The sequence below is a fragment of the Lissotriton vulgaris genome, chromosome 11, assembly GCF_964263255.1.
Source record: "Lissotriton vulgaris chromosome 11, aLisVul1.2, whole genome shotgun sequence".
In the NCBI taxonomy this organism is placed as follows: domain Eukaryota; kingdom Metazoa; phylum Chordata; class Amphibia; order Caudata; family Salamandridae; genus Lissotriton; species Lissotriton vulgaris.
This window is the reverse complement of record NC_141699.1, coordinates 448679628-448751716: the sequence shown is the minus strand read 5'-3', so window position 1 is coordinate 448751716 and position 72089 is coordinate 448679628.

Below are 72089 nucleotides of genomic sequence, written 5' to 3'. Positions count from 1 at the left end.
GAAGAGGAATAACAGTCTAGCAGGAGTATGCTAATGCACTGGCATAGTGTTTCTTGGGTATTACTTAGTATGAGCAGGGTTCAATGTGACATGGTATGTTTAGTTAATGAGCAAATTGACCAGGGTTTGACTATTTGTCTATCTGACATCGGTATGTAAGTTTTTGTTGGTCAGAATGTTCCACAACCAGTCTTAGCTGAAGACTGAGTGAGGTCATCATTAGAATATTGTGATCTGAGTTGAAGGAGAACATGAGAGCTACTCGATGCTTCTGTTCTTCCAAGAAGGGTCAATTTGCTGTTTTGGCGGAAGGCAAAGTAGATCAAGGACATCTGCTAAAGTTGTTTTTTTTGATTTTTTCAATGTATTACATATGTTCAGAAAATATAATTAACTTTACAGTGTGTACTTTTTGCCTGGATTTTGATACAACTTTGACTAAGATGTACTGGATCCTTGCTAACTATGTCCCCAGTACCATAGTTCTTTCCCAAACACTGTACCACGATTGGCATAACTTCAGCTACCCTTGTAAGTCCACAGTAAATGGCACTTCTGGTCCTCTGGGGCTGAAACACTTGTTATGCCACTCCAGGAACCCCCCACCAAGGCTATCCACTCTACTATTGCAAGCTGCATGCCTTTATGCAAGTAAATCGGAAGACTCAACATGTAATACAGCCCTTTATGCCATGCCACCCATATACTGCATAAGATATAGGCAAGTCACCTCTACTGCAGGCTGTTAGCCTAAGGCAGGGTGCACCATAGTCTCTATATGGGCACATCATCATGAGCAGATATACACCTACAACGTCCAGTCCATTCTATGATGTTGTAAGTGAGCAGGGTAGCCATAGAAAGTGCATGGACTGGATACTTGTAAACACGGGTTTCCTAGCTCTATCATAGCTTCTCTGATTTCTAAGATGTTTGGTACCAAACATCTTGTTGTAATACATCCTTACTGATGGCAGTGTTGGATGTATTAATACATTCACACAGGATACCCTTTAAGGGAGTCCCCTGAAATAACAAAACATTGTGTTTTATCTGGCTGCTTTTCACCAGCCTGCCACCACCAGACATGTTTGTGACCTCAAGGGTTGAAAGCCAGCGCTCTCAGAGGTCAGAAACAATACCTGCTATGGGCTGGGGTGTTTCATATTTCCTCCTAGACAGGATGGCCTTCCTGAGGAGGCAGTTTCAAAGGGGATGCCACCTTTGAAATCCAAATCAGGAACCTCCAGATAGTGGGATAGGCCAAGCCACCTTTCCTACTCCACTTTTAGCAGGAAAATAGAAGGGAAAATTAGCTATATGTAGAGGAGGGTCCCCACATAGCCTGCACCATTCCTAGGGCATGGCAGACGAGGTGAACCCCTTCCCTGAAATTCTACCATCTTGAGACGGTGGAAGAACAACCCAGCAGGAAGTGGTCACTTATAGGTGTAGACACCCTAAATGTACATAGACATTGGCTATTACCTGCCTCCCCTTGTAAAAGCCCTAAATTTAGTATTTAGGTGGCTCCCCAAGACAGGAACCTCAGATTCATTGGACCAAAGAAGACTAGAACAAAGCATATCCGCTACACGGGAACTGATGCCCTACTTCAAAAGAAAAATCACCAAACCCTGTCAACTGCTCCAAAGACTCGACAGTCACTACCTGCAGAGTCATCCTGATCCGGCAAGGACTCCAAGAACCCCAGAGCACCTAAAGCCTTTGTGAAATTGACCGCGATGACCTCTAGATGTACGACACCTGGCTATCCTGTTCGCTCTGCACCCAGCCCACTGGCCCTGGCATCGCCTAACTAGCTGTGCTCTCATGGTTTCCAGGCTCTTGTGACAACCTACCTCCAAGGAGAACCACTGCACCTAACTGTAAGACCTCCTACGCAGTGTATTTTTATATGGCCCCCTTCATCTTTGTGCACCATCTCCAAGACCCTCAGCACTCTGCTACAGGCCGATTCGGGATGGTCTTGAACTTGTCCAGCTGGCACTTTTGACCTGGTCTCAACATGGACCTAAAACGAGAAGGTGAACTTTGTGAAAACATTGCCGGATTTTCTACGCATTTGTATTCCTTTGTCCCATTTTTCCTATGATGCGTAACTGCGCACAAAGGGATATTTGTCCGGAACATTAAAAAATCGTACCTCTCAAAGGTCTTTGCTTTGAACTGTGTTCTTGGTCGCAAAAATTACATAATAATGTATATTATTTTTACAAATTGGTCTTCGATTTATTCTTGAGTGTGTGTCTCATTAATTGCCTCTGTGGAGTACAAAAAATGCTTAGCACTATCCTCGGATATGCCTAAATGCTGGCACACTTTACCAAAAAAAGAGCATTTGAATTGTCTGCTTTTACATCTCTGTACCATTTGAGGATTCTCTGGACTCTCTGCAGAGTGTGCTTCTTTTTAGTACAATATGTAGAGAGCCCGCTTCCAACATTATGTACCTGGGAAATATATTGCTAATTTCCAGTAAGATAGTATACTCACTGCACATACATTTCATAAACAAACAATATGCAGGTCACCTCAACAGAACATGGCCAAAGTATAAGACTGATCAACAAGACCCTAGTAAGGTCTAATATGACTCCTACAAATGTGCCCATAAAGTGCGCTTGTAAAATGAACTACTTGCCATTCAGTTTGAGTTTTGTTATAGGGTTTTGAACAATACGAGCAGTTCATGAATACAGAACTAAAAACAATTGTGACACACTTAATATATAACATTCTGTAAGCAGCAGGAACAGGATCAAAATGTCACATGAAAATAAGATTTTTTCCTGCTTACAGTCGAAACTTGAATTTTTAAAATGCAAATACACTATGACTTTCTGAACAAGCATTACTTGTGTAACATGCCTTTAGAAGGTCAATAGCAACTTCGAGATGTATTTCACTAATATATTTCTTTGCACAGCATTTTCTTGCACATATTTCAGGCTGAAAGGAAACACCATAAAGTATAACAATATGAGAAAATGTGCACTTGTGCCAAAACACGTTGCAGACTTTGTCCTTGTACTGTTACAGATCCGTAATTCAGAAATAAAATCGAATTTACAGAGAAAAAAATATGTGCACCTATATTTTTGTGCATGGTCAAGGCCTACTGTGTTAGGAACTACAAAATTATATACTATACATTTCTAATTTGTTGATTAGCTTTCTCAAGGTTTCATTATGCAAGTTCCTAAGATTACAAGCAAGGTGTTGTATCCCTTTTAATGACTTGGAGGATCCCTTCAAATTGTTAACCCTTTGGCTACCTCTTCCATTTCAAGTGCTAACCTGGTGTCTTTCAGGCTTTTCTTGGGAGTGGCCCCAGTCCTGACAATCTAATCAAAGTGGCACCTACTGATGACTCTTTGATTAGAATGTCAGGACTACCTAAAGAGGAAGGAAACAGTTACTCGGCTTTGTCCATCCAAATTAGGCTGTCAAGGCACCCTGTGGCACCTCCACAAGTGCCAGTAGGTGCAACCTATATCGTTGGCTGGTGCAGTTTGAGTGTCTGAGGGGCTGAGTAATGAGGCATAGTCCCAGTGGTTTCTCCTGTTGATGTCCCAGCATCGAACCAGCATAGTATGGGTCCAATCCCAAAAGTGTCTCTAATTCCTGAGGTCAGATCCCCAGTAGTTATACCCACAGTGACCTTTGAAAATTAGATCAGTTCAAAATACCATCTTTGAAATGCACAGGCCCTATATAAATTTAGTCCTGTCTGCCATCCTACCTTTGGAGGCTTGATCAATATCTTTAGTGGGGCCAGAATCTTGCCCTTTCGAATGCAGGTCCCATTTCCACCCTCCTCTTATCTATCCCAGGAAGGCCCCTCAGAGGACTCCTGTTTCCCTTGAGTGCCCCTAGTTTATTGCCATATTTCATGAATGCAGAGATATAGCTGTCTACCCAGCACCCAGATGTGGATTGGTGACATACATTGAAATGCCTACTTCCCAAAATGGCATTTCCACATTAGTAATGTCAAATCCACTCTCACCACTGAAGAGGATCTGTCATTACTAATCCATTGATTCCAAACACCATACTGTTACACCTCTGCGCATGGAAAATACAACGAAATAGCCTTTATATAGATCCCCAATGTTAATCAATGTGAGAAACAGGCCTCACAGTACTAAACACACCATCCTGTGATATTCACTAATATGGCATGTAGCGTAAACATGCACATGCCCTCTCTCTTCCCTACACCACACCCTGTCCCCAGGGAGTACTCAGATGTAGCAAGAGACATGATGAACTTTGGCAAGTATCTTTTAAGTGCCAAGCTGAGTAACAGTAACCTACATACAGGTGTCACCATGGCAAACCTGTGGAGCATTTGAAGAGCTGCCTCCAGAGGTAGCACAATCAGTGTTGCATGCCCATGGAATAGCATTTGAGTTACAGGTCCTAGGTATATGTCTTACCGCTTGACAAAGGGACACTTACAACAACCTCAAATAAGCCAATCATGTATGCACCAATCGTCAGTGTGTATTTGACAAGCACAGTGCTATGGTCCTGGATGGCAGTGTCAAAGCACTCAAAGTCATAAGCCTACCACATAGATCAGCAGAAAAGCAGGAGGGACGAAGCAAAAAGCGAAGGGAAAGCACCCTTAACAGGCAATTTCTGTTTTTCCAAAGGCCCAGAGTGTTCGGTAGGAGGTGCCCATGTGGGGCATATTTATGCATGCCACTAGGTTCGGTGGGAAGGAGACTCATGGTCCCTCCCTAACCAATAGGATAAAATTTCCCAGGGGAAACCTTACCCACTTTGGCATCAGTGCCAAGAGCAACCCTCTCCACCTAAATTCAGGGAGCTGAATTGTTTCTCCCCTTGTGCAGAGCCTGTGTGCCTACCCCAGAGGTATGACCAGGGAAATGAGAAATACCTCCTCTGGGGTCACTTCAAAATAGTTTTAAGGATAGCCCCCCCCCCCAACTGGGATTGGTGCATACCTGACGGGGAGAACAAAGGAAAGGCCCGCACGGGTGTTAGCTACATTTCTGAGAGAAGTTTTCACACCTCATCCAGGGCTTCAGCCCTCAAATGAATGCAGCCAAAAGTTAATGGAACTTAACTTCCAAAAGCTTTTGGCAGGGAAACAGTGCCTTTTGAAAAGTGCATTTTCTTTAATACTTGCATCTGACTTCTTCAGTGAATTCGGTTTTTGACATTACAAAGAGCCCAATAATAAAATGTCTACTAGTTTCCTGGATGAACTGAGCATTATCAAACTTAGTAGTGCCTCTCAGTGTTTTTCTGTAAAACAGGCAGCCTTGCTACAGTGAAAATAGCTTTCAGGTGCTAGTCACTGTAAGGACATGTGTAAAACTGTCTTTCTCCATGACCTACTTAAATATTGTGCACCCTGCCTTATGGGCTATAAGATCTACTTAGGGGGGACTTAATACTATATACATGGAAGGTTTAGAGTTGTGAAAAAGGTTTATATTGACAGGTCCAATTACAGTTTTTAAACTGCCACAGTCAGGCTACAGTGGTATGTCTGAAGCCATGTTTAAACTGTCACTGTCCTGGATGGCACAATAGGTAGAACAGTCAATTTGTTGCATTTAACCTACAGGCCATGGGTTCACTTTTTGCCATATATTAGGGGCTTACAATGTAAATTAAATGTGACAATTAGGAGCATAAACAATTACACATGCAACCTCTATGTAAAGCGAGAAGAAAGGAGGTAGATGTACTGCTTGCATTCTGTTGGAAAGGAAAGATTTAAGCCATTTTTGACTGCTGCTGACTATTCCTGCACCCTCCAGCCATTTTAATAAATTGGCATTCAACACCGTGTAGAAAGCTGTGGATAAGTCATGATTATAGAGTTAGTGTCCAAGTCAAGTCGGATTTTAATAAAAATCTGGCACTTCTAAGAGTGCGACTCTGTGCTGAAAACAGTGAGGAAAGCAAATTGTGAAGCATGGAGAACAGGGGTCTCCTCATTCACCGCAGATAATAATAACAGTTATTGTTAATACCTTTTAATATGATCGTTCAGTTGTAAATAATACTTTCCTGGTCATATATAAGGTAACAAAAATGCATCTGACACTTCTTTATTATAACTTTTCAGCATGCTGCAGACTTCTGTACAGCACAGCTTAAAGCCATAGACAAAGTCAATAGCTCTGGCTAAACACTTATAAGGTCCGAAAGGCGATACCTATTGGCTATGCCAACGCTTGTTTTATCTGTAGTACACCTCTTTCTATTTGCATCACATCTATCTATCTATCTATCTATCTATCTATCTATCTATCTATCTATCTATCTATCTATCTATCTATCTATCTATCTATCTATCTATCTATCTATCTATCTATCTATCTATCCATCTATCTATCTATCTATCTATCTATCGCCATCGCTCTTTCTATCTGTCTATCGCCCTCACTCTATCAATTTATCTATCGCCCTCACTCTTATCTATGCATTTTTAATACAACAACCATTCCGATTTTGAGAGGAGTAAACATCTCAATGCCTATTAGATTCCCCATGTTAGACTAATGTTCTGATTTGTTACCTTTGCCTCAAATTGTAAAGCGCTGTGATATCCTTCGGGATCAAGTTTGCACTATATAAAACTTTATAAATAAAATAAAATAAATGGGGCCTATTTAGCAGAGTCCCAGTGCCCAGAGTCAAATACCCGGCATTATCAGTGCACCAAAAGATGGGATTTACAATACAAAAAGAGGCCCTTTCCTACATGACTGCTATCTTTAATAAATGTTGTGTTTCAGCTGTAGAAACAATCGGTAAGTACAAGTTGATATGTAGGGTGGATGAGTGTGGATAGTTGTGTGTTTAGTGTTTTTGTTACCTTGTTAGTTGAGGTAAAGTGTGAAACAACCTCATAAATTTAGGGCTGTGGTACTCTCAGGATAGGGATAATGAAATATTTATTAAGATTGGTGTTCTGAGGGGCAATATGGCGGCTGCTTGAACCGAGCGAGCATCGCTCCCTATCTGGCTTTGGAAGAGTGAATAGGGGTGGAGCGAGAAAAAAAAGAGGCTTTACCTTGGAGTGGCTCAGTGGTTTCCCGGCAGCGTTCTGAGAGTTTGGGGCACCGGGAAAGCATCCTTTGTTGCCGCAGTTTCATGCTGGTGGACCGCAGAATTCAGAGGCTGTGGCTGTGGTTTGCGCGGCTTGCTGCGGCCGTCCTCCGGAGCCGTGCACACCTGGGGGCTTGGCGGGTGTGGCTCGCAAGGGCGGAGAGAGCACGCCACGATCCCGCAGCGGGTGGAAAACAAAGAACGATGCCGCCTTACAAAAATGTGAACACCTCTGCGTCTAATATCCAAGCTGCGGGGGAATCAATGAAAAAAACGCCGTCAGCAGCAGGAAAATCGGAGAAACAAGAAAAAGCCGAGAAATCTACATCTAAGGCTACGGGAATGGCAGTGTGTTCTAATAAAACAGGACTGGCCAGAGGGAAACCCTCGGAGAAAACTTTACCCGGCTCTAATGAGGGTACTTGGACTAAAGATGTTAGTAAACCAGAGACTACAGTGGTAGCAGTGGAAGACATAGGTCGGGGAAAAGTTATAACTGTCCCAGGGATGTTTGCTGGGAAAGCAGCTGTGTCTAAGAATCCTCCTTCTTTTCCACAATCTTTACCAGCTTTGCAAGTCTCTTCCAATGACTCACTCGCTCTTGGAGAGTGATAGGCGTGGGGGAGAAAAAGATCTTGGGGGTAAACTCAGTATTGAGGAAGAAGCTAAGAGTGGGACAGCGCTAATGACGTTACCTGAGATGTCAATTACTCTGTGCCATGAGCCTGGTGGGGCTGAAGGGTTTCAGGAGTCTAGTAAGGATGCGGCTGATAAACCCCCTCAGAATTTGCTATTGGAGACAGGGGACGCCTTTATCTTTTTGACCCCCGATGGAGAGAAAGCCAATACGGGAGCTCGGAGTATACTGGATCCCCAAGATGGCGATAGCTTTTTTCTCTTGCCGAGGAGTCTGACATAGATTCTACTGAGGATTCTTTGAATGAAAATCTCACGTCAGGCGAAGAGAGTAGAAGCCCACCAAATACAGCCGATACTCCGAAAAGGGTCACACCCGGCCTAAGCAAATCTAGGCTAAAGCCCACTCAGGGGCAAGGGAACGAGGATAGCGACGGATCGGAGGCTAGCAATAACCTCCAATGGGATTACGCACAGGCTGCTATCAGTCTGACAGGCTTAGGAGAATCACGGCCTCATGAAGAAGAGCTCAAGGGCTCTAGGGCGGAATCCAACTCACCCTCTTCTAATACTCTGATTTATGCCATGTTAAAATCTATCCAAAGCGAGGCTAGACAAGAACATAAGAGAGCTCAACTAGCTACAATGAAAATCCAAGGGGCTATCTGGAAGAACACCAAGGCATGCTTAGAGGTCATAGCCAGGACAGCTGCCCTCGAAGAGAGGATTGTGGAGCTCGAGACAGGGTTACAGCGATCAGAAACAAAAACTACGGTCAACGACGAGAAACTTATCGACATAATGTGGAAGTTAGAGGACTCCGAAAATAGGCTCCGCAGGAATAACCTCCGACTGCTAGGGATTGAGGAGAAAGCGGAGGGGCAAGATATCAGAGGATTCTGTTTGAAGCTGTTCCAAACTGCCTTTCCCGAGCTCTCCCATTGGTCTTGGGAAACTGAAATTCAGAGAGTGCATCGGTTCCCTCTCATGTTGAAAAAGAACTCTGACCATGAAGCAAAGCCGAGGGCAATTTTGATATTTTTTTGCATTTTTTAAAGAGGCAAGCCATATTTGAAAAGGCCCGTCCGGATGCTAAATGATCTGCAGAAGGACACACATTCTTTGTACGCCCTGACTTTTGCCACGCGACAGTGGAAGGAAGGTGGCGATTACGTTCACTAATTACTCCTTTTCAAAAGAAGGGATGTAAAGTCTTCTTAATGAACCCCGCACGTCTAAAGGTTATCTGTCGGGGCAAGACACAGGTCTTTTCTTCAGAAATTCAAGCTGAGGACTACCTGAAGGAGCTTCTGGACGGTTAAATGATCTATGGATTTTCAGTTTAAAGAATTTCTTTTTGAATTAATCCTGCTGGGGGTCCGGTTTTCTTAAATCCTAAAAAAATTCCTAGGATGCCTATCTACCAACTTATTTTGTTTTCCTGCGTATCTGGTTCTTTCTTGGTAGTTGCTTTGCTTATGTCCTCTTTCTCACTCCTTTCTAAATGAGTTATACAGATAGGGAGCGACCCGGGGGTACTCAGGAAGTGGGAAGCATCACATGGGTCTGTGGACCTATTTTGCCTGTTTTGTGGTTTGGGGGTTCAGAAGGGAGGGAACGGTTAGGGTGGGGGAGGGGCTGCAGGGGAGGAAAAGTTTGGATTAGGATTAGCTTTTGGAAAATGTTAATAAGTCAGGCTTATCACAAAGTGAGGGGTGCGGGTTTTCTTTTTTTTTGGGAACACCTATTTATTGAGGTATGGCTAATATCCGAAAAGCCTCCATAAATATTTGTGGGCTTAACGACCCGGTTAAACTGTGTCATGTTAGGAAGGATCTGCGATTCTTGCGGGCAGATGTCATCTGCCTTCAAGAAACGCATATTGAAGCTAGCCGACACAAACTTTTGGATTTTCAGGGTTTTCAGTTGGTTTCATGGACTAAATTTGAGACCAAGACCAAAGGAGTCGCCATTTTAGCTCAACGGGGGAAGGTTAATATAACTCGCTCCTCTGCCGATAGTTTGGGCCGCTGGGTTATTTTGCATGGCAGATTTCAGAATCAAACGGTTACATTATGTACCATATATGGCCCAGTACTCGATGATCCTGAATTGTATAAATGGCTGAATATGGAGTTGGTAGGCTGGCCGGCACCGCCTATAGTCTGTGGTGATTTTAATATAAACATTGGCTGCGAACTTATGAATCACCCAGGGAATGCATATGTAGGGAGAAAGCCAAAGGTTTATAGGGCCTTACGACATATGATAGATATTCATGGTTTGATCGATGCCTGGGCTTTCTTTAATCAAAATGACCCCGGGTTTACTTTCTTTTCAGCACCTCATCAAATCTGCTCTAGGCTTGATTATTTTTTTATTTCACCAGTTTTTGCTCAAGGATCTCAAATTACTAGATTCTCAAGAGTAATGTCGGATCATAATAATTATCTTCTGCTTGAGGTTAACATACTATCTTGTAGTATTAAACTAGATACATGGACGTTTAATTGTTGTCTGCTCAGAGACAGATGATATACTGAATCCATGAATCCTTGGATTATAAGATTTTTACAGGACAATATGGATAGCACTGGTATCCAAAATGTATGGTGTTGGACTTGGCCCTTATGGCAGGTTCACCCCTAATCTTTTTGCTTTTTATCTGTGATATGCGTGGATGATTTTCTGGTCTGTGCGCACTTTTTCTCTGTGTCCCAGAGTAAAGTGCGTGCATGTAGTGAGGCTGGCCTGCTCTCCTATAGGGATGCATGGGGAATGTCTGTGTCCCTAGTAATTCCTGATGTGTGGGGAGTTCATGCTCGAGTTTGGTATGTGCGTGTTCGTGGGAATGAATGCTTTGCAATGGTGTATGTGGCATGTGTGTGTCATGTGTAGAAATGTCATTTCTGGTACTTGGCATATTACTGTAAAATATGTCTGCAGTGTGATTGGCTGGAGCTGGCTGGTGAGCTTGGCTCCAGGAAGACTGGATGGGTCTGCCCGGTGGTGAGTGTGAGATCAGCATGCTTGATGGCTTGGGAGGAGTGCACCTGGTCCCTGATGGGCCTGGACTTTCCCCGGACAATGCTGGCTCCACCCCCTGTAGTGCGACTGATGGCCCTAGCCCTGCCAGTGAATAGAGAGGGTGGTTGGGGTAAACAGAGTACTTCAGAACCAGCTGCGACTGGTTTTCTCCCCCACCCTGCACCCTGAGACAAAGGGTTTTCCTGTATAAGAAGGGGCTGTGTCCCCATACAATTTGTCCTGTTCTTGGTTCTGCCTAGGATCTTGCCAGAGGGGGCTGCTGCTGCTGCTGCAGGGGCCAAGAGGATCGCCACTTGGCTGTCTCCCTGCTTGGAGACCCAGTGTGCTGGCTCTGGCCCTGCCTTGCCCCTCTGCCTGCCTCCAGACCCTGCTGGAGCCTTGCTGCGCCTGGAGGCGCCCTGACATTGATTTATAGCGCTAGGAGCGCTTTCCTTGTGCCCCAGCGCTTTGCTGATAATTCTAGCGCTAGGCGCGCTTTCTGGAGTCCCTAAGCGCTTGGGAGCGCTGTATTTTGCATTGCCGGTGCCCACCCGGCATTGGGACCCATTTCGCCGATTTTCGGCAGTAGCGAGTGCCACCTCGCTTTATCTTTATTTTGAAGGCCGGTGCCACCCGGCATTGCCCCGTGTTGTTTTAATTGATTACGAGCCGGTGCCCACCCGGCATTGCCCAGGAAATCACCGCCGCAGCCCGGGAGCACTGGACGCTGTTGCCGGGCCGCCGCTCTGCCTGCAGCGACCCGGAAGTCCCGCCTCCTGACCCCCAGGGCCGCGCTGCCATTGGCGGCGCCGGCGGAAGTCAGGCGGCATGCAGCAAGACGAGGCCAGGCGGGAGGCGAAGGAAGCAGCCTACCGCGTCTCGCCGAGGCTCCCGAGTGGAGGGGAGCCCGCCCACGGTCCCAGCCGAGCCGCCGAGGAGCCATCCTGCCGCTGCAGAGAGCCGGTGAGTGCAGAGGAGGGAGAGGGGCCGCGGGACACATTGTCGGTGTCCGCCCCTCCCCCGTAGCGCGATCTTGCGCGCATTGCTTTATGAAGCCTGAGGGCTTCAGGGGGCATTTTTCGTGGATGTAGAGTCCCCCGTGAGGGACTCCAACGCCCCCCCATTTGCGCTGTGAGAGCCACAAGGCTCTGAGGGGCCATTCTGTTCTTGAGTCCCCCGTGAGGGACTCCAACGCCCCATTGGTCCGTTTCGAGCCCCGAGAGGCTCCAGAAGCCGCAGTTGTTGCCCACATCGTTTAGAGCCCTGAGAGAGGCTCTGGGGGCATTTGATTATTTTTAGAGCGCTGGGCTCTATTTGCACATTTGCTTGGTGAGCCCTTGTGAGGCTCCTTGCCCACTTTGTTCTTGAGCCCTCCTGGCTCCAACGTTGGGCATCATATTTACAACTGTCCAGCACTTAGTGGACAGTTGCCACGTTTAGGTTTGTGTGCTGTGCTGCCTGCGCAGCTTCCCTGACACTGAGACTCAGAGCATTCCGCCCCTTTCGAGGCCAGTTGGCCTGAGGGACCCTTTTTGAGTGTTGTGCTATGTGCACCCTGCGCATTGTAATGTACTTGATGATGTGATTCTTGCGCATGTGTTCTAACCTGTGCCTTTTCTAAAAGTGGCCTGATTAGGTAGTCTTATGGTTATCCCCTTTTTGCTAAATGTGACCTGCATAGAGGATTGTTTAGGTTTGTCCACTGTACTAAATGTGACCTGCACAGTGAAATGTTGATTCTGCTTACCTTTTCTAAAAGTGACCTGATTAGGTATTCTTATGGTTATCTCCTTTTGCTAAATGTGACCTGCATAGAGGATTAGTGATGTTTCAGTTTATGTTTAGGTTTCCTTCCCTTTGCTAAGAGTTAACTGCTTAGGTGTTGGTATTCCTTCCTTATGTCCTAGTTACCTGCGTGATTTACCTACAGTGAGTTAGGGTTACGTAGGAGGTCCTTACTGTTCCAGTGATTACTGGATGTGTGTTGCATTTGTAATTTTGGTACTACTCATTCTATGTTTACGACATAAGTGTATATCTACCAGTATTATTTTCTAACAAGTGCCTACCCCTGACAGTGGTCCATGTGGCCCTGTCCTGTACATAATTCCCCTTGTAAATTCTGCCCGTGCCCCTGGCACATTGTACAGTTTGCGTGTGTTATCTAATGTGTTTTGTTTATTATAAATACAAAGGCTATTTTTGATATATATCCTTGTGTGGAGTCTTTCTTTGTGGTGGGCCTTGGGTGTTGTTGCTGGGGTGCGTGCGCAAATACTTAACTCATACCGCCTCCAAGTTTAGCCTAGACTGCTCGCGCCACGCTACCTAGAGGGTGAGTGGGGGTTGCCTTGGTGTGTGACTCCCCTGCCCTGACTTTAGAAATGGTGATCCCTGACTGACCTCGACGCGAGTCTTGGCCGGCCAGGGTCCCGTTTCTAACATTGGCGGCAAGCGGTGAGGATAAGAATTTGTGTTTGCGCTGTACCACAGTGGCGACAGGCCACACTTCAAAGCTCTGCATTTTTTAGATAACCGCATTTTGGGGATTATTGTTTTTTAGGTGAAGTTCAGTTTTGCTTCTCCTGAAAGGTGTCATTTGTATTTTGTCCAGTACCTTGTTCCCCGCCCTGCTCCCAGAGTTTGGTACCTGTGTCGCTAGTGGTCAGGTTGAGAGAATCAGGGGTGGTAGAAACTGCCTTACCAGTCCGAGGGGAGGGTTGTGTGTGAATGAGGGTGTGTTACGCTGGACAGTGGAGTGCAAGTTCTTGAGATAGGAATCTTGCTGAATTTTGTGATTGTATTCTCCTGTTTAGCTCAGACCCCCAGGTTCCCTGTGTCAAACTTTTCCCGAGAACGTCCGTCAAAATGGAGCCAGTTTTTGATCTCTGTACTCTGTTTAGGTACAGTAGGTTAGAGCTGGTCAGATTCTGCGAAAAGGGAGGCATAGAGGTGAGTGAGTTGGTTACTCAGTCCCAGCTTAGGGACAGCCTGATCCAGTGGCAAAAGGATCAGTGGGATCTCGAGCACAGAGAGAGAGAGAGGGCCCGGGCCGCACGCCATGAGGGTGGTGAGTCTGTGGGGAGCCCTGAAGATTCTGTTGATGAATGTGAGTTGGATGGTGATGACAGTGGATGGATGTCAGCAGAGAGTGAGGACCCCATAGATAGGGAGTCCCTTGCTGGGTCCAGTGTCAGTACCAGCGCCCCGTCCCTTTCCCTGTCCCCAGAGGAGTGGTTGGATAGGAAGGAAGAGAGGGAACATCAGCTAGCGATGGAACAGCTCAGGTTGGAGCATGCCAAGCTAGAGGCTGAGAGGGCCTTGTTCAGGGAGAAGGTAGCCCAAGAGAGTAGGTTACCCCCTGAGTGCATGTGTAATTGTCTGGATTCCCCAGGGAGGGTGGAGTCCAGTGGTGGCAGCTTTTTAAGTGTTGGTGTTGACAGTCCCACTCCCAGTTCTCCGAGTATGTTGCCTGTTTCCCCCGCAGAAGAGTTTGGGTTGAAGTTCAGGAGACTTAGGAAACTGCCTCATCAGTCTTGGGAAGACTTTGAGGATGAGTGTTGTGGAGCACTGTTTGATTGGGAAAAGGCTCACGTGAACGACAAGTCTGGCGGATTGTTTTGCATGGTTGTCACAGAGCACCTGCTCAGTTATTGTGTGCCAGAGTTGCGCCAGCACCTGTTGAAGTTTGGATCATTTAGTGCATGTGAGCTTGCAGCGGAAGCCAACTGATGGGAGAGTGCAAGAGGTTCCAAGAGGTTCCTTAGCGCCGCTAGTGAGTGGTTCCAATAATAGTGGGTCAGGTTTTCTCCAACCCAGCGTGGTGGAGGAGGGTGAGAGTAGCCCAGCTAGGTCTCAGTATAGTGAGGAGGGTGTAGGGGCTTGCTGTCTGTCTCAGTGGAGCGGAAGTAAGTGTGAGACCGAGAGTCCCCAGATGCCCGAAGCCCTGCCTCAGAGCCTGGATGGTTTCTTTAGGGAACACCAGGGTGGGGACCTATGCTTTCCTGTTAGTCCACTTGAGGGAGATCTCCTAGTGTGTGGGGGGCCTGGAGCATCTGTGAGCGAAGCTTCTGTAGTTTTGGAGTCTGGCAGTACTGCTCCAGGAGGGAGAGTACAGAAGTCCAGTGAAAGGAGTGATTTGGGAGTGACCTGTGAGTCCTCAGAAGTCCTGGAGTGCCAGGCAGTGATTCCACCAAAGGTTCTAGACCGGAGGTTGGAGGTCCAGGTTCAGGGTTTGCCTGACCTGAAGGGTGGGAATACTGTAAGCAGTGTCCTAACCAGTTCTTTCTCCAGAGGTACCGCCCCGGTTGGGAGGGAGCAGGACTCTGGAAGGGGGTGCAGAGGGTGGGGGAGCCCACCTCTGACCCCGGTACCACCTGAGGGGTTAAACCCTAGGTTGGGAGAATGGTGTTTAGAGGGTACCCCTCGCAGGAGGAGGAGGAACCCTAGGAGAAGAGGTAAGGGGAGGAGAGCCTTCCCTGAGACTCCTGGTCCACCTAAGGTTGTAGACCCTAGGCTGGAGAACCAGTGGCAGTCTAGCCCTGTCTTGCAGACAGGAAGAGTGGAGCATGGCTGTTATGTGCCAGGGGTTACTACCCCCCACTTGGTGAGTTGGCAGGATCCAGTGGCACCTGGGTGGCCTAGGGCCTGGTCCTCGCCGAGGGCAGCTGGAGAGTACCAGTGGGGTAATCCAGTGAGTCCCTACAGTAGCTTTAGAAGGAACCCTATGGGTTCACAGTGGCGTAAAACAGGAGGGTGTCCCTGCAGTTGCGGGCCCGCGTCCGTGTTTTATCGCCCCAAGCAGGGAAGTCCATCACGGTGGTGATTGGTCTGCCCTGCGTTTTGGCTGGTAGGGGGTTGTGTTGGACTTGGCCCTTATGGCAGGTTCACCCCTAATCTTTTTGCTTTTTATCTGTGATATGCGTGGATGATTTTCTGGTCTGTGCGCACTTTTTCTCTGTGTCCCAGAGTAAAGTGCGTGCATGTAGTGAGGCTGGCCTGCTCTCCCATAGGGATGCATGGGGAATGTCTGTGTCCCTAGTAATTCCTGATGTGTGGGGAGTTCATGCTCGAGTTTGGTATGTGCGTGTTCGTGGGAATGAATGCTTTGCAATGGTGTATGTGGCATGTGTGTGTCATGTGTAGAAATGTCATTTCTGGGACTGGGCATATTACTGTAAAATATGTCTGCAGTGTGATTGGCTGGAGCTGGCTGGTGAGCCTGGCTCCAGGAAGGCTGGATGGGTCTGCCCGGTGGTGAGTGTGAGATCAGCATGCTTGATGGCTTGGGAGGAGTGCACCTGGTCCCTGATGGGCCTGGACTTTCCCCGGACAATGCTGGCTCCACCCCCTGTAGTGCGACTGATGGCCCTAGCCCTGCCAGTGAATAGAGAGGGTGGTTGGGGTAAACAGAGTACTTCAGAACCAGCTGCGACTGGTTTTCTCCCCCACCCTGCACCCTGAGACAAAGGGTTTTCCTGTATAAGAAGGGGCTGTGTCCCCATACAATTTGTCCTGTTCTTGGTTCTGCCTAGGATCTTGCCAGAGGGGGCTGCTGCTGCTCCTGCAGGGGCCAAGAGGACCGCCACTTGGCTGTCTCCCTGCTTGGAGACCCAGTGTGCTGGCTCTGGCCCTGCCTTGCCCCTCTGCCTGCCTCCAGACCCTGCTGGAGCCTTGCTGCGCCTGGAGGCGCCCTGACATTGATTTATAGCGCTAGGAGCGCTTTCCTTGTGCCCCAGCGCTTTGCTGATAATTCTAGCGCTAGGCGCGCTTTCTGGAGTCCCTAAGCGCTTGGGAGCGCTGTATTTTGCATTGCCGGTGCCCACCCGGCATTGGGACCCATTTCGCCGATTTTCGGCAGTAGCGAGTGCCACCTCGCTTTATCTTTATTTTGAAGGCCGGTGCCACCCGGCATTGCCCCGTGTTGTTTTAATTGATTACGAGCCGGTGCCCACCCGGCATTGCCCAGGAAATCACCGCCGCAGCCCGGGAGCACTGGACGCTGTTGCCGGGCCGCCGCTCTGCCTGCAGCGACCCGGAAGTCCCGCCTCCTGACCCCCAGGGCCGCGCTGCCATTGGCGGCCCCGGCGGAAGTCAGGCGGCGTGCAGCAAGACGAGGCCAGGCGGGAGTCGAAGGAAGCAGCCTACCGCGTCTCGCCGAGGCTCCCGAGTGGAGGGGAGCCCGCCCGCGGTCCCAGCCGAGCCGCCGAGGAGCCGTCCTGCCGCTGCAGAGAGCCGGTGAGTGCAGAGGAGGGAGAGGGGCCGCGGGACACATTGTCGGTGTCCGCCCCTCCCCCGTAGCGCGATCTTGCGCGCATTGCTTTATGAAGCCTGAGGGCTTCAGGGGGCATTTTTCGTGGATGTAGAGTCCCCCGTGAGGGACTCCAACGCCCCCCATGTGCGCTGTGAGAGCCACGAGGCTCTGAGGGGCCATTCTGTTCTTGAGTCCCCCGTGAGGGACTCCAACGCCCCATTGGTCCGTTTCGAGCCCCGAGAGGCTCCAGAAGCCGCAGTTGTTGCCCACATCGTTTAGAGCCCTGAGAGAGGCTCTGGGGGCATTTGATTATTTTTAGAGCGCTGGGCTCTATTTGCACATTTGCTTGGTGAGCCCTTGTGAGGCTCCTTGCCCACTTTGTTCTTGAGCCCTCCTGGCTCCAACGTTGGGCATCATATTTACAACTGTCCAGCACTTAGTGGACAGTTGCCACATTTAGGTTTGTGTGCTGTGCTGCCTGCGCAGCTTCCCTGACACTGAGACTCAGGGCATTCTGCCCCTTTCGAGGCCAGTTGGCCTGAGGGACCCTTTTTGAGTGTTGTGCTATGTGCACCCTGCGCATTGTAATGTACTTGATGATGTGATTCTTGCGCATGTGTTCTAACCTGTGCCTTTTCTAAAAGTGACCTGATTAGGTAGTCTTATAGTTATCCCCTTTTTGCTAAATGTGACCTGCATAGAGGATTGTTTAGGTTTGTCCACTGTACTAAATGTGACCTGCACAGTGAAATGTTGATTCTGCTTACCTTTTCTAAAAGTGACCTGATTAGGTATTCTTATGGTTATCTCCTTTTGCTAAATGTGACCTGCATAGAGGATTAGTGATGTTTCAGTTTATGTTTAGGTTTCCTTCCCTTTGCTAAGAGTTAACTGCTTAGGTGTTGGTATTCCTTCCTTAGGTCCTAGTTACCTGCGTGATTTACCTACAGTGAGTTAGGGTTGCGTAGGAGGTCCTTACTGTTCCAGTGATTACTGGATGTGTGTTGCATTTGTAATTTTGGTGCTACTCATTCTATGTTTACGACATAAGTGTATATCTACCAGTATTATTTTCTAACAAGTGCCTACCCCTGACAGTGGTCCATGTGGCCCTGTCCTGTACATAATTCCCCTTGTAAATTCTGCCCGTGCCCCTGGCACATTGTACAGTTTGCGTGTGTTATCTAATGTGTTTTGTTTATTATAAATACAAAGGCTATTTTTGATATATATCCTTGTGTGGAGTCTTTCTTTGTGGTGGGCCTTGGGTGTTGTTGCTGGGGTGCGTGCGCAAATACTTAACTCATACCGCCTCCAAGTTTAGCCTAGACTGCTCGCGCCACACTACCTAGAGGGCGAGTGGGGGTTGCCTTGGTGTGTGACTCCCCTGCCCTGACTTTAGAAATGGTGATCCCTGACTGACCTCGACGCGAGTCTTGGCCGGCCAGGGTCCCGTTTCTAACATATGGGATACACTCAAAGCGGGGATAAGGGGCGAAACGACTTGCTACGGCTGGGAAATACAGAAAGAAGAAAAGGTTAACCTACAGAGACTGTATAAGGATTTAGAGGAGGCTGAAAAGAAACTGGCCCAAGTAATACTCGGGGGCGAAAAGAGCGATGCAGCTCAAACACAGATTGTTCTAGCCAAGCCAGCTATAACAGAATTATCACAAGCCAAAGCGGCCAGTAAGTATGTAGCATGGCAATCTAAAATGTTTGAGAACAGTGAAAGAGCGGGGCATATGTTAGCTGCAAGAATTAAAGAAAGGGCGTCTGCCACCCGCATTAAAAGCATGTTGGATCCAGATGAGGGGCTAGTAACTGAAGAGGGTGCCATAGCATTAGCTTTTCAAAAATTCTATCAAAAACTTTACAACGAGGATACCTGCGATAATATGGCATTACAGGTAGAAATTCAGAAATATCTTGAGGAAATCAACGTGGATGGATTATCCCTAGAAGAACTTGAGATATTAGATGCAGATATTCGTATTGATGAGCTTTGGCAAGCTATAGACTCTCCCCCTGCTGGCAAAGCTTTTGGTCCTGACTTTCTACCAGGCGAATTTTATAAAGTTTTTTTATACCAGCTTACTCCAGTTATGCTGGAGATGTTCTGTAGGGTCCAAAGAGGGGAAGCCCCTCCCGAATCATGGCAAAGAGCTAGAATTGTGACATTTTTAAAGAAAGATAAAAGTTTGTTAGATATGGGGTCTTACCGTCCAATCACACTTATCAATAGTGATATTAAAATATATGCCAAGATTTTTGTAAATCGACTATCTGGGGTAATTAAGAAACTTGTATTGTGTCAACAGCATGGCTTTGTACCCGACTGGGAAACGATTGATTATATGCGTCGTACAATTGCGCTATTTGATTATACTAAGGTTTCAGGAGACCCTATGGCTTTAATTCAGCTGGATGCAGAAAAAGCCTTTGATAGGGTCTCCTGTCCTTTATTATGGGCTGTCTTGAGGCATTATGGTCTCTGTGCTATCTAGAGCATGCATAAAAAACCTACGGCTCAAATTTCGGTCATGGGAACCTGACAGGGACAATTAACATTTTAAGAGGTACACAACAGGGGTGCCCTTGCTCTCCTTCATTATTTGCAATTTATATTGACCCTTTAATTAAAAGAAAATTCTAATGGTTTGATCACTCCGGCTAAAGCTAAAGGTGGAGACACCGAAAAATTAAGTTATGCTGATGACCTTGCTATCCTGACAGATTCTCAGCTGATTGCATTGCTAGAAATCCAGAAAGTGACGCTGCAGTTTGGCAGGATGCCAGGATATCATTTAAATGATGCCAAAACCCAAATATTATGTAATGACAAAGCTACATTGGTGGATTCACGGGTCATCAGTAAAGCTAAATATTTAGGGATTGAGAAATGCTCTAAACCAGAAGAGATAGTAGAGATCAATCTAAACCCTTTGCTAGATCAAATAGAAATTGATGCTCACCGTATGAATAATCTGCAGATAACATTGATGGGTAGATGCAATGTGGTTAAGATGATTTTTTTACCAAAAATGTGTATGTTTTCAGAGCTATTCCCTTATTGTTTAATCAACTTTGGTTTAAGAAACTGGAACAAATATTTTCCTGGTTAATTTGGGCAGGTAAACGTCCTAGGCAAGCTATGAAGTACAGGACGCTACCTAGAGAAAGCGGGGGTTGGTCTTTACCAAATTTTCAGACTTATTATTGGGCTATAACATTGAGACATATTTTCGAATTACTAGAGGATCAGGTACCTTAAGGCTCGGATATATCAATCTATTGTATAATTTATGGTGAAGAGGTTAGGGGAATTTTTTTCAGACATATTGATTTTGTTAATTTTAAGCGGGTGAGATTTAATTTGTTGTTAGGGGCTTTCAAAGTTTGGACGGCCGTTCGGAAGTTATTTGACATTGGAAGAATACATCTATATACCCCACTTATTGGAAATACTCTCCTACCGGAAATGTTTAGGGATGGATATTTTAGAGATTGGACAACTCAGGGAGTCATTGTAATAGGGGATATTGTTTCTGAAACAGGAGTGTTGACATTTGAATGTATTAGACAGAAATTTGGTATTAGCAATCGTCATTTTTTCAAATGTTTACAGATTCGAGATTTTTTTTCTAGAAAAACTGTTAGCTGGAGCTGCATCCCGTTAGTAGAAGCAATCAAGGGGGGGCAATCGACTATTTCTTTGGTATATAAATGGGTTAATGAAAGAAGGACTGATGATTTATACAAGCACTTTAGCCGGTGGCAGATTGGACTACAGGCCGGACAGGAGATATTTGAAGATTCATTAGCTTTTAGCTGAACTGCTACTATATCTGCAAATCTCCAGGTTCAATGTTTTAAGACATGGTTTAATCTGTATGTAACCCCACATCGTATACAACAATGGGGTGGGCTGACGGGAGTTAACTGCCATAGATGGGGGAGCAAGGGGCAGATAGCATTCATAAATTCTCCTCTTGCCCCTGTCTGACACCATTGATTAACAAAATTGAACAACGGTTAGAACAAGTGTTTGGCTATGCTATACCATTGTCACCACTGGCTATAATGCTGGGGGTAGTGGATCTGAACATGACCGAACCAGAGCAAAAGCAATTTTTATAGCTATGGCTGTATTGAGATTGTCTATAGCAACGGTCTGGCTAGACTCTGCCCCCCTGAATGTACATGAATGGTTCAGCAAATTTATTAATTTCTGTAAATGGAAGTTGTTAGTATTTAAAAGGAGAAGCCCGAGGGCTAGGAGAGAGGGGGAATTAATTTGGGAGCCCGTAATTAATTGGATGAATTGAGAAAACCCGCATAGTGGGTAACCTGACAAAATCACTCTTGAAATGAATTTCCTTTTTCTTTGATCTTCTTCCTTTTGTCGCTTTTCCTATGCTTCCCGATTATCCTCCTGCAGCGGTCCATGGGGGAGGGAATGGGAGGGGGGGCGGTAGGAAAATAAAAATTTGAGTAATGACATAGATATTATGTATGTTGATAATCTTTTTTGTACGAGTTGGTTATTATGTCATTTTTCTAATAAAAATTCTAAATAGAAAACATTTAAAAAGATTGATGTTCTGAGTGAGATGTGGTAGAAGGACTGGTTTAAGTTTTGGGCACATAATAGTGGTTCCACGAGTTTATAGTTTTTGTGAAATGTAGAACATTCTTTCTTTGGTTGACATGGCACTTGCTCAAAGGTGATGGTGAGTCTTATGCTTTGTGGCATTTGTCATGTGCAGTATGTTCTAGAAAGGATGTGATTAATAATTTAAATAATCACATGTATATGATGTATAGAGGTGAGGGTGGGAGATGTAGATATGTGACTGTTGGGTATGCGCATAATTATTCACTGTGATGGGTATGGTTTATAGTAGGTCTCTGCAGAGCGGATGCTATATTGCCTGTTTATAGATTGTGGTGGGATGCTTGATAAGTATCATGTACATGAGCTAGGTGGTGCTTGAATGCCAGAATGCTTGGTGTTGGTTGCATTCAATGGGTTAGTTAGTAGAGTGTAGCTGTTGGCTGTATACAGTGAGTGGGTGCTTGTGGGGTATTTATTTAATTTCTGGACTTGCCTATTTAGTGATAAATGTAAGGTAGGGTTGAGATCCATTTTGAGAAGTTGTGTTGATAAATTGTGTTTTTCTAATGGTGTAGTTAGTAGATCTAGCGTACAGATGCATCAGGAAAGTACAACGCAAAGCTCATTAAAGCTGTGAGGTCGTACGTGTGAGTCTTTGTGCTTTGGATAGCCCGTTTAGTGAAGTGGAGGTGGAAATGCTTTTTTAGAGATAATACGGAGGCTTGGGTATGCTGTGTTAGGTGTGGTGTATAAAGTGAATTGGTCTATATTTAGGGTAGATTGTGGTGAAAAGGATAGGACTGAATATAACCCATGGGACTTTACTTGATGAACTGAGTAGTATGGTAAACGGGAGCTAATGAAGCGATTAGTTCATCCCCACATTCCCGAAAGAAACCTACGGTCACAATCAGCAGCAAACTTTTGTGTGCCTAGGTTTAAATTTTCTAGAATGGGAGGTAGATCTTTTGCCCATCAGGGTCCGTCCCTTTGGAATTCACTTCCGCGCCATGTCCGCAAGGAGGTCAGTTATTCTAGGTTCAGGATAGAAATTAAAACCTGGTTGTTCGATCAATAATCTTGAACGACACCATGAACCCGTGCCACTTTTCTGTGCTGTGTCTCGGCGCCGGAAAACCCTTTTTGGGTAGCTGTTCGCGCCTTACAAGTTTAAAAAATAAAATAAATAAATAAATAAATAAATAAATAAAATGAGTTGCGCTGTTAAGAGTTTGTGTGTATGGCTCTGCGAACCTGGTAAAATATGTTTTTCTTTATCTGCGACTCACTTGTCACATCTGCCTAGTATAAAAGCTCTTACAAACATCTGTACTCCCAAAATGAATCACTATGTAAACGCATTTTTAAATCGAATGAATACTGGACAGTAGCTTTCACACAGTGCACTGTCAATTAACAGAAGACCTCATAGTAGGACCTGCAGCAGTACATTACCCTCGGGTGACCTCACTGGGCTGGCCCTCCTCCTGCAAAGGAAAAATAATATAAATGAGCATGGCGGTTTTGTCTGAAGCAGAAAATCAATCTGAAGCCTTTTATTTAGTAAAACAATAGTGTCAGCAGGAGCCAAGGGTGAACACTGGTTTTCCCCATAGTAAATTTGTCAGGCAAATTGTTCCTTCTCAGCAGGAAACTGCATAAAGAACAGAGTCTGAGTCACAGGACCGAGCCCTCCCTCCCCCTCGCGACATGTCCTAATGAATACGGGAGTGATGGAGAGAAGCTCTGCCTCGGAAACCGCAGGCCTACATTTATTGATAAAATACACAGATAATTTACAGAGACAAATGGCAGTCACCTCCTTCGAGCAATTTCTTTCTTATTTCTAAAATTTAACAATGTAAACTGTGTCTTTTTCCACATAAGAAAAAATAACACTGCATCTAATTCAGATTAATAGACGGTGGTGGTATGGAAAGGAACATCTCGGTGAGTTCATGTGAGATGAGAACGCAGCCTGGGCGCTGTTCCAGGGCCACTTCTTACCGATGTTGGAAGTTGTGGCAGATATATGCTCTTCAATTTGCTGGTCTTGACATTTCATCTGCTTGGCACATGATATAGTGGAAAACCGGATTGACCCCCACCCCGCTCCCCAATAAGGTATTTCCTTTAGACGTCGAAGTGTTGTCCTGTGGTAGCATAACTTGAAGTATACGCCCTGGTGGAGGAAGGGAATACACTCATTCAAGAAAAAAAGTGTTTTACAAATGTCCACAAACATGGACTCGCCGTTTGTTACTTTCATGTCAAATTATCTATCTATCTATCTATCTATCTATCTATCTATCTATCTATCTATCTATCTATCTATCTATCTATCTATCTATCTATCTATCTATCTATCTATCTATCTATCTATCTATCTATCTATCTATCTATCTATCTATCTATCCATCTATCTATATGCATATATTTTTGCAGACTTGTAGTGGGACATGGTATATTAGGATAAAGTTGTCTGTTAAGCAGGGTTTACATTATTTTACTTCATGCTAATGTGCTACTGATAATGATTTTATGCTAAAACAGAGCTTCCTTTTGGCTTTAATATTCATCGATCTCAATCATCTATAGCTAGGAGTGGACACTGCTTAACGTGGATTGCGCTGGGGTACTTATGGACTTCTCTTGCTGCCCTTGTTCTCAATGATCAAAATCAGTGCCAGGAAAACAAACTAAAGAGAGGTCTGAGAGGCCTGCTTACTTTCTGTAGTTTCCCATCCTTCTCCTACACCATTATCAGCTACTAGGAGCTTGTTGATGGGCAAGGATGGTGGGGGACACAAGGTCATTGCTGTGATATTACTGCGGGGGAGGTCAAAGGGTACGCCCAGGGGTGTAGCACAAGCCCCTGCAGCCCTTGCCGTGTGCGTGTGTGTAGGGGGTGCGAGGGGGAGGCTGTGGGGCACTCCTTTAGGGGATCCATAGCCCATTATGGGACCCCCATTCAGGCATAGGTCAATGACTATCTGTGGGGCATGGGACTCAAGCCCTCATCACATTTTGTAGGTGGGCCCCCCACTGGTATATATAAAGTCACTTCCGCCATCATTGGACTTCAGTTGATTCAACATTCACGCGTATTATACTTTATCTGTTTTTTATGGTGACTGCCTCTACTGGCTACTTGATATTCATCGATTGGAACGATTCCAGCTTCCTCTGATTCATGACATGCTGCACGATTTACTGCCACGCCAAAATAAAATATGCTCTTAAATTACAAAAAACAAAGCAAGGAGGCCCGCCCCTGTTGTTTTTACTCTGACAAAGGATTCTGGAATGTATGTTGCTCGCTTTCTTCATTGCATAGAAAGAACGGATAATAATATGTGCTAATTAGTGCTTGCAAGTTTTGCTTACTCACTACAATTCAGAAGTGATTTCAAACAGCTTTATTATACAGGGAGAGTTGTAAAAAGAACCGGAATTCAGTATAAAAAATTGTATTTGTAAAGTCAATTTCAAAATTAACCATCTGTAAATCATATTTCTTCAAATTGGCTACTACCCACTAGTACCTAGTTGCATTATTTCTCAATTTCCCTTCGTTGTGTACCAGAATGTCTCCTTTGCCAAAGAGCACACGGGTCTTCATGCAGTTAGAGCAGGGACAGCAACAATGGAATGGGCAGTCAATGACCTGGCTGCCAGATTATTGCATTTCTGTCGAACTACCAAAATAATTGGGAAGTCTGATCAATTTTGTTAATCTATGGCACAGTAATGCCACCTTCCTAGCATAGTATGGCCAATTCTTGGGTTCTTCTTGACCTTTTGCATACTCAAAGCTCCTGCCTCTAGTGGTAGCACATCCTCTCCTTTTCCCATCGTGCTTGTGTCTGATAATCTAACTAAATGCTTCCTCTTTTTTTATTAGATATTTATTTTGTAAATAGTGCAATAGAAACAAATGATCACCTCATACAACAAATCTAGGGTCAAATCCCATTGATCGCATAGTGGTACCAAAAATTTCAAACAACATTCCTCCAAACACCGCCTCTATCTCCCCAGACACCAATCAGCCTACAACCATTCAATAACAAAGTAGTGGACCGCAATATAGAATTCGATACGGCATATAATAGAATTCCCCTAGTTTTCAGGTCATAGCCTGTCCTTCACTTCCAATGCATTCTAAGAGTTCCAGAGAGCAGTGCTGCCTCCAATTTCCCCACACCCTGGAAATTTTTCAGGGCAACCCCTACTGGCATAGGCAGCTTTTTCAGCCACCATATACATGCCCATACCCCATTTCCATTCTGACATAGTTAGGCACTCCTGTGTCCCCCAGTGTGTGGGTATGTCTCTAGGGCTACAATAAGACAGAGGCCACAGAGCAGTAGCTGAGCTCGTGGTAAATCAATATCATTAGGCATCCCAGGAGAAGGAATTTAGGGCCCAGGGAAGGCTGGGCCAAGATGATTCCACCAAGTTCCCTTGTGATGTTAACCCAATATTCCTTTATTTGGGGAGAATTCCATATCGTATGAAAAAAGGAACCATCCTCTCCCTGGCAACTTAGACTGTGTGGGGCAGGGCCGGACGGACGCGTTTTCCCGGGAGGCTGGAAGGGTGGGGCTCGTTGTGGAAGGGTGGGAGGGGGCTGGTTTTGCTACTGGGGGCCGGTTTTGCAGGTGTGGTGCAATATTGACCCCCATTAGCAAAAGCAGCAGTGCTTCACACTTGCACCCCAACCTCCTAGGGGCGGGCAGGTCCGACAAAATTGCCAGGGCTGCTTTGGGTTTCCAATCAGGCCCTCGTGTGGGGTTGTGCCCTCCTCATGGCATGTAGACATATTCTCTTGTAATACACTTTGTTAAGAATTTTGAATTGAACTAGATTTGGGCCTTGATTGCTGCTTCTTGTGGGTGCATCAGCGCTGCTTCCCAATCTATAGCCTCCATTACCCCCACCTCTTCCTCCAATGTACTCCTCATCTTGTGTAGTGTATTTTGCATATTATTGTTCAAAGTTTTGGATGTAAGGGAAATCGCCCCTTTCCTCAGCTCCTCTATCAGGAGTCGCCCTTCTACTGGGGAATATTCTGGGATACCATCTCTAGGGAGCCCCTCAGCCCTCCATGCATGTCGTAATTGTGGGTGCTTTTGAAATTGGTTGCTATTCATCCTGTGTTCTTGTTGAAGGGAAGAGGACGGCATAAAGTCACCACCCTCGAGTAAGTCATCCACTTTCGTGATCCAGATCCAGTCCCAGGCCTCAAACCCCCTTAGTTTCTGAGTTTCAGGTAGCCATTTCACCTCCCACGAAGGCGTTTTTATAGTAAGTTTACCGTGCCAGCCCATAATCTTTGTCAGTTGACTCCAGGACCTTAACATCACCTGTGCAGCTGGGAGAAAATGCCCAGTCCCCTCGCCCCCATAAAGGTAGTGTAGGCAAGACCTGTCTCCCCACTGGGCCCGATCCATCCTGAAGGTTGAATGATCCAGTTGGGCAAATAACGGTATACACCTGTTACAACGCAACTTTTACAACTACCTACCATTACAACGCATACCATTACAACGCATTGCGCTGGGGAGCGCTGTAGGATAGGGAATAAGTATAATTTACTATCCAACACCTTCCCTAGTGTCCACGGGGACTGGAGTTGGAATAGTAAATTATACTTACCACTATCCAGCACCTCTAAGCGCTATGCGTTGTAATGGTATGCATTGTAATGGTCGCGTTGTAATGGTAGGTAGTTGTAATGGTATGCGTTGTAACATCATACATCCGCAAATAACTGATTATTTACATTAATGAGGTGGGTGGCTCAGTAAAAGGCCCATATGTCAGGCAGGACTAACCCACCATTGTAATGGTTATGGTGTAAAGATTTCAGGTCTATTCTGGGGTGTTTACCATCTCACTCGAAAGTCTGCATCTCACTCTCAATCACCTGGAAGGTCTCAGGGTAACTCTATAGTATGTAATTCGCAGGGCACAGAGCAGGTTGGACATGGAAACCACTTTGAACATGGATGCTCTCCCCATCAACGTGAGGTGCAGCCCTCTCACACATTCCATTACTTCCCACATGCTTGCTTCTCCCTCCCAAGGTTGTGATCGAAGCAGAGTTCCATCAGTAGGGTCATGAAAATACCCAGGTATATAAACCGAAGTGTAGCCTGTGTCAGGCGACAAGGAAGTGATGGTAAATCCAATCCACTTTGTGGGAGATAGAGCATTGGTTTATCCCAATTAATACTGTAACCGGTGTAACTTGCATAATCCTCAAATAATTGAAAGGTCGAAGGAAGGGACAATGAGGGGTCGGTGACGTAGAGAAAGATGTCATCCACTTAAAGTGAAATCTTCTCTTTTACAGCAGACTCTCCCTCGATCCTAAAACCATGACCTCCCAGATAAACATGGACTGCACAGGGTAGGGATTCTATAGTAGGGGTAAGGAGGAGAGGGGATGGGGGCCGTCCTGTTTTGTACCACTACCGATGGAAAATCCAGAAGATAACACTCCATTTACCCTGACTGTTGCCATTGAGGTCTGACACAGTAACGTGACCCACCTCCTGTAATGGAGACCGAACCTAAATTTGGCCAAGGTGCATTTAAGAAAGGGCATGTGCACCAATTTAAATGCCTTTTCAGAATCAAGTACTAGAAAGACATGGGGAGCTGGCCGATACTTTATTTTTTTCAACCAGTTATGTGTTCGTTGGAGATTGTATTGGGTCAACTTACAGAGCATAAAGCCTGATTGATCCCAGTATATCAAGGGCATGATGGCCTGCAAAACTCCAACAGCCAATATAGTGGCCAGGATTTTAACTTTGTTGTTAAGCTAGAACATTGGATGATACAAGTCGCAATGCTCTTTAGCCCTTCCCTACTTGGCGATTACCTCTATGACTGCCGGCCTGAGGTCATGGGGGAGCGAGCCCTGCTCATATGCTTCTACAAATGAATTCAAGAGATGGGGTCCCAGAAGCCCCATGTAGTATGTATAGAATTCCGCAGAAATCCCATTGGGTCCCAGGGTCTTTTAAGAGTTTAGCTTAGCTGTGGTGGGTTGAATTTCCGCCAATGTGATTTTGGTATCAAGTGCTGCCTTGGCACTGGCCTCCAGGACTGGGGTGGTTACAGTCTCCAGGTAATGTTCAATGTGGGGAGGTGTCTTCAGCGGCATAGCCCTATGAAAGTCCCCATAATAGTGAGCATAATAGTGAGCCTCCGATATTGCTTCAGCTGAATCTGCGCAGTCTCCCTCATTTTCAACTGTTTTGTGCACCCATCTAGTCTCTGCTTCCATCTTTCCTCGCCATATGAGGAGCTTCCCTCCTTTGTCATACAAGCGGTGCAGAGAGGCCAACATTTGGTTCTTGGCCCCATCTTTGCCTGAGTTTGATATTTCTCTTTCAGAAGATCTCGCAATCTAATGGAGGTCAAGTCTGGTTCCGGGCCAAGGGTAGCTTCAACCTCTAACAGCTTCCTCTCAAGCTCCTCCAGGAATTCCAGTAGCTTCTCTTTCTTACGGGCTATTAGATTCTTGGCACTATCTCAGAGGACCGTTTGATAGGGTTCCCAAAAGATTTTTGGGGATGTGACTGAATTCACTTTTTCTTGGAAATAAAGTTCAGAAACTATTGTAAGACTGACTGGCACTTCCTGGTCTCCTAAATCCCAAACATTACAGTTTCCAGCCTACCCCGTGTCTAACCTTTTTCACCAAGAAAGGAGAATGATCAGAAAGGCCACTGGGCCAGGTATTCTGCCTGTTGCATAGTGCCCACTTCTCCTCCTGGGGCAAAAACATAATCTAGATGGGAGAACACTTTGTGGGGCCTTGACAAGTAGGTGTATCTATGTTCAAAGGGATGTGTGCACCTCCAGATGCCATAGAGACCCATTAAAGTTGTAAAAAGGGAGAGGGGTGGGTTGTGGAGCCATGCCCCGGACCCTGTTCTATCTATCTCAGATGCTACCACATCGTTGAAGTCCTCTCCCATAAGGTGGACTGAGTAGTCCATTTCTAATAATAAGCCCCCTAACCTCTGCAGCTTGGGGGCCTGGAGTTAGGGGGGTGCATATACACTGAGCAGTGTGACATCTGTTCTGCCCTTGAACTGCTTCACTCCCATATATCTCCCTAACAGGTCTATCTATTGTGGGTCTTTTTAAATTACAATAGCCACTCCCCTCAATCAAAATGTGTTATCCACATGTGCAAGAGTAGTGTAGGCTCTTCTCCCTAGGAAGTGACACTGTGTTCCCTTAAGGTGTGTCTCTTGAAAGAGTATAACATCTGTTCTGCCGCAGAACAAATTCCCTCTGATGTATCTCCCAAATGGGTCTATCCATTGTTTCATTATTGAAAACGGTGGGTCTTTAATAATTAGAATATCCACTAATCTCGATCCAAATGTGTAACCTGTATGCGCAAGGGTGGTGTAGAGCCCTCTTCAACAGAAGCTGCACAGTGCTCCTGTTCCCTTAAGGTGAGTCTCTTGTAAGACTATAGCATTGGGATGCATGCATTTTATATATTGGGCCACTAGGCCTCTCTTAACCTTGTCCCCAAGACCATTCACCATCCATGATAAGACTGAAAACTTTCTGGTATTCAACAGTGGTATACTTATTGTGGCTCGGAATATGATAGGGGAAGGTGCCGGTTGCCAGCTGACATGTCTGTTTTTTTCCTACCAAACCATAACAACTGTGAACCATTGAACTTGTGTCTGCCTTCCCTCTATCCTGTCTCCAGAACCCCCCTGTGAGCTTGCATTCTCGTAAAGTAACAACTAACTACTCAACAGGGAGATTGAGAGGTCTGTTCCCCACCTTTCCAACCCACCAAGTCAATCCACTAACACACAATCATGTAAACTGAACAAACCTCCCCAGAACGGTGTGGCTCTGTATTTACAATCCAAGAAATTGACCACTCTGGGTAACTAAGCTGTCCACTGTAGGGCAGATAGCAGCCAATTCCAAGGCCCATGATCTTAGAGGCACACCCATGATTACTAAGCCGCAGTCAGCCGAGAAGCAGTGTTATCTGATGGGGGAATTTTGGAGACATGTCCTAATTGTGCGATGGTGACCGCTAGAGGGTGAGAGGTTTCCAATTCAGGCTCATGGCCATCCCCCAAATAGCCGTTTGTCAATCCTCCCTCCCAGTAGGAGTGGTCATTCCCCCAACCGCCAAGTCTGAGGAGTCTTCTAGTCAACCATCAGGGCCTCTGTCTCACCACAGATTGTTCTTGCTCCTCCATGCGCACAAGACGCCCTCCTTCGAGTCCCTGGATTGTCCTTAGGCTGCCCTCCTCCTCCTGGGTTCAGGCCAGAGAACTTCTTTAAATTGCTCCTCTAACAACTCCTAAGCCTCTTCCATAGTCTGATAGAAGAGGGATTTCGGATGGAATAAGACTGTCAGCTTGTCAGGGAAGAGTTCAGAAAAGGGGGTGGTGATGAACAGAGTGTCTGAATTAAGCAGACCACTCTTACCCAGTCCAAAGATCAGGGCTTGATCCTTCACCGTTATTTATCTCACTGCACCATCCCAGCTCAGAACCTGGCTATATGCAAATCAGTCTGTCCCTGGCCCAGTGCATCATGCGAAAAGGGCAGACTAAACTACCAAGCCAATTCTTCACCAGAAAGGAGACAAGCTACCGGGGACCGGTTTCTGGCATTTCAGCCGTCTTCGGCCCGGCTTGCTTGAATCCTGATGGTGCAGTGAGAAAGGGACTCATGTCTGAGTATACCCTGCCACACCTATAGTGGCCAAAAACGATTCAGAAAAGGGGGTGGTGATGAACAGAGTGTCTGAATTAAGCAGACCACTCTTACCCAGTCCAAAGATCAGGGCTTGATCCATCACCGTTATTTATCTCACTGCACCATCCCAGCTCAGAACCTGGCTATATGCAAATCAGTCGGTCCCTGGACCAGTGCATCATGGGAACAGGGCAGACTAAACTACCAAGCCAATTCTTCACCAGAAAGGAGACACGCTACCGGGAACCGGTTTCTGGCATTTCAGCCATCTTCGGCCCGGCTTGCTTGAATCCTGATGGTGCAGTGAGAAAGGGACTCATGTCTGAGTATACCCTGCCACACCTATAGTGGCCAAAAACGATTCAGAAAAGGGGGTGGTGATGAACAGAGTGTCTGAATTAAGCAGACCACTCTTACCCAGTCCAAAGATCAGGGCTTGATCCATCACCATTATTTATCTCACTGCACCATCCCAGCTCAGAACCTGGCTATATGCAAATCAGTCTGTCCCTGGCCCAGTGCATCATGGGAACAGGGCAGACTAAACTACCAAGCCAATTCTTCACCAGAAAGGAGACAAGCTACCGGGGACCGGTTTCTGGCAATTCAGCCTTCTTCGGCCCGGCTTGCTTGAATCCTGATGGTGCAGTGAGAAAGGGACTCATGTCTGAGTATACCCTGCCACACCTATAGTGGCCAAAAACGATTCAGAAAAGGGGGTGGTGATGAACAGAGTGTCTGAATTAAGCAGACCACTCTTACCCAGTCCAAAGATCAGGGCTTGATCCATCACCGTTATTTATCTCACTGCACCATCCCAGCTCAGAACCTGGCTATATGCAAATCAGTCGGTCCCTGGCCCAGTGCATCATGGGAACAGGGCAGACTAAACTACCAAGCCAATTCTTCACCAGAAAGGAGACACGCTACCGGGGACCGGTTTCTGGCATTTCAGCCATCTTCGGCCCGGCTTGCTTGAATCCTGATGGTGCAGTGAGAAAGGGACTCATGTCTGAGTATACCCTGCCACACCTATAGTGGCCAAAAACGATTCAGAAAAGGGGGTGGTGATGAACAGAGTGTCTGAATTAAGCAGACCACTCTTACCCAGTCCAAAGATCAGGGCTTGATCCATCACCGTTATTTATCTCACTGCACCATCCCGGCTCAGAACCTGGCTATATGCAAATCAGTCTGTCCCTGGCCCAGTGCATCATGGGAACAGGGCAGACTAAACTACCAAGCCAATTCTTCACCAGAAAGGAGACAAGCTACCGGGGACCGGTTTCTGGAAAATCAGCCGTCTTCGGCCCGGCTTGCTTGAATCCTGATGGTGCAGTGAGAAAGGGACTCATGTCTGAGTATACCCTTCCAAACCTATAGTGGCCAAAAACGATTCAGAAAAGGGGGTGGTGATGAACAGAGTGTCTGAATTAAGCAGACCACTCTTACCCAGTCCAAAGATCAGGGCTTGATCCATCACCGTTATTTATCTCATTGCACCATCCCAGCTCAGAACCTGGCTATATGCAAATCAGTCTGTCCCTGGCCCAGTGCATCATGGGAACAGGGCAGACTAAACTACCAAGCGTATTCTTCACCAGAAAGGAGACAAGCTACCGGGGACCGGTTTCTGGCATTTCAGCAGTCTTCGGCCCGGCTTGCTTGAATCCTGATGGTGCAGTGAGAAAGGGACTCATGTCTGAGTATACCCTGCCACACCTATAGTGGCCAAAAACGATTCAGAAAAGGGGGTGGTGATGAACAGAGTGTCTGAATTAAGCAGACCACTCTTACCCAGTCCAAAGATCAGGGCTTGATCCATCACCGTTATTTATCTCACTGCACCATCCCAGCTCAGAACCTGGCTATATGCAAATCAGTCTGTCCCTGGCCCAGTGCATCATGGGAACAGGGCAGACTAAACTACCAAGCCAATTCTTCACCAGAAAGGAGACAAGCTACCGGGGACCAGTTTCTGGCATTTCAGCCGTCTTCGGCCCGGCTTGCTTGAATCCTGATGGTGCAGTGAGAAAGGGACTCATGTCTGAGTATACCCTGCCACACCTATAGTGGCCAAAAACGATTCAGAAAAGGGGGTGGTGATGAACAGAGTGTCTGAATTAAGCAGACCACTCTTACCCAGTCCAAAGATCAGGGCTTGATCCATCACCGTTATTTATCTCACTGCACCATCCCAGCTCAGAACCTGTAAATGTGTAAATGTATTGCGATTTATATAGCGCACGTATCACCCGAAGGCATCAAGGCGCTTGCTTTGGGAACCCGTCCTGGTATTCCCCTGTGAGATAACCCCAGCGATGTATCCACAAGGTGAAAGCCAGGCATCCCGCCGCGAGGGGCCGTAGTGGAGATTAAGCAAGCTATTGCCCAGAGTCGCAGAGTGTGAACCCGTGAGTCGAGTAGGCACCGGAACAAGAATTATCGAGTCCGTGGAATTTTTGAGCCCAAGACCCGCCGCGGTGGGGATATTGAACCCTGGTCCAAGACCGATCTCAGCTTCCGGGTCTGCCGCCTCTAACCCCTGAGCCACACTTCTCCTAAATATGCAAATCAGTCTGTCCCTGGCCCAGTGCATCATGGGAACAGGGCAGGCTAAACTACCAAGCCAATTCTTCACCAGAAAGGAGACAAGCTACCGGGGACCGGTTTCTGGCATTTCAGCCGTCTTCGGCCCGGCTTGCTTGAATCCTGATGGTGCAGTGAGAAAGAGACTCATGTCTGAGTATACCCTGCCACACCTATAGTGGCCAAAAACGATTCAGAAAAGGGGGTGGTGATGAACAGAGTGTCTGAATTAAGCAGACCACTCTTACCCAGTCCAAAGATCAGGGCTTGATCCATCACCGTTAATAAGCGTTGAAGGGTATACTCAGATGTGAGTCCCTAGCTCATTGCACCATCAAGATTCAAGCAAGCCGGGCCAAAGACGGCTGAAATGCCAGAAACCGGTCCCCGGTAGCTTGTTTCCTTCCCAGTATAAGAATTGGCTTGGTAGTTTGGTCTGCCCTGTTCCCATGATCCACTGGGCCAGGGTCAGACTAATTTGCATATAGCCAAGTTCTGAGCTGGGATGGTGCAGTGAGCTAAAAAACGGTGATGGATCAAGCCCTGATCTTTGGACTGGGTAAGAGTGGTCTGCTTAATTCAGACACTCTGTTCATCACCACCCCCTTTTCTGAATCATTTTTGTCCACCATAAGCGTGGAAGGGTATACTCAGATGTGAGTCCCTAGCTCATTGCACCATCAGGATTCAAGCAAGCCGGGCCGAAGACGGCTGAAATGCTAGAAACTGGTCCCCGGTAGCTTGTTTCCTTCCCAGTATAAGAATTGGGTTGGTAGTTTGGTCTGCCATGTTCCTATGATGCACTGGGCCAGTGTCAGACTAATTTGCATATAGCCAAGTTCTGAGCTGGGATGGTGCAGTGAGCTAAAAAACGGGGATGGATCAAGCCCTGATCTATGGGCTGGGTAAGAGTGGTCTGCCTAATTCAGAAACTCTGTTCATCACCACCCCCTTTTCTGAATCATTTTTGTCCACCATAAGCGTGGAAGGGTATACTCAGATGTGAGTCCCTAGCTCATTGCACCATCAGGATTCAAGCAAGCCGGGCCGAAGACGGCTGAAATGCCAGAAACTGGTCCCCGGTAGCTTGTTTCCTTCCCAGTATAAGAATTGGCTTGGTAGTTTGGTCTGCCCTGCTCCCATGATGCACTGGGCCAGGGTCAGACTAATTTGCATATAGCCAAGTTCTGAGCTGGGATGGTGCAGTGAGCTAAAAAACGGTGATGGATCAAGCCCTGATCTTTGGACTGGGTAAGAGTGGTCTGCTTAATTCAGACACTCTGTTCATCACCACCCCCTTTTCTGTGTCAGGGAAGAGTAACATGTATTGGAGCCAGAGGCTAAGCAGTTTGACTTTACGAAGTCAAATGTATGCTGCCATTGTTGGACGCTCCGAGTGTAATCTAGGGAGATCATATGATTTTTAGGTTCTCATGGTGCACCTCCTCCAACCTTCGCACCTCAGTGAGGATTATGTCTCTATCACTGGCCATGATGTGTCCAGGTGGCGGTCTGCTCCCCAGTGCCCAATCTGCCAGCTCAATGATGAAGCAGGGGTAAGAGCTTGTGCTAGGCAAAATGTTTCACTGCCAGTCATTCATGCACCTCAGTAAATTTGAGCCCTCAATCCCTTTGGGAAATCCAACAAACCTAAGGTTATTTCTATGTGCACAATTTTCCGCATCTTCCAGTCGCCACACCTCGTCCTTAGTTGTGGCCTAGGCCTCTGCTATGTCTTTGCGGAAATCCTGGACTCTATCCTACAACTCTGAAATCCCTGTCTCTTGCAAGGTGACCCTCTCAGTCACATTAAAGAGGTACTGGCACAGAAGGTAAACCTACGGCCACCCCTCCTCCGCTTTTGAATTATAAAAACATAATACATACATATACTTTTCGCACATTTCCTCCACCTTCTCTCTCTGCACCCTCCCAATCTACACACACTGGGACTTGTCACTGTACAGTGCTCCTTTGCTAGCCAACTAGGTTTCTAGACCTGTCAGCCTCAGGATGGTCTTCCCCTAACTTTTTGCCTTCCTCCACCATTTCTTCTGGTCTCACTTTTGCTGGCATTAGGATTCTGCACACTTTGCTACTTCTAACCAGTGATAAAGTGCTTGTGCTCTCTCCTCTAAACATGGTATATGCTAACCACTGCTAAGCTGCTTGTGCTCTCTCCTATGGTATTATTGGCTTATCCGAAAATTAGCATAACTAATTTACGTATAGGTCCCTAGTGAAGTGGTACTAAATTTAACCAGGGCCTGTAAATTAAATGCTACTAGTGGCCCTGCTGCACTGTTTGGGCAACCCCCGTGAGTAGCCCTTCAAACATACCTCTGGCCTACCCTTGCAGAGCCTGTGTGTGCATTTTTAAACAGCCATATCGACATGGTAAAAAAAACTTTTGCCAGGCCTAAGCCTTCCTTTTTGATACATATATGTCACTCTAGGGTATACCCTAGACAGCCCAGAGGGCAAAATGCAATGTATTTAACACCTTCGCTGCTAATGGAATTCCCCTCCTGTGCTGCCCCTCATTGAAATGGGTGTGGTCGTGACGGAACCATTCCGTCATCAGCACAGCCCAACCGTGACTGATGACTGAATGGTTCCGTCACAAGCATCGAAGGGGTAAAAAAGTAGGACATGTGCTTTTAGGTTTTACATCTCCTGGCAGTAAAAACTGTAAATTAATTTTTCACTTCTGCAAGGCCTTTCTCTCCCATAGGATAACATTGGAGTTGCATTACTGCATTTCAAAAGTGTAATATCCAAGTGGGAATACATAAATAGTTCATGTTTGATGTCCCTGGAGTCACAATTTAAAATCTTAACTGATGGTGAAGTCGGATTTTACATTGAAATTCTGAAAATGCCACATTTAGAATGATAAAGAACAAGATGGCCAGATAGATTAATACACTAAATTCTCACCACACATAGCCAATAATCCAAAGTGGGCAAACTTTTCATTTAGTACTTTTTTACTTATTTCATAGTTTTTTCAAAAAACATTTCAATAAATTCAGACATAAAACATACACAAATAGTGAGATTCACATGTAACACCATAGTACAAATAAGTTTTTTTACAAACAAAAAAAATTGAAAAACATTCATATAAACACCATATACAAACAAAGGGAATGAAAGGATGCCTCTGTTCACTAAATTCATGGGGCACCAGTCTTAATAACATGAAAACAAACAAGCGGCCATTTACTCTTTTCTACAGGCCTGCTTGTTTGACTATGCTGGAACTTCTTAATTACAAGGGTCTATTATCAGGGGAACTTTGTCCTAATTTGCAGTCCTGTAACACCCACAAGGGTGCTGGAACAGGATTTAGGAAGGGTGTTACAGGACTGCAATTTAGGACAAAGTTCCCCTGTTAATAGACCCTTGTAATTAAGAAGTTCCAGAAAAGAGTAAATGGCCGCTTGTTTGTTTTCATGTTATTAAGACTGGTGCCCCACTTAGGATTATTGGTTAGGTGTGGTCAGAATTTAGTGTATTAATCTATCTGGCTATCTTGTTGTTGTTTATCAAATTAGAGTGGTTTAGGCCAGGTAGTAAATAGACCCAAGCCTTCCTTGGTCCCACATTTAGAATGATGGCATGTTCATGCTTTATCAATTTTTTGCCTGTAGTCTGTCTATGGTCACTTAACTGGGTGTAGCTGAGCTTTGTATATTCCTCCTAGACATCCACACAAAATAGGGAGCATAGGTGTTCCTTGGTGGGCCATTACTGACAGGATGGGAGGAAGGAGCTGGGCACAGCCCCACGTACACCTGAATAGGCTGTGCTCTTCCTCTACACAAAGGGCTGCAACCTCCAGTAGAAGAGAGGATGCCTGAAGACTTCAAAGGAAACCTCAAGAAGCTTCTTCTTCCACTTCAAAGTCTCAACTGGGTATGAATACTGGACTCAGACACCAACTCTTCAATACACTTCTGGACCTTTGAATACACTGCCATGTAGAAGGGCTACTGTGCTGCTGCTGAAGGACTGAATTCTGCTAGACTCCATTGGACCTGTTTGTCTGTGATGACTTGCTGCCTGCTGCCCTCTTGTCTGGGTGGTAAGGACTGGACCAGCAACTCTTGAACCCAGAACCCAGAGTGACTCCAAGGGAGCTCTGTAAAAATCACAGCGTTTGCGTGTTTGGGGCCAAATCACCTTCCCTGCTTTGCTGCTTTGCTGCTGTGGGAGGCGAACTCTGACACCAGCCGGACACTGCCAGGAACATCGCCAGTGTTGTGGGCTGTAAGAGGCAAGTCTCCCCCGCCGCCACCTGATACACCAACGCGGCCGGCGAGAGGGGGGCTACAGTATCCAGAAGCCCTAGCACCATTGTCCCGCCCACCTAAAACCACTCCCGCACCCAGAGATGCTCCAAGGAGCAGAGCTCCCTCGGTGGAGCGGGAGCTCTGTAAAAATCACAGCATTTGCGTGTTTGGGGCCAAATCACCTTCCCTGCTTTGCTGCTTTGCTGCTGTGAGAGGCGAACTCTGACACCACCCGGACGCTGCCAGGAACATCGCCAGTGTTGTGGACTGTAAGAGGCAAGTCTCCCCCGCCACTGCCTGATTCACCAACGCGGCCGCTGAGGGGGGGACTACAGCCTCCAGAAGCCCTAGCGCCATTGTCCCGCCTACCTACCACCACTCCCGCGCCCGGAGGCGCTCAAAGGAGCAGAGCTTCCTCCGCATCACGGGACGTGCGCGGGCGTCGCCAAGCTAAGCCCGGGAAAAGGACGGGCCATCTGTGGCCATCCGGGGCTGAGGAGGCTAAGCTGGGCCAATTCTATTGGTTCTGCCATCAATTGACCCATCAGCACTCAGTCACAGCTATGTAGCACAAGTACACGGTGGATTGAACGTTCCGGACTTTGGCGGTGGGTCTTGGTCACAATAATTGTTTGTCAAGAGCGGGAAGGTCGGTTCAGCTTTGAGTGTGGTTAAATTTAGAAAAAATGTTGGAGAGACTAAAGGACATAAAGGTGGTTGCAAGGTGTTTTAGTTAGATACATTTTTTTCTGTTAATGGAAACGTGGCGAGTAAAGCTAAAACGCTTTCCACCAGGGGTAAACGTCTTATCCCTAATATACCCAGTACTATAGAGTTAGAAACCAATAATGTGTCACTGACCCAGAAAGTTCAACCCACAGCAATTGATCTCATGTTGAGGAAAGTCATCTCCGAAGAGATTGAACGTGCGTAGAGAAGGCTATCCTTAACGCCCGCAACAGCCCTATCCACCCCTCCGCAGGCAACTGATAATGAAATAATGGCGCTTCCCTCACCTGTCACCCTGGACACATCGGCTGCTGACGACCTTCCTTGTGCCCAGCCGGAACCTGACACGGTAATGGCACCAGTCGTGGCCAGAAACGAAACCCCTAATAGTAGAACCAGAAAAGTAGGGCCTAAAAAGTGCCACTAGGGGAAATCGAAATCAAACGTCCTGACGTCAAAAACAAATAACACCAAGGGCAAGGTAATTGTAGAGCCCGCAACTTTTCACCCCATTCCACCATGGTGGATGTCTCAAGTAATATTAGACCTCCAAAATCATTTGGAACTCTTTATCGCAAGCCAGATCAAGCCATTAGTAAGCAGGCTAGATAAAATCACCAATGAACTGAACAAACAGGGGAGGGTAAAGGGCCCCATTAACAATAATAATTCACTACCCAACCTCGCGCCAGTAAACCCTACCCCAATGAAGCAGGCCCCCGCTAAAAATAACTGTGTCAGTAATGTGCCATGCACAATTGCACAAGTACATGCTCCCCCAAACCCTGTAACACAGACAGACTTAGGTAATAAGCTGAAAACAGGGAACACTGGGCTAGCTGAGGGGCAAGGCCAAACAACTATATCGCACTTACAATACAGGAATCCCTCAACATTGAGGGGGGAGGAGATACAAAAAACACATTGTGAGACAAACAGGATGGTCACCCATCCCTTGCCAGACATAAACTTACCCCCCGAAGCCTGTCCCTATGTAGTCGTGCTGGTGGGGGTTCCAGAGCTCAATCCTGAGCAGAAAGAGCCTTATGCAGAACTAAAAAACAAGGTAATACACTGGTTAAACGTGCATAGGCCCTTACCCAGCGGGGAATGCAGGGAGATTGTGCACGTCAGAAGGGTCAACTGGGAAGGCAGCAGGAGTAAAGACACTGTGGGTAACTGTATCATAGTACATTTTAAAGATATTAGCCTAGTGGAATTTATACTAAACAGCGGAAAAAGAAATGGGACAAGTACCATACGTCCACTCCCACTAGGATATTTTTATCCTGTACAACGGGTTACATATGCCCCCAGATACACACGTGGAGGGAGGGGCCTGGCCCCAGAAGGGAACTGGAACAGGAACTACATTCCAGTAGGCAGGATCACACACGACCAGGGTCTGGCAGACTGGACAAATAAATTCAGCCCCTTATTGTCACTGGATGAAAATGACGGACTAAATAGGCCGGAAATTTTCCAAAATCACACGGCTAACAAGGAGGATGCTGAACCTTTAATCCAGAGAGCACAGGGGAACCATCAGGATGTGGGAAGTGCACATCCCCCATTAAAACGAAGTAAAGGGAAACAAAGGGGACTGGTATCAAAGAGGGAGGGATTTATCCCAGACATCTTGAGTGAACAGAATAGACAACACCTGGAGGGAGGCCTAAAAAAGTTGTTGTGGAACATAGCAGGGCTAGCGGGAAAATTTGAAAACAATGGCTGGCGGGAATATCTAAGGGAGTTCCAAATAATCTGTTTCCAGGAGACTTGGGCGATTGAAAGCACTCTGTTCCAGCTACCAGGCTACACATGTTTCTTTGTACCAGCGCAAGAAACCAGATCAGGAAGGGCAAAGGAAGAGTTGGCCATATATGTAGACCTAAACCTAGAAGGACAATAGACACCTTCTTGGTCGTCACACACCTCAGGCTGTAAAATCTGTAGGAAATGGATTGAGGTTGCTGTTATTTAATATATACAACACAGGGCCGGTAGTAGGGAGCAATGTTGTACTCTGGGAATTAGATCACAGACTCAATCAAGAGCTAGAACACAGGAGTGGAGCAGCAGAACCTATTGTAATTATTATGGGTGACTTAAATTGACATCTATGCCCTCACTTGCTCCCGGTAACCTCTATTGGGCCTCCTGCCCGGTTGATAAAGGTCCACACTTAGAGAACACACTCCTGAAGGGCGATATTGGCCCAGAAGGAGGATGGGACGGGACTCGGAATTCAGTGGTAGAATTCTCCCTCACAGAAATAACCAAGGCGATCCAAGGTCTTAGTCACAACAAAGCCCCAGGCCCCGACGGTACTCCGCCAGATCTGTATCTGAGCAATGTGGACCTGTGGGCCCCAATCTTGACAAGAGTTTTAAACACAGCTGTTATAACTGGGCTCTCACGTTCCTGGTCAACAGCAACAATTGCCCCTATATTCAAGAAGGGAAGCAGGGACAACCCTCAATGCTATAGACCAATATCATTGATCGATGTCTCAGCTAAAATCCTGGGTTGGGCAGTATTTGACCGTCTCATGGAATGGACAGAAGAGCATCATATTATAGTGGATACCCAGTATGGCTTTAGAGCAGGAAAATCCATCAGCGATCAGTGCCTTAACCTCTATCTGCTGATTGCAAAGTATACAAAAGCCAGCAGTGAAACTATCTATTTGGGGTTTATGGACTTGGCTGCGGCATTTGATAATGTAAACACGAAGAAGCTGTGGGCCATGATGAGTTCCCTAGGAATTGACCCGGGTCTGATTAATATCCTAAAATGTAAATGTAAATGTAAATGTGCTGGACTTGTAAAGCGCACAGCTGCCCGTAAGCGTCCCGGCGCTTGCTTAGGGAACCCGTCCTGGTATTCCCCTGTGAGAAACCCCGGCAGGGTGTCCACAAGGTGAAAGCCAAGCATCCCGCCGCGAGGGGCCGTAGTGGAGATTAAGCAAGCTATTTCCCAGAGTCGCAGAGTGTGACCCCGTGAGTTGAGTAGGCACCAGAGTGAGAATTGTCGAGTCCGTGGAATTTTGAGCCCGAGACCCGCCGAGGCAGGGATTCGAACCCTGGTCCACGGTCGATCTCAGCTTTCGGGTCTGCCGCCTCTAACCACTGAGCCACGCTTCTCCACTGAAAGAACTGCACTGGAACACCACAGCCAGGGTTCGCTACAGCACGGAGGGGGGAGTGCTAATCCCTTTCCGTGCACGAGCGGAGTGAGGCAAGGATGCATCCTTGCTCCTTTTTGATTCTCACTCTACATTAACAATCTTGAGATAACTCTGATTGCCCAGAATACAGACTGTCCTAAAGCAGGACCGCGTCACATCCCAGTACTTTTGTACGCGGATGACGTGGTCCTGCTGGCCCGCACTCCGAGAAGCCTACAGTGCTTGATCGACGGATTTGTGAAATTCATGGACAGCTTGGATCTGTCGGTGAATCTCAGCAAATCTTTTGTAATGGTGGCAGGTAAAAAGCCCCGTAAACACTATGCATACAAAATAGGGACACATACTTTGCAAACGGTGAAGCCTTTTACCTACTTGGGACTCTTATTTGATGGAGCATTAAAATTTAAAAACCTGATAGAGGAACACTACTCCAAATTGGTCTCCGCAAATGGTGCAATACTAAGTTTTGCCCGGAGACTTGGACGTTGGTCCCCAGAACTGGTGATGAACCTATATGGCTCCATAAGCACGGCAAAAGCGCTTTATGGAGCTGAGGTTTGGGGCTTCGGGGATGCAAAACAACTGCAGCTGGAGGAGGATAAGTTTCTCCGCAGGCTCTTAAAAATCCCCCTGAGCACTCCAGGCGCAATTGCGCATAGTTAATTAGGGACCCCCCACATAGTGGATCGGATCAAACTCAGCCCAATTAGAGCATGGCTTAGAATCTGGTCAAACCCTGAGGTGGATCTAAGTAGAGTAATTATAACAGACTGCTTACAAAGGGACAACGGGCTGCAGATCCCCTGGCTAAATTATGTCAAGGCCACTCTCGAGGATGTTGACTACAGTGATCTCTTTACCAACCCGAATGTAATATCCTCCTCCTGCAAATCACAGGTTAAAAAATCACTGCTTGAACAGTTTGCATCTCGCAGAGCAGGATTTGAATTGGCCAAGAGATCAATAATTGCACATCGCCTTGTGAATAATAATGTTGGCATGGAACCTTATCTATTTTTAATGTGTAACTCGCAGGACCGGTTTTTAATGTGTCGTTTTAGGCTCAATTTGTTGCCAAATATATTGTCTCATCCATCTGGTTTTACGCTAACAATTGAGCAGAAGGGTGCCTGCGGCTGCGACAATAGGTCTCCGCAGGACACCCTTCATTTTGTACTTTTATGTCCTTTTTATAAGATGCCTAGGCATAAATTCTTGGTGGCTATATTGAAGGAGGTAAAATTCCGACATGCCAAAACTGCCTTACTGTTTTTACAAAAAGCAAGTGATACGCGAACATTATGCTGTGTGATGAATTTTCTAAAGGTGGCAGTAAGGTTAAGGATAATACCAAGGAATGACTGTACCCAAAAACTGAGACCCATCATTTTTACACCTTTGTTTTTAAATAGAGTTCAGATGTGTCATTTAATGATATTTTTATTGTATATATGTACTTTTATGATGGTTTTTAATCATCAAATAAAGATCTACTGAACTGAACTGACTCCAATGGGCTAGGTGGCTGCCTCAATATTTGAAGCCTCAGGGACATAACATGCTTCCAAAAACCTTGCTTACTGCACCTGGACCATCTGTGAGTCTACCCTGCCAAGTGGTACTACCCCAATCCTGGACCATTGAAAGTGGTGCATTGCCAGCCTCTGTGGATCCAGCAAAACCAATTCATCTCCTTTGCTGCCCAGTGCAGCTACCAGCAGAACAAATGCACGTCCACTGTTGCATTGATTTATTCTGTCACAAAGACCCACAATGGCGCCACAGCCCTCATTGCCTTCAGAAGAATCATCAGTGCTGGTTCGAGGACAAACTCCTATTGCAGCCTTGCAGTTCCTCTTAACTGACGTATTTCTCTGAGTGCACGGCGCATTCCTAACTTCAGACATCACATTGAAAAACCTTGTGGATGCAATATTTGACGTTGATGCAAACAAGTCCTCGCACCGCAGCCTCGCTGCATCTCGGACCACACATTGCTTCGGCTGCGCAATGCATCTCCAACACTGACACATGTAATGCTCTGCAAACCAGGTTTTAAAGTACTGTGTTCAGCAGGCCTACCATGCTCTGCCATGGTTTGCCTGAACCTCTGACTTTGCCCAGTCTGGCAATACCAGATACCCTTAGTTGGCACTCTACGACTTTTTGCTATTTTCCCAAAAAATCTTTTAAATAATCAATATCTCCATTTCTACAAATTGGGTTTTTATTATATTGGTCTTGTTTTATTTATTAAAAATCACTCTATTTTTCTGATACTATTGTGGGTTCCTTTTGTGTTGTGTTTCCACTATGTTACTGTTTGAAGTGTTGCACAAACACTTTACACATTGAATCTAAGTTAAGCCTGACTACTCTATGCCAAGCTACCAAGGGTTGAACACAGGTTAATTTAGGGTTTGCTTGCGGCTTACTCTGGCAAGGATTGTGGTTGCTACTTAACCAAGGTTCACACCCCAGTCAACCAACAACTCCATTTCTTACATAGGTCCAAACTTCAGGAACGTACATGCAAAAAATGTAGGCTTAACAAGAGAGAAAAGGAAAGAGACACATTTTTTCACTCACTTTCATGTGTTCTCAGTCTGGTGGTCACATCCTTCGTTACCTTTCTCAACTTTTCATACTTAAAGTAAGAAAAATTGGTTAAAGAACATGCTGTAATAGAATCCATGCATATTTCATTTGCAAAAACTTAATATAAAGCCAGAGAAATGATTATACAAAGAACACTGCAGTCTCCCAGCTACTTTGATTTTTCTGTGTGCTTTGTTAAAATTCTTCCCAGTTGTGGATCAAGCAGAAGGAACAGAAATGAAATACACTCTGTCGAGAAAGAGGGATTCCATTAACCACATATTTCTCTAACTGACTGCACAGATATTTGTCTTGGGGACTTTGGCATATCTCCAGAGCCGCTTATCACAGATGACTTTGGTTCACATCTCATAAGGTAGCCAACACTTGCAATTCCCACGTCCAAAACGCTTAACTATCCTCCCATCATTAGCGATGTGTAAATAGCTCGCATTTTTCATCTAAAAAGTATTCATATTTGTGAATGTGCATGAAAGACAAACATTGTAAGAAACACTGGGTGGGACAACGTAAAAAGAGGCAATATTAATCAAAGGTTTTCTGCAAATTCTATGCTCTGCTGAGATTAGCTGTGAGAAAACTAAAGGTTATAGCATTTGAATAACACTTTTCTTTGGTAGTGTGTTATGGTGAGAAGACCATACGAACTCGTTCTCACAAATTAGCAAAGAATTTAAAACATTGCAATATTATTAATAATATCAAGACAAAAATGTCGTCAAAAAGTATCAAGCCAACCAATGGCCACTTATGCAACATGGTATTCAACACATAAGAAAAGCTGAAAGAGAAGTAGTGTGTGAGTTTAAAACCTCATGGAGCAGAATCAAGATTGATTGTACTTATTGGCGCAGAGGCCCTCTGAGGTCATAATTTGGATGCAGAACTACATTGTAGGCAGATGGTCTTATTATGATAGGATTAGAATATTTGTTAGTTTGTGTCACTAATACTTGATGTCTTTTGGTCTCATTCTTCGATGCAGTTAGGAAATGAAAGGTATATACATTTGAATCATGTTGATGTTTATTAGGAAGAAGACAAATCAATATCACATTGTAAAAGCATTTATGTACAACAAGTTTGTTTGTGAAACTGTTAGAAATAATGCCTCTAGTGGCTGGTGCTTGCACCCTGTCCAACAGGGACCTTTCTTTCTAGTGAGGGTAAGGGGATTACAAACCTAAAAAAACACCTGCTCACCCCCTTGTACCTTGGTACAAGCAGGCAGGCTTACCACGGAGGCAATGTGCAAAGCATTTGTACAAAACACACACAGTAACAGAGTGAAAACACTACAAATGGACACAACACCAGTTTAGGAAAAACAAGTATCTTTATCTAGGGGCATGGCTGCGTCTCTGTGAGGCTCCCGGCACGGCAGAGTCCCGCTCAAACGAAACTCCGAGTGAAGCCGCATAGGTGAATGCTGATGCTCGAAGCTCTTCAAGGCCACAGAAAGGAATATTTCAAGGTAAAACGCCCTAGCGCGAATTCGCGGCATCGGGGCCTCCATTTTGGAAATTCGGCTTGAGTTGTGAGCGTTTTGCTGCTCACAGAATCGAAAATAAATCACCTCAACATGCCCTTTTGTTCATTTGGAATTTATTGAATATACTGCCCCTCATTACTGGTGATATTACAGTGGCACAGGTATCCCACATGACTTCACCACTCCACAGTTACTGAGGAGACGATAACACGACCGCCATTTTGAGGTTCTTTTACAACTGCAACACTGTGCACCTTCAAGCACTTAGTTGGCCTTTATACACTTTTTATACATTTTCACTTACAATGTCCTTTCAATTAGAGGATATTTTTGAATTTTTCACTCTCCTGTGTTAAATGCTTGCTTTTATGACGCATATTAAGAGGAGGGTGAAGGCATTTTAAGGAATGTATAGCTTTTTGGGCAACAACAGTTGTAGGGGTCCTTGTCCCTCACTGGCAGGAATTATTTTAAAGCCCATCGCAGGCTACATGAATACACCTGGTTGCTTAGTTTTATTTAAGGTGCTGCGCATTCCAGGTTGAGACTGTTTCCTTCTCCTCGCTGGTGAATGGACTGGCACAGATCTTCTCTGTTCTTGCCATCCCTGTGGACATGGAACACCTGTGGCGGAAGTGAGTGGTGAGGGGTCCCAGGCAGCAGGCTCAGGAGGCAGCAGCAGGAGAGGGTCCCAGACAGCAGGCTCAGGAGGCAGCAGCAGGAGAGGGTCCCAGGCAGCAGGCCTAGGAGGCAGCAGCAGGACAGGGTCCCAGGCAGCAGGCTCTGTGAGCAGTGGAAATGTGAGGCTCACTCCCACACACTTATAGCCCCCTGGGGTCGTCTGTAAACTGCAAAGCAGCACCAATTGTTTGTCCAGGTCTGCCTCTTTCAAAATCATCCAATTACCGCCAGCGCGCTGGAGGAGCACACCTTCTGCATTTTTCAAATGTGTATCATGCCACCGCGATCATCGCTCCCTTTGGCGGTAGGCAATGCTCCATGGCGGTGAAGCACCGCGGGTGCCAGGGGTGCGCTACTGCGATGGTGCATCATTCAAAATCATCCAATGACCGCCTATGCACTGATGGAGCATGCCCACCGCCATGTACACATGTTCATATGCCAATGGCTTCCGCACTTGTGATGTGGGTGGTGCTGGTGTCACACCATCTGGGACAGGCGGTAGGTACCGCGATTCATGCGGCGGAGCATGCCCACCACCATTTACACATGTCCAAATGACAATGGCTTCAGCACTTGTGAAGGGGGTGGTGCTGGTGTCACACCACCAGGGACAGGTGGTAGGTACCACGATTCATGCGGCTGAGCATGCCCACCGCCATGTACACATGTCCATATGCCAATGGCTTCCGCACTTGTGAAGGGCGTGGTGCTGGTGTCACACCGCCGGGGACAGGCGGTTGGTACCGCTATTTTCATGACCATTAATGGCTATGTCAATCCTGAACACTGTATCAGTACTCAGCAGCAACATGGTGAAGGGCATATTATTGTACACACAATGCCATACTTCCATGTCATCCACAGCGGGACGCACGTTCAGTGTGACACACTTTGGTCTGTGGTCCCTGACATATTACTTATGCATTTCATAGCTGATAATGCTTGACACTCTTGAGCTGGTGTTCATGATGTGGTACAAATCCATTTGTTGTGGGTCAGTGATGACCTTGACAAGGCTTTTGTCACTGAATTGTATCGTATCAGACTGGTTCATTCACAACTGCTCATGCACACAACTTAAACGTTTTCCTGATACTGTGATCATTGTGTTGATGGATGTGTGCAGAGTTTAGATGATGAATTGAGGAGTGACAGGTACAGCAGATGGGTGTGATACAGACATGGTAAATTCCAAAACATTGGCCGATGTTGCTGTACCTTGCCTGCACATGTGAATTGTGATCTCCAGTATGTGCGCTTTCACATTCTACGATGTATTTGTGGCACTTGTGTATTGACAGTGGAGAGGTGTGCCCTCTGTGTGTATCAAAAGGCCAGCCATGTAACTTGTTGTGCCATGCATCTCTCAGGCAGTCAATGTTTTTCCATTACATCATTGATGGTATGTGCTGTGGCCATCTCATGATGGTTGTCACCGACATTTTCAATTTTACTTCTCAACTAGGAGGAGGCCAAATCTCCTACGTCATCTGACAGTGCTGGAGGACATGAAGAATATTGCAATAATTAGGAAATTCCGCCTGGACAGACCAACAGTGAACATCCTGTGTGATCTATTGGAGCCCCAACTGCAGCCTCGCCGTCACTATCCTATGGCGTTCACACCCACATACAAGGTGATGGCAGCACTCCACTTTTTTACGACAGCCCATGTTCAGCATTGTGCTGAGGGATGTTCTTGCTGCCATGATGCTGTATCGGAATCGCTACATCCATTTCCCTAGGGGAGGAAAACTGGCTGCCGTGAAGGGTGACTTCTATCCCCTTGGGCGCCTCCCACATGTTGTTGGTGCCATTGATTGCACCCATGTAGGTCTGGTGGCACCACAGGCGACGGAGCACATATATAGGAACTGCAAACATTATAATTCCATCAATGTACAGGTGGTGTGCCTTGCGGACATGACAATTTCTCATGTGTGTGTGAAGTATCCTGGCTCGGCGCATGATTCGTACATCATGAGGAACAGCATGGTGCCCCCGATGATGGAGAATCTGCATCCCGAGCGTGCTTGGATTGTGGGTGAGTATGCCTACTAATATGGTGTGCTGTGTGTTACCTGCTGCACTCTGGCAGTGCAACATTGCAATGGGTGTTTGTCATTCACAGGTGATTCTGCATATTCCAGTCGGCCATGGCTGTTGAGCCCCCTCAGGAATCCCAGGACCCCGGCTGACATCCGCTACAATGACGCCCATGGCAGGACCCGACGGGTAATCAAACGGACTTTTGGCCTGCTGAAGTCTAGATTCCTCTGCCTTGACAGGACAGGAGGTGCACTGGCATACTCATCTGGGAAGGTATGCAAGATCGTTTTGGCATGCTGTATCCTGCACAACCTGCCCATCCACAAGGGGATCCCCCTGCTCATGGAGGATGGTGAGGAACCAAGGCCACCACCTGCTCAAGGACCTGAGACTAGTGATGAGGACAGTGGAGAGGATGAAGGAGTAGACCTGCGCCAGCAGCTCATCGAACGCTACTTCACTTGAAGGTGGGTGACGAGGTACAACGTGTACATTGTGTGGTGTGGTTGCTGTTGTTGTGAAGGGCAATGCGCGGATGCAACAGACAGGCACACGTTCAGCACAATGTGTGTGGTAAAAGTGACATTGACGTTCCATATGTGAACGTACGCTGGACCCTATTTGTTCACACCTGCAGCCCATTGTCTAGTATGCCTGTAGTGTCTTGTGTATGTTTTGTGTAGTGTTCTGCCTGTGATGCCACAATGAGACCAGTGACTCTTGTTCTGTTGTGTCTCCCTAGGTGCTACAGATGAATCCTGCAATACATACTGTACATCATTTGGACACATCATGGACATTGTCTACTTTGTAAATATTGCACTAAAAACGATACAGCACACAATCTGGTGCATCAGGTATTTTATTTTGCCACTGGACATGTGATTTGTGCGGGAATATTTACATGACAGTGGGGAATGAGCAGTGAGTTGACAGTTCGCTCAGATGCAAGAGTAGAGTCCACATGAATGTGGTGACCCAGTCCAACAGACAGGTGACATTACCAAGGAAATGTGGGTAAAGACAGTCCAAACAGTCAACGCAGTAGGGAAGAGGGCTGTCATCAGGGCTGTCTCCGTGACAGGCATGTGGCAGGTACTTTGCCTCCGGAGACTCCCAGGCTCTTCTTTGGACGCCCCCATAGGTCTTTTTGGCAGTGGGGGGGCCTGCTGAATGGCCAGTAGCGTCACGGGACGCGTGCAGGGGAGGATGCTGCACTGTCATCCTGTGGCACAACAGGAGGGGACGGAGGTGGTGGTTGGGTCACAGGTCTGTACCTCTGCAATGCCACTTGCTGGCCCATGAGGTCCACCATCTGTCCAAGGCGGTTGTCGATGGACTTCATCAGCAGGATGAGCTCCCTTAAAAGTTCCTCCGACCGGCTAGTTTGTCCCTGGACCTCTTGGTATGCCTCCACTACTCTGGTGAAGTGATCAAAGGATGGTGTCCACTCCTCACGAGGTCTGGTGGTGACCCTGGCCCTCCCACCTGCTCTTCTGCCATGGACCTCTTGCCTCGCCACTGTGGGTTCACACACTCTCTCCCTGCCCTCCACAGTAGTTGCTGTTGGCTGGTCATCCCCTGGGACATGGAGGGTGATGCAGGTGGTAAGGGTGGTACTAGTGGTGGTGGCGGTGATGGTGGTGATGGTGGTGGCTGCAGTGGAGGCAGAGGCCGTGACAGCAGTGGTCTGCTGCGCTGTTGTTGCAGCAGATGTGGTGGTGGGGAGGATGGGGGCCTGGGACCTCTGGGTCTGTGGCACACCAGATGGTCCGGGCTGGAGCTCATCGTCCAAACTGTCCTGGGAGTCCACATCTGAGAGTCCATGTGCCGGGAGTGGAGACTGGCTCTGCTGGTCGTTGGTGTGGTTCTCAGCAGAGAGTTCTTCATCACCTGTGGAGTAGATGGGGAATGGTCAGTGTTGGGCACTGTGCAAGTATTGTGTCAGCTGCGTATAAAGGACTGTCTGTACACTACACAAATATGAAGTAACCAGTAGTACAATTCATGGCAACACTGTGTGTAATTTCATAGTGCAGAGGAACATCATTTACTCATACATGTTGGATGTCAATGCATTGCATGCAATTGTTGCTGCGTTTCGGGATGCAGGTCTTCCACACACACAGAAGAGTTAAGATAGCTACCTACCGTTTAAGTGAGGGAGAACAGTGCAATGGCTGACACTTGCTCCTGGGTGGGGGTGGCCTCCATGCTGCTGGAGTGTGGGCCAGGGGGCATGCTGGCAGTAGTGACTCAGGGCCCCCACCCCCAAACATTGCTCCAATACAAGATGGATACCGACCTGTAAGTCTGTTTGTTGAACTGTGCAATGGCTGACACTTGCTCCTGGGTGGGGGAGCCTTCCATGCTGCTGGAGTGTAGGCCAGGGGGCATGCTGGCAGTAGTGACTCAGGGCCCCCACCCCCAAACATTGCTCCAATACAAGATGGATACCGACCTGTAAGTCTGTTTGTTGAACTGTGCAATGGCTGACACTTGCTCCTGGGTGGGGGAGCCTTCCATGCTGCTGGAGTGTGGGCCAGGGGGCATGCTGGGAGTAGTGATTCAGGGCCTCCCACCCCCAAACTGTGATCCAATACAAGATGGATACCCACCTGTAAATCTGTTTGTTGACCTGTGCAATGGCTGACACATGCTCCTGGGTGGGGAGGCCTCCATGCTGCTGGGGTGTGGGACAGGGGCATGCTGGTAGTAGTAGTGCAGACCTCCCACCCCCAAACATGTCTCCCAGTGGGATTGGCTGCCTACCTGTTAGGTGAGGGTGGACAGTGCAATGGCTGACACATGCTTTTGGGTGGGAGGCCTCCATGCTGCTGGAGTGTGGGCCAGGGGGCATGCTGGGAGTAGTGATTCAGGGCCTCCCACCCCCAAACATTGCTCCAATATAAGATGGATACCGACCTGTAAGTCTGTTTGTTGACCTGTGCAATGGCTGACACTTGCTCCTGGGTGGAGGAGCCTTCCATGCTGCTGGAGTGTGGGCCAGGGGGCATGCTGGGAGTAGGGATTCAGGGCCTCCCACTCCCAAACTGTGATCCAATACAAGATGGATACCGACCTGTAAGTCTGTGTGTTGACCTGTGCAATGGCTGATACATGCTCCTGGGTGGGGGAGGCCTCCATGCTGCTGGGGTGTGGGACAGGGGCATGCTGGTAGTGGTAGTGCAGGCCTCCCACCCCCAAACATGTCTCCCAGTGAGGATGGCTGCCTGCCTGTTAGGTGAGGGTGGACAGTGCAATGGCTGCCACATGCTCCTTGGTGTGGGGAGCCTTCCATGCTGCTGGAGTGTGGGCCAGGGGGCATGCTGGGAGTGGTGATTCAGGACCTCCCACCCCCAAACTGTGCTGCAATACAAGATGGATACCGACCTGTAAGTCTGTTTGTTGAACTGTGCAATGGCTGACACTTGCTCCTGGGTGGGGGAGGCCTGTATCCTGCTCAGCTGTGGGACAGGGGCATGTTGGGAGGGGTAGTGCAGGCCTCCCTCCCCCATACAGGCCTCCTAATCAAGATGGCTAGCTACCTGTTGTGTGAGGTGGACACTGTAATGGTGTTTTGGTATTGCAAGGAAGTAGTTCTAGGGTGTTGTTTGGCATTTGTTTGTACTTACCAGCCTCCGCTCCCCCGGCTACTCCTGTGAGACTCTCAGGAAGCAGTATGGCAAGCACCTTTTCCTCCCATGGTGTGAATGTTTTCTGTGGGAGGGGAGGGCCACTGCCAGTCACGTTTGCCAGCGTCCAGTTCTAACTCCTCCTCTCCTTGACAACCCTCTTGAGATCATGCCATCGCTTCACGATCTCCTTCTTGGATCTTGGGGTGGTCCCTACTGCATTCACCCTCTGGACTATCTTTTCCCACATTTGTGTCCTCGTGGCTAATGGTGTCTGTTGGACCAGGCTACCAAACAGTTGTGGCTCTACTCTTACAATCTCATTGACCATGACTGTCAACTCACTCTCGGTGAATTTGGGCATTTTTTGTGTTGTCATGGTGTGTGGTGGTTGAGGTGTTTGTGGGTGCAGGGGTGTGGGTGCAGGGGTATGGTGATGAGGTGTGACGTGTGTGTGCTGTGGGATTATTTGTGCTGGTGTAAAGGTGGTGGTGATGGTGGTGGTGGATGTGTGTGTGTGCTGTGCTCTTTTGCCTCTCCTGTTAGATGTGGGGTATGACCTTCTATTGTGGAGTGTTGCAAAGGATTGTGGTTTGTGAAGGGGGTGGCTTTATACTCAGCTGTGTGGGTGTGTCCAAGTGGATTTTGGGTGTCAGGTGTGTTGTGGGAGTTGTCCAGGGTTTTTATTTTAATTTTGGCTTTATTTGTTTTATTTGTATGTGTGCTATGTATTTGGGGGGCACGGCTGATTTTATTTGTGCACTGTTTGGCATCACTGCGGTGTTTTAGCATCATCCACCATGTTTTTCATGTCCTGTCCGCTGTGGTGTCTGTGCTGCAGCTCTTCCGCTATTTTTCCCATTAACTCCTGTGTGTGACTGCGGAGGTCGGTAACAGCGGTTCCGACCGCGACACCCTCGGGGTTATCATAAATTCCCGTGTGGTGTGTCCGCTGTACTTGCGGCGGGTTGTGGCTTTTCCGCAGCTTTTCCGACCACTGCGGTCCATTTTTGGCCATCACCGCCCGCGTCCGACAGCTTTGCTTGGCCCGCTACCGCCGCGGTCGGTCTTTAGTGGCGGTTGATCCTAATGTGGACGCCGGTGTATCCGCGGTGCAGGCAGGCTGTTGGTTTCCGCCTCCATGGCGGTCGGGGTAGTTTTCCGCCCGCTATCCTAATGACCCCCAAAATCTCAAAATAACAATTTCAAATACAACTAACATAATTAAGTTACTTAAAAAAATGTCAAACTTACCAATAGAAACACATTTAAATGTATCTGACCAATGACATACAAAGACTAATTAAAAACAGACTATATAAAGATTAAAACTCAATACTCTAACACCAACAGAAAATATTCAGCTTGAAGAAACACTGCAAAATTCTCGACAACCTTAAAGAATGATCTCGTAACAAACAAACTACAGATAACAAAAAGTAAGTAATTAAATGCTTCTAGATAAAATGTAAAATTAAATGTAACCTACAATTCATAGTCAGAACTTAAAAATTTAATTATATTTCTATCCTCATATTTCCACAACATATTCAACCTTAAGAAAAATAAGAACATTTTCTACAAACTAAAACAACCAACTGAAAATGTAAGTATACTAAATTTATTTTTTAAACATCAAGGAAAATCTTAATAAAATTCTCAAATGTTATAAGCCTCTAAGGAACTCCTATTTTACTTTCAAAATTGTTAAAAAAAGTAAACACATGTTCAAAAGAAAGAAAATCTAAAAAGCTTCTTTAAAAAAAGCCAACTTCACATATAAATACAAATCAAAATATTAAACATACTTTTATTTCTTTCCACAGACAACTTGAAAAAGGAAAAGTAGCAATATATCAAGAAAAAACCAACATGGAACAACAAATAAAGAACACTTGGTAAGTATATACGACATGCCCATGTACTATTATTTCTCTTAAAAACACAATAATGTTAATATTAAACTTAACTAAAAAAACTACAAATAACATTTTTTTTTTAAAACCTGTATTTAATTTTTTTAAAAGAAAGATAACGTTTTAATAATAAAATATAGCACCCTACAAAATGTTTAACCAAAATACACATGTAAACATTCACTAAAATATACTTAACTTTCTTTCCACAGACCACTAAAATACAGAACAGCATCAACTAAAATAGACAACATCTACATTGAAAGTCAACTACATTATATTTGGTAAGTACCTAACAATAGTACATATATTATTAATTATTCCTATATTATGAATACATTTTCTAATAATATTTATTATATCCTTTCTAGATTTAAGAAACCAACAATGACTGAAGATGCAAAATGTATTACATCTCATAAAGGAAAATTTTTGTTATGCTATATGGGGTATATTTATACTTAGGAAAAACAAAAAGACCTTAAAGTAAACAGGAAATGTACTAAGTATTACTCAAACAAATGTTATGGGTGTGGAACAACCAGAGAACATTTTTTTATTAATACAACTAAACACAACCATCCACCTAATATCTCAGAACTAGAGGTTAGATCTACTATAGAAAATATTAAGGAAATAAGCAGCACCTCAGAACTACCAACAAGTATAATACTTAAATAAATACTACCTAGAGTACCTAGAGAAGCAAGAGGTCAATTACCCACAATAGCTTCTATAAAAAGAACCATAGCTAGAACAAAAAAATCCTCAAGACCAACAATACCAACACCTAAAACTTTTGAAGAGGTAATAATTCCACCTGACCTTACCATAACTCATAACGATGAACCTTTTATCTTCTACGATAACAAGAATAAATATAAAAGGATAATAATGTTTGCTACAATAAACAACATAAAAAAATTAAAAGAAAGCAAAACATGGATGATGGATGGCACATTTACCATATGCCCTAAACCATTCTATCAATTATATACCATACATGGGCAACACCATATTACTTGCATACCATTTATCTATTGTTTGTTACCAAACAAACAAACGTCAACATACATAGAAATATTAAACAAAATAAAAGAAGAAACAACAGACTTCTTTCCCCTAAAAATAATAATAGACTTTGAACAAGCCATGATAAATTCCATCCTTAAAATATATCCTCACACATCCATACAAGGATGTATCTTCCACTTTAACCAATGTCTATGGAGACATTTGCAAAAATCAACTCTTGGGGGCCGATTCCGATTCGGGAAAAGCCGCTCCGAATAGCCGTTCGGAGCATTTTTCCTGTACGAATCGTACCCTGCAACGCCCCCCGTACGTATGACGAAGTACGCTTTGTACCAGGAGCCGTACTCCGTACGAGTCGTACAAGACACGTACGACTCTAATTTCCGTACGATTCTCCCTCGGAACCCTCTGTAAGCGTCATCTGTACGGTTCGCGGCTGGTTTTTACGACCCAGCAAGTACGATACGTGTCGGGTATGCACCGTACCACCCTTTTTCTACGGGAGCTGAAAACAGCCGTAAAAGCAGCGTTCATGCCGAAACAGGTATGGAACGGCCCCCCCAGGCACGGTGCATACCCCCCATTATCACAGGGGTACCCACCGTACCCCTGCGATCATGGGGTGTACGAGCCGTACCCCATGTACGATCGGTGTACGAGCCATACCCCATGTACGATCGGTGTACGAGCCGTACCCCTTGTACAATCGGTGTACGAGCCGTACCCCATGTACGATGGGGGTACGGCTCGTACACCGATCGTACAATGGGGGTACGGCTCGTACACCGATCGTACATGGGGTACGGCTCGTACACCGTTTGTACATGGGGTACGGCTCATACACTGATCATACATGGGGTACGGCTCGTACACCAATTGCACTACTAAAATTTCAAATGAAATTACAAATTAAAAATTTTAAATTCTTATTTCATTTATTTAATTTTTTTTTAATTTCAAATATACATTTTTTTAAACCGTCCCCACCATTATCCCCTATAAACCCAACATGCCACTAATAAAACTTAAATTAACATTTGACAATTTAATTTTCACATTCCCATTGAAATTGTAATTTTTTTATATAATTTTTTTTAAAACACTCCCCACCCTTATCCCCTATAAACCCAACATCCCACTCCCAAAATTTGAAATTAAATTACAAATTTCAAATTCCTATTTCATTTTAATAAATTTGCAAAAAAATTATTATACTTAAATATTTTTAAAAGACTCCCCACCCTTATCCCCTATAAACCCAACATCCCGCTCCTAAAATTTGAAATAGAATTATAAATTTCAAATTTCAAATTCCTATTTCATTGAAATAAATTTGCAAAAACATTATTATATTAAATATTTTTAAAAGACTACTCACCCTTATCCCCTATAAACCCAATATCCTGCTCCTAAAACTTTAAATGAAAATATAACTTTCAAATTTCAAATTTCTATTTCATTTTAATGAATTTCAATCTTTTTTAATTTAAAATAAAAAAATGTAAAACACTCCCCACCCTTATCCCCTATAAACCCAGCATCCCGCTCCTAATTTTTTTTATACAATACAAAACTTTTTAAAATAACTATATCAAATATTTCATAACAATTAAAAATAAAAAAATTATAAAACATAAAACAAAGATATTTTGACATTTCGATATTTTAACATATCGATATTTCTTATCTCGACATTACTTGACTCGATATTAAACACAATAGATCAAAACGATATTTTAAACATCGATATTTACAACATCGACATTTCTTACCTTCGATATTTGAGACTCGATATTACTGCAAGTCGACATCAGGGACTCGATATTTTGACTGTGTACCGGTTGAACTATACAATACAAATCCAGTTTAGGCAGCAACCATCCAAGCTACTACACTTTACCACAATATGTGATCCCAGTCAAATATTGAATTCAGCCTGCCTCCACTTTTACAATATTCTCATATATAATTGACAGGATCATATATGAGTTTAGGATGTGTGCTGTATAAGACATCTCAGTTCTACCAGGAAGTTGTTCATGGATAATGGGAACAGAGGTCACACAAAGACTGAGCATAACAAATGTGTGCTCTCCCAGTCCTAAATTGGGATTGTGATTTCATGGGGAGAGATAGACAAATGTGCCACAAAATGTACCTGACTTTTTGACATCTCACATATTAACTGCCATTTGATCGGATTTTCAAATGTGAAACTGGTCTGCATGATGATGTACACTCCTTTAGATTTGTCAACATACATCATACTAATGATACATTATGGGCCATTTTTGCAGCACTTTATTTTACTCAGAATCATTCATTTCAGCCTGAAATTAATGTAAACTGTTTTAGCAGCGTATTCCACTTGTAATAGGCATGTTTAAAGGGTCTGCAGCTATACGGCAGCACAGCTCCAATCCTACCTTGTGGGAGGGTGCTGTATTTCTCCCTGGGATGTTCTAGTATCCATGTATGCACCCCTGTTGGGGCACTGCTGCCTCCGGATCCGAGAGGCAGGACACCTCTTCCTCAGGCACCCTCTTTTGCAAATATTTTAACTAGTGCTATGGGGGCCTTCAGCCATGAAATCTGTAATATTGAGGAAAGACTAGGTGTCATCACACCGGTTTTGCTAGTTAGTAGGCTCTACAAGCATCAAAAGTCATCGGACCCAGTACTAAATCAAGTTGCCTGAGTTGATTAAAGAAATCTGGGTCCTCCTGATGGAGGAGAGTTAGTCCTTGAATTTCACATGAACTTGTAGCTATTGATTCAGATCCTGTTAATGCTGTGAAGCCTTTGACTGAATTTTCTCAGTTCACACCCAGGGAAAAGTAAATAAGGACTCTTTGCATACTGTGCACAGTAAGGATAAAGTGCTGCCCAATCTAGTTGGCAGTCCAGTGTATGCCACTACTGCTATAGTGAATTTGGAGGTTACGTCAGTTTTAACATCACAAACTCTGTACCTACCCAGCACTCAAGGGACTATTTGACTCATTCATCGGTAGACTAAAAGCAATTGAGTGTGCCATTTTGACTTGCCCACCTCTTATCACCTACCAACGTCAATTCGAAGAATTGAGTGTGGCACTGAAGCCCCCCAATCTTGTGGGACCAAACAGCACCTCGATTCAGATAGCTGTATTTCCAAGGAAACTAATACTGTAACATTTGTCCCTCAAGCTAATTCTGCTAGTCTTCCTGTACTGTCTTTCTGACTGGAGCAGCCTCAAATGCCTCAAGCAATTCCTTTTGTTGTTCTAAAAGAAGCTCCTACTTGACCTGCGCAGAGTGAAGAATGTCAACAATTTAATAATAAAGTTGTTCATTGGTTCAGCAGGAGATTATGGGATTTTAGTTTTTTGCATAATGAAATCATTATGACTAGAAGGGTTCCTTTGGTGGGCAACAGGCAAAAGCAAGATTTTGGAGACTGGATAGTGATTAATTTTAAAAGGGCATGTGTTGTTGATAACCGCTCAAGTATGATTAATTTCCCTGCTTTTTATCTCAGTAAGATAAAGGTGCTACCTTTTGGGTTATTTTTACAAGTGATCTGACTGTTTGCTTTGTCAGGTGCCATAAGTAATCAAGGCTATTACACCTGCAGGTTACTACCCTTACTATATACCTACTGCCAGCAGGTGTGCTCTGCTGGTGCTATCTGGCTATCTAGAGTGATGCAATACGTTGGGGTTAACAGGCTGTCAATCATTTCTTGGGAAAGATGTTGCTATGTATCTATTTTTGCTGGTGAGCTGGATAACCCTTAACCATTACCTGTTGATTCAGTCAATATTAATAATGCCACTGCTTTTAAAGAATGTAACCCATTACCAGCTCGAAGGGTGGAGACCAGGGCAAGACCATCTGCTAATATTCTTAACTTCGCTACCAGGAATGTAGCAGGATTAAGTAATTCCTGATTGGCTTCATTTCATCCAGGGGTTCACTTTAACTTGTTTTCAGGAAACTTGAGAACATACTACAGCAGATGCCAGCAGTGCTTCTATGTTTGTGCTCTCTGGGCAAGGTGAGCGAGAAGCAGCCTGGCACACACATAGGATGTGCTAATGTTTTCAGGTCGGACATAGAGATACAGAGAGCACCGCAGCACTGTCATGCCCTGGGAACATAATGCAATTATGCTTTTTGAAAGGGGAGGCATATTACGCAATGTTTATTTGCACCGTCCAGGGGCCAAAAAGCATGTAGAGCTTTAAGGGCTTCAGCCACTCGTCCTGTGTGTCAGACTTCTCTCATGCTGCACATTTTGTCTTGTCTCCTCTCTATCCTTCACCTGCTTCTCTTTAGACTCTTTCCTGTCTCTCTCCTCCATTTCTCCATTGATCTCTAATCGTTAGTGCCCCTTAGTGCCCCTCCCTCCCCCGTCCTTTACGAGCAAACACAGAGCAAGGTCCCAAAAATGCTGTGTATTTAAAAAAAATAAAGTAGATACCTGCAGTCAATGCAGAGCAGGCTGGGCCCTCTCCCACCACTGGACCCCGGTCCCACTGCACTGGCTGCATTCCAGATAACTACGCCCATGCACCTAGAAATCGTTATTATACAATTGAGAGTAACTCTGTATATTTTTCTCCTATGCATCTTTTCTTACGCGAAAAGAACAATAGTACATGCGGGATGCTAGCAGTTCTATATTGCAGCGAAAGATGCTTTTAAAAGTCGATCCTACAACTCTTCCGTATCCAATAATGTAAACTGTATTTATATGGTGCGTACTCATCCTGAAAGGGAGGTGAATAATACCTTTTTTTTTTAACTCTTGCAGATGGTCTGTGGTGCAGATTTGTGATACGATTTACACATTGATGTGCCAGATCACCAGGCTCCATCTATCACTTGATGATCCTGGGCTACAACTCCACATAATACACCATGGAGCACCATCAGCCTCTTAGCATGTTGCTACGCTGACAGTAACTCTTAACATTCCACAACCCCTCCCCCAAGGAATGTCCTTTGCAGAATGAAATCACTAATGGAGAGAATGTCTTCGTAAGGGGCATGTAGACAAAAGCATTTCACTGTGTGTCACGAATGCACTGTGACCAGCATCCCACCTTGTCAGTTATGATGGCAATTAATACTGTCAGGGCAAACTTTTCACCTCATTTTCCAAATTTCGCGATTCCGCAATTTATTTGTGAATCGCAAAATCCTGGAGGGTCTGATCAATGGTCTTTGACAATGACATATACATGTTAACTCATTGCTATCCTCCTGTGTACTTGAATATAGACATGTATGTCTCATAAAATCTGCTGGCAGGATACCATCAGTGCTGCAGACAACACCATCCCAGGGTATGCAAGACATCCTGGCTGCAGCAGTGAAACCCACTCACATCTGTCCATCAGGCAAGCATACCATAAAGTGTTTCCCTACTATACATTACAAAACCATTCCAAAGATCGAAATAACCTTCTGAATAGCATCTGTAGTTGGTGTACAAAAAGTTAAATACATACGATTTCAGTTATGTGCAAATCACATGTGCCTGTTAGCATATTAGTCATGCAGATCATTAAGTATGGTGTCACTTCCTTCTCAAGCTGCTAGATCAAGGACCACATTTTCAGCTTCACCTATCTATGAGGAGCCAGGTTCATCAGTTGACATCAAGGGGATCAGAAAGCTACATAGAGCTGTGGTTGGAGCTAGTGAGTTTGCTGTGCATTGTACAACTCCATTCAACACCTCAGTGCTATGGTGTGAGCTGTCAAGTTTAGGTGTACCCAAACCAGGTCACATGCATAATATGCTGATGCACAGTACAGTAGCACCAACCCTTGTATTGAGCCACATCATATTGTAGGCCAATTACTATTCTGTTACAACCTCTGTCTTCCAGTTGATGAGGACGATGAGGACAATGGGCCTTCCACCAGTACTGGGCGACGGGCAAATGAAAGGGAGAACCCCCTACTCTTGCAAGCAGTCATTTCAGCTGCCAGTACTGCACAAGAGAAGGAGACGGAGGAAGTACCAGAGAAGGCTGATGAATTGGAGGATGATGGTGACTCTCGGGCCCTTCTCACAGAGAATGAGGAATCAGAAGCCACGACCAGAAAATTTGATAGACTGGCCAAAATGTGCCCAGAAAAGTGCCTCAATATCCAAAGCCCATGATTGCCAGTCCTCAGCATACCACTAACAAGCCACAGCTCTCACGCACCCCAACATAGACATCACTCAGTCACACCCCTCACATCCAGGACAGACGTGGTGGTTTCCCTACTCACTCCTCCCAATACAGTGCATCCCAGGCATTCTCACCACCATCTGAGGGCTGTACTACCCCCTGGTGCAGTACATGTGTCCCCTGAGGACCAATCTCCTGTCTACAAACTACCACCTGTCACTCTCCCCCTGCTGATGGACCGGACAGCAGGCTCATATTAGTCATTCGTGCCATTGGGGCTACTCCATCAGACATGTCCTAGGCACTGCAGGACATGCTCCAAATCCCTCGGGTGGTGAAAAGACTGACCCAGGTGTTGAACAGGATGAATAGATCTTGGAAAGACACATCCAAGATTATCAATTACATCATTTCCATCCACGCGGAAGAGAGTACCAGACACCATGCCTTGGCCATGAAGATCATGGAGTGTATTTTGAAACCTATCCAAAGTCTCCCTTCAGGGTCCACATCCATCTGCAGCACATCACACCCACACACCTGTCCTACACACTGCACAGGCTCACTGCAAGTGTTCACATCCCCCACCACCCCCTGTCCAGTCACTCCCCCCACCTGCACGTCCACCTCATTGAAATTCACAGAAAAAAAACAATCGAATAACCTTTGTTATAGTTAGGAAAATGTTTTTTTATTCTTTCTATATAAAACATCTTAAATTAAACAAACATTAGAAACTCTTCAATTAAAGCTATACTGTAAGTTTCTAATTTACGCACCACCAATACGAGCATATAAATGTATTCATTCTTGAGCTACAAAACTTAAAGTACACAAAAAATGTAATTTCAAAACGTATACTTATACCTTTAATTTACAATTACACAACACCTTTAAATTATTATATCTTGCTTACCTCCATACACATTGCATTCCTCTCAGTAGCTACATTACCGTCACGCCTTATCCATGCACTGCTTATACCCTTCATATTAAATTAATTATACCATCTAAAATAATATTATTTACAATGAGAGTTATGACATCACACATCATATTTTTGTAAGAACACAGGGCATGGTAGCGTGGCGAGCTATAGTTAATTTGGTGTGGCTACGGAGTTAAATTTACTGCACAACTCTGGCTGCTCATTCATCATTCAATTTTGCAGCCTTAGAGAAACTCATTTTCTATTTTTATGGGTGGGTGTCTCGACACACCAAGCTTCATTTTCCAATGGGGGCCTACCCAAGTCCCCCCAGGTCCGATCGACTATCCTAATCCAGCCCCAGTTATGTAGGGAAACACGGGAACAGGTATTGTGTATTGCTCCCGCCAGACAGGAGCACCTTTTCCTTTTGGCTCCCAACAGTGGGACTCAAATTCTATTAGCCTGTCTATCCTGGCTATTTTGAAGGCAGACAGAGAGCTGTGAGGGTGGTGTTACCGACCTGCCTCACACAAAGGTTGGGGAGAAGCAGACAATGTGCTGGCCATTACCAGTTCTGTGCCTGGAATATGGGGTCCCCGGGAGACAACAGTGTGATCAGCTTGGGTGATGGGATCCCTGGACCATAACTTGGCATGTGTAGGTTGGTCTCAAACTCCGTCCCCAATGAATATGACGATTTGCACCTATCCCTTGTCCTCCCTAAGTGTATAACAAGCAAAGTGAGGTGTTTCACATTTTTTAAAACATTTGTTGACAGGTTCAACTGGAATGCATGGGGTAACATGACAAAAGGAACTACATTTGGGACCCCTTCCCACGGACTTTGGGGGCCATTATGATGGTGATCCACCTGCCATAACTCCCCGCCCGGCTGCCATTTACCCTGCGCCATAGTACTATGGCGGTGGGTACTGAAACGGACGGAACGTCCGTCTGCCGCTTTTTCCCCAGTCGGCAATCTGCACAATTGTCGGACGGACAGAAAAGGCCCACAATATGGTGGTGGTGCCTTGCAGGCACTGCCATCTGCATTATAATGCTGGCGGTGGGTATGCCTTTGCAACAATAAAATTAGTAAAATTAGTAAAAACAATATTTTATAATATTATTTGAAAACTCTCTATTAATGATAATATTGAAATTGAAAAAAGCAATATACATGCCTGCATGATAATATCCCACAGTATATTACCTACTGGCGGTCGCCAGTAGCTAGTTATAGTTAGGATTTTTTTCAATGTTAAATCTCAAAATTCTATTTGGAATAACTTTGGCGCCGATTGACGAATCTGACTGAAAATTTCCTCAAAATGGCCTCGCGGCGTTCCGGTCCTTCCCTTAAAGTTTGGGGGGGATTCGTCAAGCGGAGGCCGAGATAAAAGGGGGGTCCCAAAACGCATTTTCCCCATGTTAATTTCCATAGGGCGGTCGATTTCACTTTTAGCCCGAACGGCTGAATGGATTTCCACCAAACTTGGCAAAATTGTAGGGACTGGTAGCCCGATGTGCCTTTGCTATGTTTCATGATGTGTGCTCCAGTGGTTTTTGAGTAATTTAGGTTCAAAAAAATATATATATCTATGGCAGCGCCCCGGGGAGCGCTCCGGGCGCGCCACGTGAGGTGCGCAAGGAAAGCTGATTGGCTCTCGGGTGTCTGTAAACATTCGAAACAGTCCGGAGCGGCCGCCATCTTGTGTCTCGGTAAAATCGAGACACAAGAGGTGGCTAAAACAAAGGGGGAAATGACCATAAGGCGTCAGGGATAGACCCCCCCTGACCCCCTAGGTTTGATGTGGGGGCTATAAAAGGGCCCCGCGGGGCATTTAAAATATATATATATATTTTTTTGTTTTGCGCGGGGGGAGCGCCCGGTACGCGCACCGGGGAGCGGACCGGGGAGCGTACTATGAGGAAAAAAGAATGACAGAGTTTTTAAAAAATGAAGCCTTTTTTTAGAAACTGGAGGTAGTTATAAAAAGAAGTTTTTTTTTCTTCTTTTTGTTGTTTTATATATATATATTTTTTTTAAACATTTTGTACTTTTTTTGGCTTCTCAAAACAGTTTTATATTTTTTTTGTATTTTTTTAGGGGGAGAAACAAAAAAAAGGGAATTGAAACTGGCTCAACTGGAGCAAAAAAACAAAAACCCCAAAAAATTACTTCTTTTTGGGGCACTTGTGATTGTCACCTGCAAGGACGATGAGCTTTACGCTCTTTTCACCATAGGCGATAAGCTTGCCACATGCAGTACAAGTGATTTTAAAATCAGCAAATCGTGGCTGAATACAAGGCATCATCTCTGATGTTTCTGGTCCCGATGAAGTGGGTTCATTTCTTTGGGAGGTGGTCCTTGAAGACTGGGGGAGGTTACTGGCCAGTTCCCTGAGCTCTGCACAAGAATAGTTGTTAGGGTGCTTACTGATCATATGTCGAATCATGGTATTGTTACCAAAGGAATATTTTTTGTTTGGGTTGCCCCTTGAGAGTTGTTCCTTACAGATTAGGCAAGTTACCTTGCCCTCTGGGAGTGAAAAAAACTCCCATACAATGTGTGACTTGGGCTTGTATGGGGTATTTTGTTCAGGCAGCCATCTTCTACCATCCTCCTCTTCCTCTTCCTCCTCCTCCTCTTGTTGACCACCAATGTAATCTTGAGGTGGTCCTCTTGGTGGTTGTGGTGGTGGTGGTGGGGCAGATGCACCAGCTGCTGCTGCTACTGAAGCCATTATAAAGATCAAAAAGGTACAGAGATTTACAAACAGGTCTTCCTAAGTCAAAGGACAAAGTCAGAATAAGGAAAAAAGGTGGGGTCTTTCATCATTTGGAAAAAAAACTGTCCTGAACCAATGAGAAGTGTTATTTTCAGGTCACAAGACCAGGGGCTTCATCATTATGAAACCAAAACTGTTATGAACAAATGAAAAGTGTTATTTTCAGGTCACATGACCCGACGCGCTTACGCTGCGCGCCCCCTGGCGCACCCCTGGTCGCGTCGCGTAAGCGCGTCGGATGTTTACGTTGCGCGATCGTATTCGCTCGAGTACTTCCGGGTGCGCTTATGCCGTGCGTGTCACGCGGACGCGGCTACGCGATACGTCACGATCACGTTTTCGTTCGCGATATGGGCGCTAATGGGACGCTCCCCGGTACGCGCCCTGGGGCGCTTCATAATACTACGCTTTCCAGGGCGCTCACCGGGGCGCGCACCGGGAGCGCTCCGAGAAAAAAAAAAATATATATATATACAAACAAAAAAATGGGCTAAATTGTAGAAACTGGTAGCCCGATGTGCCTTTGCTATGTCTCAAGATATATGCTCCAGTGGTTTTTACGAAAATTAACTTTGAAAAAATATATATTGGGCTACATTGGGCTATATATATGTTAGAGCCCAAATGTAGCCCACTGTAGCCCAAATATGGCCACCAGAGACAAAAAAAAACAAATGTAGCCCAAATATCAGCCAGATGTAGCCCAACTATAGCCCAATGACAGAATGTCCCAGAGTGTTCTAAAGAACAACTAGAGCGCTAACAGTCTTACTTATAAACTGAGACTTATAGTTAGGAATTAGCATTTAAAAAACCTATGAAATTCACTGAAAAAACCATAGGTTTCACACCAGTTATAGTTAGGAATTAGCATTAAAAAAACCTAATAAATTCACTGAAAAAACCATAGGTTTCACACCAGTTATAGTTAGCTGGAAATTTTACTGACATAAAACCAATGAAATTCCACGTTATAGTTAGTTGGACTCACTATAACTTGCGCGTGTAATTCACTGCTGATGACATCACATATTACATCACTTATGACATGGTCAGTGACATCACTCACGCTGCACGCTTTGCACTTTTTACAACACTTGTAGCCAATTCTGGTTGGGGCGGTGACGTTCCTGGTAAGTGTGACTTGGTTGTGGCTGAGTTCATCTTTCAAAGATCTGCTCTTTCTAAATGTAATCTGGGGATTAATAGCAAGGTCCGATTTGAGATGTTCATCATTCAACAAAACATGCCAGTGTTTGCTGAATATGTCTCTTATCTCGGTTGCTTGACCACAGTATGTAGTAATGAACCTTACATTCTTGCTACTATCTAGTTCCTTGGTAGGATAGAGCAGATCAGTCCTAGAAATCTTTTCAACTCTTTCACATGCATACAGGATGGTTTTACTGTTGTACCCACGTTCGATAAATCTGTCACACATTACTTGTTTCTCTCTTTCAAAGGATTCTGTAGTACTACAGTTCCTCTTGGCCCTCAGTAGTTCCCCATAGGGGATACTTTGTATCAGCTTGCGGGGGTGCGAGCTGTTGGCCCTGAGTATGCTGTTGCCTGCCGTTTTCTTGCGGTGTAGGGTAGTTTCAATGATGGGGCCATTGATGTTGACAGCTATATCCAGAAACTCAATTTCTTTCCTGCTATAGTTGGCAGTAAAGACCAGATTTAGATCATTGTCATTGAGTTTCATGACAAAATCAATGGCAGTCTGCTCTGAACCATTCCAAATAATAAAAATATCATCGATATAGCGCAGCCACAGGGCAACCTTGGTGTCAAATTCCTCCATGCGTCCGGCCACCTGCTCCTCCCACCAGCCCATGAAAAGGTTCGCGTAACTGGGGGCGAAGCAGGTACCCATCGCGGTGCCCTGTGACTGTCTATAGATGTCCCCATCAAAAACAAAAAAGTTGTTGTTCAGGCAGAATTCGATCATCCCAACAATCATGTTGGAATGATCGACCATGGAGATCAAACGGGTCTTGAAAAAATGTTTTATAGCATTCAATCCCAGTTGGTGCTTGATGCTGGTATACAAGCTACCAACATCCAGGGTGATAAGCATATAATTATCCTCCCAGGGTATGCCATTGATACTAGTCAGAAAATGGGTACTGTCTCTGAGGTAGGATGGTAAAGCCAGGACGTATGGTCTTAAGAAATAGTCAATGAATCTTGACATATTTTCCAGCAGAGAGCCCATGGAGGACACTATGGGTCTTCCTGGGGGGTCTGCCCTGTTCTTGTGGAGTTTAGGCAGAAGGTAAAGAACAGGGATCCGGGGATGTGGGCAGTAGAGATAATAGAATTCCTCCCACTCAAGTAAACCCTTTTCTCTCCACTCAACTAGCATCTCCCTGTAAATTACATTAGAACACAGCACATCATTCATATCAGATTTGGAATAGCATGAGGCATCCTGTAGTTGGCGGATACCCTCTGCCAGGTATTTCTTTTTATCTAAAACCACCACATTGCCACCCTTATCGGATTGGCGAATGACAATGTTATCATCCGCTTTCAAACTGTCAATCGCTTGAATTTGCGCTTGAGATAAGTTCCTCCGATACACAGGGGTTTTGTTGGGTCTAAGTTTTTTCAAATCTGCTAAAACACCTTTCTCAAACAGATCAATGGCTTCACATTGCACATTAGGCAGAAATGTTGACTTAGGTTTAAAGTCACTTCCTGGATTGACATCAGTATTGGTCCCCCATTCATCCCAATTAGGAGTCTCTGCAGCAAATTGGGTATCATTGAGTAACATATTACCCATCATTATGTCCTCAATACTCAAATTACTCACAGTGTCTTGTACTCTGTTCATCTTGTCTCTTCCAGATTTAGTATTGAACCACTTCTTGAGTTTCAATTTCCTTGAGAAAAGGAACAGGTCGATTCTGGTGCGTGCAAAATTCATGTTAGTGGTTGGGCAGAAGGAAAGGCCCAGAGAGAGTACATCCTGCTCATCTCTGGACAAAGGACGCTGGGAGAGATTAATCACAGTCATTGTGTTTTTTGTTGTTTGCTGCCCCGTGTTTCCACTCCCATGGGGGCGCTCTCTGCGTTTTTTCCGCCTTGCTTTGGCTTTGCGGTTCCTCTTGTTCTTCCTCTGTTTCCTCTGCCTCTGCCCCTTTAGGCGGCCTGTTCGTGGCCTTCTGTCCTTGTTTGGTTGATTGCCTGGAACTGTAACAAAAAATTCTTCTGTGTTCTTTGAAGATCCGGTGTGATCTCTTGGTTGAGGGCAGATAAGGAGGCATCAGAGAGATTGTCGTCTGATATGTCACTTTCACTAATTGACACCACAGGCACTGATGATTGCTTAGGTTTAGCACCACTTTTATTTTTGTCAAAAAGGTGATCATATTTCTTGTGGAATGTGAGAGTGCGACCGGTCTGATAGTCTTTGAAGTCTCTTAAGAATTTTCTTTGTTTTTTGGCCGTTATCTCTTTTTCAAGTTTATCCATCTTGACAGTCAGATTTTTTGTGAACTCTTCCAGTATTTCTTTGGTTACTAGAGTACTTAGTTCCTCTGTGATCCTGTCGATTTCCGCCAAGATTTTAGCTCTGTCTTTTATGGCGCATTTGACAAGGATCCTCATCATGGTTAATGAGCAAGATGCAGAGTTATCCGACCATTCTTCAAGCATTTCTATATCTGGGTCTTCATACGTGGGGATTGTGAATATCCTTAGTCCACGAGGAACTCTTTTCACATCCACATAGCGTTGTAGGCTTTCCGCCTCCCACCATTTGTTAAGCTCCTTTTTGTACAGTTTTTCTAGAGTATTAAACAGAGTCTGCGATTTAATTTCCTCCGTAATGCTCGCTGAGTTGTCAACCATCGCATTGTCAGCAACATCTTGGGCAAAGAATAGCTTGTCAGCAGTCTGCTTTCTGCGAGACTCGAGAGCATTTGCCAGCATAATGATTCTTTGGATGATTCCAAATGCACAAAAAACGCCGGTAAGCGAACACGCCTGTTCGTAATGAAAACCGGCTCCCTGCCGTGCTGTGGCTATGTGAATGTCTCTAACTCTTCTGAGGAAAGCGTGCCCACAAAACTGTCGCGCGTATGAAGACCCAGATATAGAAATGCTATTTTTAAGACATTTACAAAAATTCGATATTTTGACTAACTATATAATTTTTAACGATATTTTTGATTCGATATTTTTGTACTTACCTGTTTGTAGATAGAAATTCGATATTTTTGTAGTCGATATTTTATCCTCGATATTTTTGTATGTCTATATTTTTGTACTCGATATTATTTCAGTGATCCGAGTTAAGTATTACATTTTTCAGTTTAATGGAACAAAACATATTGTAATGGTTTACACAACTTCCAACATTTCTGTTGGCTGTGACCTTTACTGTAAGCTTTGACATCTCCATCGCCCGCCATGCAGAGTGCATAATGTTGTATCTGAGAGGAGATCAACTGGCAAAGAAAATATTGGATTCTTTTTTTTTCAGTTTTGGGTTCACAGACCGATATTGCCCTGATTGTGGACTATCCACAAATTAACAAAATATACAATAGATTTGTTCCTCAGATTAACCCTTTTGATCCTACTTCATTTTAATACTAATACCTCAAATGCTACTGAACAGATTACATCAAACCAAGCAAAGTCACACCTATGAGTGAAGAATTATTTGCAAGCCAAGTTTGGTATAATTCTTTTCAGCATTTTTTCTGTAGTGGAAAGGAAAATCTCCGGTGTGACTCAGAAATTCTAAATACACAAATATATGAACACCCATCATTGCCCCCAGGCAGATCAGCATGATATGTAGGATGCAGACCCATATATATCCACTGAAAAATACCAAAGCTTAAAGTGAAGCTATAGTTGGGTGTACAAATAAGGTAAAAACTAATTATTAAAAACAAAAAAACCTTGGGCATTCACCATTTAATAAGCTATATCTTGCTCCACACCCATGCACTGTTTATAACCTTACTATTTCATCACTCATGACATATTAAATTACAGCATAGATAACATCAATGATACACCTCAAATTAAATCATTGATGCATCATTGATTACATCACTGATGACATCATCCAGACCTCACATATATTTAGACCTAATTTTCTTTAGCCTCTTTATACTGCTGAATGGTGTAAGCTTTAGCGAGATGCTTGGCCTACTAATGGGTCTTGGGTGCATGAAATGAGTGAACTCCCCATGAAGATATGTCTACATGTCAACAACTGTGTGCACCAGAAACTTGACCACTCTTCTCTGGGTAATTGCTCACAAGAGGTCAGCTGAAAAAGCTTCACTACAAGGCAAAGGTTGTATGTAGTGTGTGCTTGGTCTCCTAATGAGCCTAAGTGTTTGGAGGGATTGGGCTCTGCCTAAAAACTTGTGCATAGAAGACATGGGTTTTTTTAAAAGAAAAAATTCCAGTTCCACTGCACTTTTCCTAGAGTGCATAGGGTGGCAGGCTAAATCCACCATGACTGGTGGCCCAAAAAAATATATGTATATTTTTTCCCACACAGTCAGTAACAAGGGTGTGGGGCGCAAGGAACCACTACCCTGCCCACTTATATCCTATTTTTTCACAAATTAAGGACACAGGGGCCATGTCCCTATGCCTTGTAATAGCTGGCCACAACATTCCTCCAATGTTGTGGCCAGCCAATCAGTACCCCAATGGCTCCTGGAAAAAAGACCTCTTGGCCAATCAGATGGCGCTATTTTTTAATTTGGGGTCCCACAAGAACAACCAGGCTATTACCTCTATTTTTTAACTTTCATTTCTCACAATCAGCTGAAGACATTTAAACTAAATCAGAAAAGCATTGTACCAAATTTGGTGTAATTATGTCCAGCCCATTTTCTCTATAGGTTCTGAAATTCCTATTGGAAATGAGGGCAGTACATGTAATTTTCATTGGGGGGGTGCATGTCCCCCTCCTCGAGACACAGAGTGGCCCAAAGGACCCCATCCCCACGTTCAAAGTAAATAATAAAGGGTGGCCAGCTCATTGACTGTGATCAGAGGAGTTCACGTCCAAGACATAGCAGTTTTAATGCCCACACTAGCGCAGTCAGGGAAACATATATTTGCTCTCCTCTGGCAGGAGCATTTTTAAACTCCTTAAAAATGAGAGCAAACATACAAGTCTGCTCCCAGCCGGAGGTAGAATTAAAAATGCTCCCAACAGCTGGGGGCGGACCTATGTTCTGAGATGTCATCGGTGATGTCACTGACCATGTCATGAGTGATGTAATATCTAATATGTGAGAACGTGAGCAGTGCATTGTGGGGGCGTAAGATATAGTTAGCTCAGTTAACTATAACTGCTGAATTTCTATGGTTTCTCCATATGAAACTGGGGCTCACTATCACTTCCCAGTATCCTTCAATTTTCTCACTGAATTTTGAAGTTTTTTTTATTAATTTTGTTTCCTAACTATAACGTCCCTGTAACGTTTGTCTTTTTAGTGAATTGCTAAAGGTTTGTTTTTATTACTATTTCCTAA